General features: G+C 42.9%; 2 protein-coding genes across 4 annotated transcripts in view; both read right to left on the bottom strand.

The window, feature by feature from the left end:
- Positions 1-23,836: 23,836 nt before the first annotated feature.
- On the bottom strand, positions 23,837-39,956 carry LOC111954586 (E3 ubiquitin-protein ligase pellino homolog 2). Of its 2 annotated transcripts, none has more exons than XM_023974433.3 (7): positions 39,579-39,956; positions 31,698-31,827; positions 31,424-31,525; positions 30,360-30,557; positions 29,920-30,105; positions 29,507-29,712; positions 23,837-29,263 (listed from the first exon to the last, which is right to left on the bottom strand). In XM_023974433.3, the coding sequence occupies exons 1-7, from the start codon at positions 39,653-39,655 to the stop codon at positions 28,846-28,848; spliced, it is 1,317 nt and encodes a 438-aa protein (XP_023830201.1). In that variant the 5' UTR covers positions 39,656-39,956; the 3' UTR covers positions 23,837-28,845. The 2 variants fall into 2 exon arrangements, with proteins under 2 accessions (XP_023830201.1, XP_023830202.1); XM_023974434.3 differs by having other exon boundaries at positions 23,837-29,245; positions 39,579-39,954.
- Positions 39,957-66,346: 26,390 nt separating this feature from the next.
- Positions 66,347-68,327, bottom strand: part of LOC111954220 (ADP-ribosylation factor 6) — a 2,966-nt gene continuing 985 nt past the window's right edge. For both annotated transcript variants that reach the window (XM_023973761.3, XM_023973762.3), the window contains exon 2: positions 66,347-68,327. This exon is cut by the window's right edge and continues 567 nt beyond it. In XM_023973761.3, the coding sequence (XP_023829529.1) occupies positions 67,583-68,110 (528 nt within the window). In that variant the 5' untranslated portion in view covers positions 68,111-68,327 and the 3' untranslated portion in view covers positions 66,347-67,582.

Here is a 68,327-nt window from a genome sequence, read left to right as displayed (position 1 = left end):
GTGTGGGCTGAGGCTGACATCGCTCAGAACTGCTGATTTGCATGAGCCCACTCTTGTGACTCGCTGAAGGAAGAGAAGGCTAGGTCAGACGCTTGACGTCGCACCATACCATACTTATTTATGTGCCAAACTGATGCGCGCTGTGTGTTTATACCACAAGAGGCGATTCTCACATCATCTCGTGCGTGCTAGATAGTCGCGGTGCGCTCGAGCGTCTTTACTAGGTTTTCCTTATTAACGTTGTCCTGAGCACTGCTCGACACAAGCATTCTACCAAGTGCACAAATCAGAAAATAGTGATAGTCATCCCTCCTCTGGCTTCACTATTCACTCACTGCTCTCCGCCTTACCCATACACCACAGCCTCGTAGTATTCATTTATAGAAACTATAATGCTGTGTATCTGTGGGTAAGATAAACCAATACTAGTAGCCTGAAGAGACACATACAGCAAAATTCTATGGACGGCCACAGGATTTCTAACTGGTCTCTCCAACAAACACAGCACAATACAAATAAATACTACATGCTATTTCTATGATCTTTTTTCTCTTTAACTATGCCCAACGTATACTCCAAAATCATCCTTTAATTCCAGCTAGACGACTAGAGATTCTTGTGCCTGGCAGAGGGGAATGTTCGGGTGGTGTCGCCATAGAATGTCTATAGCAATGTTCTCATCTTAGAGCATGGTGTTTGGCTAACGTGGACTATTTGCGTCTATGAGCAGTTCGTCCTCAACATACCTCAGGAGGGGTCGATTAATTTTGGTTGGCAACATTTACGTGTATGATTATAGCTACACTCCATTTCAGAGCTCTAGATCATTCAATTATACATCTACCAGTCGTGCTCACATTTTATTCTAAGATATAATTTATTTTCATGGTGTTACATTATGAGGAATGGGAATCATGGTGATTTGGAGTTCTTATAATAGACAATGTAGTCTAGAAATTTCTATGGATAATGCTCGCTGTGCCAGAAGTAGACCAATCATGTCCTTTCAATTGGACAATACATTCATTTGCTGTTTGGCATTATACCCTTATTCAATTTTTTCACTCTCAAATTCAATTGCAAATCCAATCCATTACTAGTGATGGATTGTTCTTTATTAGCACATTCCAAGTTTTCAGTGTAAGCCTCGCGTTAGATCAGGACATCCTTTCTCTTCCACATGAATTCACTCTCATCAGTCTATAGTCATAATCTTATTCTCTCGCTCAATGCGTTGTGTATTGGATTTGTATCTGACATTTACTTTAAGCTTTGCTATAGATATAGTAAAGTCTTGGACTACTAGCTAATAAATCTATAAATAGAACCACTTAACTCCCGGAGTGTGGTTGGGCAAGATGGAGGAGAGTGTCAACCAGCTTTATTCCTCATTCTCCAATTAATCATACTCGCCAACGTTTTCACACCACCCATTAGCTTACATTTCTTTACTATTTATCTTCTCTTTCCCCCATACTAACCTCTGCCATCCAAATAATACAGTCGCGTCTGTGTCAATCTACCAAACCCCCGCATTTAGGCGCAGGACAAGAGACCTCGAATAAAGGTGTGTGATGCGCGGATAGCGTTCTACTATCGCAACACAGATAAGAGGAGTGTAACAATATAAACACTACTTAAAATATAGGCACTCATGGCTAGATTCAATGAGGAGCATTTAGATGTGTATGCGCACATTGTATGTATGAGAGCTTTCTCCAGATATACTTTGTATTTCTAAAATATTTTAGAAACGACATCAAGCTTTGTTTAGCATACTGTGTTAACACACCCCCTGCCTCACGTGCTGGCGCTCAGACGACAGTGTAACGTTTATAAGATCCTTGTCTTATACTAGTGTATTCCTATGTACAGAGCCTCCACTGTGCAGCCATCCATTTGTTTTGCTGGTTGTAAGTGTAACAAATTAGATAATTAATTTCGAAAAAGCATTTATTATATAAGCAACAATATTTTGCCAAACTCTTAATAGGTAGAATGTGTACCTTACAACATTATCATATTAGTTATTGGGGCGATGAGTGATTTTATTTTCAAGGTGTGGGTAGCGGCTGCCAAGTGCAACGCACTCTTGACACCCACTAGCTCCCTCCAACTGGACACAGGTTGTCGCTGTCGTACAATCCAACGCCTATAACAGTCCCACATTAACAAAAGAGAATATTAAATGTACAAATCGGCATTTAGTTCAGAAATGGCAAGATTACATAGGTCACACAAAATAGGCAAAACTATGACATCGTCTGCATGCAAGTCAAGTAGCACCCCAAACACTACTTCCAATTGGGCCTATAGGCTACTGGTAGGTAAAAACAAGGCCTATTGGGACTGTAGGTAACAGCCTATTGGCTACTGTAGGGTAACAGCCTATTGTAGGTACAGCCTAAGTCTACTGTAAGGTACCAGTGTGTGGTGTTTTGTGGGTTTGATGGGCAGGGAGTGGGGGTTATTGGGGAGGGTTATTTGGTTATGTCCTCTTCTCCAGATAGGGGACAGTCTATTGAACCATTCCACCCTAACCCTGTACCCTCTCTTACTAGAACCGTACAAGAGTGTTCTGAACACAACCCACAAACACAAGTAAAGCTGTCACTAATCAATCAAAAAATTTACTATGCAGTGTTATTACACAGACCTGCCTTTAGGTGTGTCGAGAGGTTAATTGCTGTATAGGAACTTTTGTCTGCACTCCTGAAAGAATACTCTATGGTAGGTACAGATTTCTGTTCTGTCGGTCAATGTTAATCTAGCTAACTGTCCGTCTGGTCTGTCTGTAGGTCACAGAAGACGAATAGATTTTTTACCTCCTAGCACTTAAAAAGTCAGTGTCCCAAAAGTCGTTTCTCCTTTTTCCAGTATCCTTCCTGGCTTTTCTTACCTCTCTCTGATCTCTGTCTTAAACACCCAGTCAGTGGAGTGAGAGAAAGAGGGAGGTAAAAAAAGGCAGGAATGCCAGTCAAGGCCTGACATCAACTAACCCTGGGAAAAAGCTTACTGGCTACACTGATTTGGATCACAAGTACACACACACACACACACACACACACGACAAAATGATTCTAAATCTTAACCATGACCTTTGTATTTAGTAAGTAGTATTAATAATGGGTAGTGGAGAGGTAGGGGATCAGGAGGGGTTGTTAGTACGGTATTCAGTATCAATTAAAATGTGGTTTTACGCTCTCCAAAAGGTAAACACGAACAAGCTTTGGCGGGATAGAAAAGAACTGGCTGCGCTCTGCTCATTTTGCACTCACGCTCTCTCTCTCTTTCATGCTTTTCTCTCTCTCTTTTCACTCTTCCTTGCTTTTTCTCTCTTTTCCCTACTGCACACTTTCAATAATGTATGAGACGCAGAGGCAGGAGAGAGTGAGTGAGACAGCATGCCAAGACAGAGGAAGAAAGATGGATCAAAGAAGACGGAAGGGAGGAGGACAAAGAGAAAAGAGGGAGTAGGCAACAACATCTACACAGGAGCCGTCATGTTTAAGTTGCAGATGGAAGACCTGGGTGTGGAGGAAAAGGGGGCGGGACTGGAGTTTGGATTTGTGTCGATTTTGTTTTTTTTTCGATTTTTCTCTCCTATCGCGATCTCATGGTCTGGTGTCCTGCCACGCTGATTACTCAATAGAAGAAGTACACTATTAGAAAGATGAGAGAGAGAGGAAGATAAAGAGAGGGGGAGGGAGATAGGAGAGATTGCTTCAATAATTGGCTGTCAGCAGATTATGGGTTTCCGAATCACAAACTGAAAACCAATTACAATGTGGTTTACAGCTAAATAAATTATCTTTGCATTCATGGGGCCACTCTTACCCATGTGTTGTTTCTGGCGCTGAATGACTGGTAAATAACAGAGGCCTTTACTGTTTCAATCATTTACTGTAATAAGTTATTCATGAATTATTGACATAGAGTAGGCACTAGGAGACCGTCAGAGCAGGGAAAGAACGGGCCTGTTTATAAGTGCACACTGATTATAACGCTGTGGCCTTCGCCTCTAACACTTCTGACTGGCACTTGACTAGTATTGGGATTCAGAATGGCATTAGTGGGAAAACCAAGACTGTTCTCAGGGACAGGCCTGGTTGTAGCTAGATATTGTAGCATTTTAGCTAACCCAACCATTTTCCTAACCTTACCATAATTTATGCTAACCTGCCATGTTAAATTCTCCTGAAACCGCTACGATAAGTAACTTCTGCTAGTCAAAACTGGGAGACCTTCCCTGAGAGCAGTGTGAGTATCTGCTAATGCAATACAGAGTAATGGAAATTAATTTAGTCATCTGCACATAATTCATACTGCCAAAGGGAAATTTCTAAATGAAGTCAAAAGACGTGAAGGAAAGCCTCTAACTGGGCTACATGCGAGTTGGGTATCAATGAATGGTAATAGTGGGAAAGTGAATAATGGTACTTACAGAAAAGGACGTCCGACCACAAGAACTCCAATGATTACCCTAATGATCATCATCTAGAAGAAAAGCAAAATGGAGAGTTAAGGTTTTTCTTTATCTTCTTATCTTCTACGGTTAATAAACCTGATAGATTTTCCCCAGGGTGATTAAACATGTGTTTTTATTCAGGGGTGGAAGTCGCTGCGAATTAAAACCAATCTAGTTTCCCGTGCATGACCCTTTAAAAATTTTCAAACACACACAGGCACACACCAACCCCAGCACGATGACAAACACAAAAAAGCAGAGCGTAACATTGTCATCACACTCCCTTGTGTCATCTTTAAGCTCGAGTTGAGGTTATTTATATATGTGAGTATTGTCCGCTGGTCATTTGCCTAGACTCATGCAAAAATTCTTTAGATAATGGTCGGATTAATAAAAAACGACCTCTGGTCTAGAGTAATAATGTCCTACTTAAGCAGTAGGACGCAGTTCGCCCTTTCACCAATATTAAATCACAACCTATGTTACGCCACGAAGGTTGGCTAAAATGTGCCACTCCGTGCTTCAGGCGCACAGACGTGCCAATACAAGTTTTTATTAAATGTGATAATTTTATCGCTTCTCAATGCACATTCCATTCATTATGAAACAACAATGTGCTACCTTTCTGTAGCATTTCTGACAATGCAAAGATATTTTTTCAGACGAATTCAAGAGTTCGGTCAAACCCGGACAGCAACTCAGTCGATCAGCAACACAAACAGGCCTCAAGCTTCGTCTTGCCATCCATAGAAGTCGAAATAGTGAGCCCTTTGATGCAGAACCAGAAACTCTAGGCTGTATAGGTAGTTTAGCGTATGATGTATGGTACTCAAACTGAGGTTTTAATCGAATACACCGCAAAAACAGATAATTGTACTTGTCAGACATTTGAAATGACAATGGGCGCGGTTGTTGCAAAGGAGATTTGGGATCTTGTTTTGATTTAGTAACGTGTGACAGCTTGCGTGCTAGCAGACATAACGTTATACCACGAGATAGCTCTAATCTGATGTTATGTTCTAACTATTGGCTACTAGCTAACCACACAACATGTGAGATTTGATCACAATGCTGTAGATAGATCCAAGTGTGTGCATTAGGAGCGAGACTGCAAATGCTCAAGTGCATCGTAGTGTGTCAAATAGTGTTGATGGAGGGTGGGCATTGAGCAGACGCTTTTCCCATTATAGAAGTAGAGCAGAAGGATGAAGAAGAGGAGGTGGGAGGAAGAGGAACAAATTAGATGGAAGGAGAGGTAAGAGGTAATTTGGCTTCGTGCATCCTGGTYAAAAGGTTTCAAAGTCCTGATCTTGAGTTGTGGCACAGCCTTACCGTAGTACCAGTCTTCCTGGTACATGTGAGGGTTTTCTCAGCTAAACAGATACCCCTATGGTGTTAACTTACAAATACTCCATGCTTGAAGGTTAGCACCACTGGGACCCAAGACAGGTAAGAGGATTTTAGAAATGAGTCAAGTTCATTCACTTGCCCTCTCACTTACACACACACACACACACACCCTTTTCACACTCGGCGGGTAGCAACTAAAGTCATGTTTGCAGCTCCCCCCCTCCTCTTCTCCTTCCTTCCCCCGCTCCCTTCTTCCATCCCTCTCCTGCCTCTATCACATCGGCCAGGGTCTACTTATAGCAGTGCGCCAGCATGGAGAGAATGGGTAGAGAATGGGTATTATGACAGTGGGGAGAGAAAGAGAGGGAGAGAGAGAAAAGAAAGGCAGACAGGGTATTATGAGAGAGGGATGAGAGCAGTGAAGGCATTTGGAGTCTTTATTCCCTTTCCTAAGCCGCGGGCTCTGCTCTGCAATCCGATTGGCCGATACGGCCAGGCATGTAAATGAAATGCAAAGCAGAGTGAGGCTGACTTTTCCTTCACCAATTTGTGGCCCCCTTTTTCTCTCTCCTTTTTCTGTATATCGCTCTTTTTCTCTCTGTTTATCTCTGTCTATCTCCCCATTTTTCTCACCCTCTGTATCCTTCTGTGGCTTCCTCAACCTCTGTCGTTCTCTCCCTCCTTCACTTGCTCTCTAACACTGTCTCTCTCTTTTTCTCTCCGAGGAAAGATAATAATTTGCCTTTTCAGTGGGAGCTGAACTGTGCACTTCTCTAATGTTCTGCTCTGAGGGTTTTAATCCACAGAGGCTTTTTGAGTTCCTGGGAGACTCCAGCGGTGATTAAGCATATGCACTAGATTTCTCTCTCTGTCCCAGTCTCACTCATTCTTTCGCCTTCTCTCGGGTTTATGTGTGGGTGTACGTGCATGTGTAAATATGAGCCCTTTGTTTTGATTGTACTTCTACTTCTGTGTATGTGACAGTGAAGTCTCACTCACCAGCACTAGGAAAGCCTATAGTGGCCTATAAGTCTGCTCTGCTAGACCAGTCTGTCTGTCTGCATGATTGTCTGTCTAAGCATCCCAATGTGGCCAACTGTGTTTGGGTATCACCATCCAAAAACAGATACATAGATATGATGTAGTATGTTACATTACATAGATGTCCTATGGTTTTGGCTATGCCCTGAGAGGGTACAGTATGTACAGTCTGAACACCACCCAGGGGGTAGAGTGGTGTTAATGGGGTGTCTGGCTGACCATAAAGCCMTTAATATGAGCTTTGGGCCCAGTTTAAAAAGAGCCTAATCAGCCCTAGCAGTGTTTAGTGCACTAACACGATGGGACGAGGCTGGGGTTGGGCAGGGCACAAAAACAACACACACACACACACACACACACACACACACACACACACACACAGGGTAGTCAGTTGGGCTGTTTTAAGTGCAGACACACACAGTCCGGGACAGTCTGTCCCAGATTAAATACTAGCACCACTGTAATCCCTGGCCTGTGCCTCAGCCAAAACATAGGCTTTCCTTTACCCCTCAATCTGAACAGAGAGAGAGAGGGAGGGAGAGAGAGAGAGAGAGAGAGAGGGAGAAAGAGAGCGATAAAGAGAGGAAAAACAAAGAGCCATGCAGATTTATAGACATAAAAGGTAGAGGGGGATTAGACAGAATATAAATAAAGAGAGCGAGAGAAGTAATGCATTGTCTTACTCTGTTACTTTCCATTCAATTCCCATGTTCATTCTCAACCAACCCCTCCAGGACATAATTCATAACCCACATGCATGCACCCCAAACTGTAATCATTGTGTGGTTGTCTGGGGTCGTCAGTGTGGTCCTCTGGTTGCAGTGTATAGTTCTCCAAGCAGATACTGCCCTCTGCAGGACACTGGTATAAGGCCTACAGCAGGGATCATTAACTAGATTCAGCCGTGGGCCAATTTGTTCTTGAGTGGATGGTCAGGGGGGTTGGAACAGGCAGGGTCTGCAGTTAGCATAGCGGTTAGGACTGTTGGAAAAATCACTGGTCCGAATCCCCGAGCCAACAAGGTGGAAAATATTGAGCAAGGCACTTGCCTCTAATTTCTCATGTAAGTCGCTCTGGATAAGAGCTTCTACTAAATAACTCAAATGTAAAATATAAACATAATTACTAATAATTTGTAGAATGCAAGAAGCCCAAAACAGATATAATGTTTGACTAATTGACAAAAAATATCAATTTCAAACCTTGCTTACATTTGTATTCCATCACGTGTCTCTATTATGCATGAGAATACTTGGGAACAGATTTCTTCAATTAAAATCACTTGGAGCTGATTTCAACTTGTCTATTATGTCCAACAACAAAAAAATCGGGTTTTTTTCTCCAGAAAAATAGGGGGGGCTCAATAAAACCACCTGGCCACCAGCTGGGGAACCCTGGCCTCCAGGGTTGGTCCAAGATGACCACAAGAGAGAAGCATCTAAACAATCCTAAAGTATGTACCTGTTTCTTTATTTACTCTTCTCATGTGACCAGACAGCGTGAGTGAGTTTCCCAAAGCCTTTGTTGTTTGTTTTGCGTGGCTGTGTGCATAAGTGTGTGTGTGTGTGTGTTTTGAATGGTGTGTCTATGCAGTGTGTGCCGAGGCAGAGAGCTCTCTCTATTGTGTGATGAAGCTTAGAGTCCTCTGCAGACTTTCAGTTCACTGACAGGCAGGGAGGAGAGGCGAGAAGGCCTGGTCTATTCACACACTCCTGATACACACTATGGGCCAAAACAACACTGGTGCTAGCTCCCGCCTGCCCCTGCAATATACAACCAACCCTACTCCACACACTCCTCTCCTCTTCTTCTTTATTAAACCCCTCTCCCTCTCCTCAGTCCTCATCAACCCCCATCTCCTAGCTTTCTTTCCTTCTCCCTGTCCTCTCTTCTCGCCCCCCCACAGCCCGCCAAGCTGACAACTCCAAGCTCCGTGGCAAATGAGTCTCGCTCTCATTACAATCGCGCGGGACAGATTCCATTAGTGTTATCTGAAATTGAGTGCGAGGAGCAGCGAGCGGCAGGCAGGAGGCAAGCGCGCAGGGCTGTTATCAGAGAGGGAGCGGGAGAGAGAGAGTAGTAACCGATGACGTCATTAATCTGGCGGGTGGGATGGAAGAACGCACACACCAAAATCATTTCCCGCCCTGGTTGCCACAAAAGGAGCTGTGTTAAGATGGAGACATTCAGGGAGAGAAAAAGTAGAGAACAAATGCTGGTAACACTTTATTTGGAAAATCTACTTACCCTTAACCTAGCCCTAGCCCTAACCCTAACCTAAACCCTTATCCTAACCCTAAACTTAACCCTTGCCCTAACCCTTATCCTAACCCTAAACTTAACCCTTACCCTAACTCTAGCCCTAACCCTTATTCTAAACCTAACCCTAATTGTAACCTTAGTCATACGATCTGCTTGCTATCTGTAGAGCATCTACAGATGGACTATCCGGACTATCCAAATAAAGTGTGACCAAAATGCCATATAAAGGAAAGAGTGATGAAACGCACACGCGCAGACACAGACACACACACACACACACACACACACACACACACACACACACACACACACACACACACACACACACACACACACACACACACACACACACACACACACACACACACACACACACACACACACACACACACTTTCCTATTTCCTGGTACAGTCTTATTTTCTCTCCCCATTCACCAACCTTGGCTTTTCACTCTGCCAGTTGGGACAGTGATATGGGATTGTCAGGGGATTTGTAATGTGTCAGTCAAGAGGTTGGAGTCTCTCCTCTCTCTCTTCGTCTTTCTAGTCTCTCTCATTATCTCTTTCTCTCACACACACACACACACACACACACACACACACACACACACACACACCCCCCCCCCTCCCAATATCCTCATCCGTATAGTTATTAACCCTTGACACGTAATCCAAGGGTATGCAGTATGTGATATTAGGTATGGGGGGGGTAATCTTTTATGTAGGGAGTTCTTTCACAAAAGATCAGTCAATTTAAATAGACCACCACTTTGATGTCTCTTCCCACTCTCTCTCTTTCTAAGACACTCTTTTGTAACCCTCCAGTACTGCCATGATAAGGTGTAATGAGAAATGTTTTCAAATGACTCATAGGCCTAGGACGCCGACCTGTCTAATATGCTCATTGAGCCTGTAGCTGATGCCTCACCTCACTGCAGAGTACCAATATCTGCTCTGGGGACGACACTATCTTTGACCTATTCTGAAGCAGGGATCAACAAGGAAGGAGAGTCAAAAAGAAAGGGAGGAGAGATGAAATATTTAACACAAGTGGAGCGAATCTTGGCCCGCGGCCGAGTTAAGTTAAGCACGCACACGTGTTTAGCATATGCACACACTTACACACACACTAATGATGAAAATGTTAATTAGGTGTCATTTACTGTGTATTATGGTGTGGTCCCTGAGGGCTGTATCGGTCATGCTAGACAACACTGTGTTGTGGAGATGGTGGGGAATAAAAGATGGCTGTTATTACGCTTGTAAGGTCCACCATCTTAATTTCTACTCTATTTTGAATATAATCTCTCATACTGGCCATTGAAACTATATAAGCAATGTGCGGGCACCCTGACTAAACTACTTTGGCGAGTACATAAACCGCTGTCACGTGTGCTCCCTCTCCGGCATCTAGGTCACCAGGCTGCTTGTTATGGCGCACACCTGTCACCATCGTTACGGGCATCAGCGCGTTATGACACTCACCTGGACTCCATCACCTCCTTGATTACCTGCCCTATATATGTCACTCCCTTTGGTTCCTTCCCCAGGCGTTATTGTTTCTGTTCCTGTTAATTGTCTGTGCGTTGTTCATGTTTTCTTGTTTTGTATCATGTTACATTTATTTATTAAAACACTCACTACTCCCTGAACTTGCTTCCCGACTTTGGGTGGTTGAGCGTGAGGAGTTTACCACATGAGTCAACAGCTTCATTAATAAGTGCATCGACGACTTTGTTACCGCATCTACATATCCCAACCAGAAGCCATGTATTAATAAAGGCAACATCCACACTGAGCTAAAGGCTAGAGCTGCTGCTTTCAAAGAGTGGGACACTAATCCGGACGCTTAAAAGAAATCCCACTACGCCCTCCGACGAACCATCAAACAGGAAAAGAGTCAATACAGGACTAAGATCAAATCCTACTACACCAGCTCTGACGTTCGTCAGATGTGGTAGGGCGTGCAAACTATCACGGATTACAATCGGAAACCCAGCCCCCAGCTGCCCAGTGATGCGAGCCCACCAGCAAGCGTATCATAGAAAGCTTTGAGAGAAGCACCACTGAACCATACATGAGAGCACCAGCTGTTCTGGATGACTGTGTGATCACGCTCTCCGTAGCCGATGTGAGTAAGACCTTTAAACAGGTTAATGTTCACAAGGCCGCAGGGTCAGACGAATTACATTTACATTTAAGTCATTTAGCAGACGCTCTTATCCAGAGCGACTTACAAATTGGAAAGTTCATACATATTCATCCTGGTCCCCCCGTGGGGAATGAACCCACAACCCTGGCGTTGCAAGCGCCATGCTCTACCAACTGAGCCACACGGGACCGTGTACCAGGATGCATACTCAGAGCATGAGCTGACCAGCTGGCAAGTTTTTTACTGATATTTTCAACCTCTCCTTGACCCAGTCTCTAATACCTACGTTTCAAGCAGACCACCATAGTCCCTGTGCCCAAGAATGCGAAGGTAACCTTTCTAAATGACTATTGCCCTGTAGCACTCACATCTGTAGTCATGAAATGCTTTGAAAGGCTGGTCATGGACCACATCAACACCATCATCCCAGACACCATGGACCCACTCCAATTCACATACCGCCCCAACAGATCCACAGATCATGCAATCTCTATTGCACTCCACACTGCCCTTTCCCACCTGGACAAGAGGAACACCTACTGTAAATGAGCATGCTGTTCACTACAGGTCAGCGTTCAACACCATAGTGCCCTCCAAGCTCACCACTAAGCTATGGACCCTGGGACTGAACACCTCCCTCTGCAACTGGATCCTGGACTTCCTGACAGACCGCCCCCAGGTGGTGAGGGTGGGCAACAACATAACCGCCACGCTGACCATCAAGTCCATATCACTAAGGATATATCATGGCCCACACACACATTCAGTCGTGAAGAGGGCACGGCCATGCCTCTACCTCTTCAGGAGGCTGAAAAGATTTGTCATGGGCCCTCAGATTCTCAAAACATTATACAGCCACACCATTGAGAGAATCTTGACTGGCTGCATCACTGCTTGGTATGGCAACTGCTTGACATCCAACCACAAGGCGCTCCCTGCAATCCAGGACCTCTATACCAGGCGGTGTCAGAGGAAAACCGAAAAAAATTGTTAAAGACTCTAGCCACCCAAGTCATAGAATGTTCTTTCTGCTACCACACGGCAAGAGGCACCGATGAACCAACAGGACCCTGAACAGCTTCTACCCCCAAGTCATAAGACTGCGAAATAATTAGTTAAATAGTTAAACAATTAGCTACCCAGACTATCTGCATTCACCCCTTTTGCGCTAACTTTTTTTGACTCATCACATTCACTGGTGCTACTGTTTTATTATGTCACTTTATTCATAGTAATATGAACATACAGTATCTACCTCAATTACCTTGTACCCCTGCACAAGTTATCATTACTCATTGTGTATTTATTATTACTTTTATTATTATGTTTTACTTTTCTATTTTCTTTCTTTCTGCATTGTCTGGAAGGGCATGTAAGTAAGCATTTCATTGTTAGTCTACACTTGTTGTTTATGAAGCATGTGACAAGTTAAATGTTGTTTGATTTGACTCGCCTAGCCACGCTAGCCTCGCCCTCATGTGGGTGCTAAGCAAGCTGGGTAGTGTAACGTATCAACTGCCATTGACAGCCAATCCAGTAGGGGTTGGAAGCTATGTTGAGCATCGATTGGACCCCTCACGTCTCGATATTGCGGAGGTTTTGAACAAAGTTCAGTTTTTACCAACTTTAGTCCCGCCCTGTTCAGCTCCCTCGCCCATACTCGCATCGCTCAACGGTCCCCCCGCCTCAATGTTCCCCCGCTTCTCTCGCTTTCCTTTCATTGAAAGTGAGTGGCTTCCGATGTTTCACTGAGCGATGCCGCTTCCTAGTGTAAACGCAGAGTTAGTCTTCTAGGCTAATTGTTACCAAGCTTGAGAGAACTGTGTTCAAGTGGTTGCCTATACTAATGTCAAGTGTCATTTCTGTATTGTCGAAAGTAATACGTGGACCACAGTTTAGTCCTACTATCGTCATAATATGAAAATCAACAAAAAACGGACTTGTGCCCAGTTAGATGTGACCAGTCACATATGTAGGCCTTGTCAGTCAGTTAGGTCTACAGAGGACAGGACAACTGATCTTTTCAGAAAAGGGAAAGCACACAGACACTGGAACAGGGTGGGTGTAAAAGAGACCACTCAGAGCGATGGGAGACTCAGGATTACCAATAAAGTGCCACAACACCACCTCCCTAACAGGATAACACAGCATAATAAACTCTTTTCAATAACCAAACTTATTATAACTGCTAACCCTATTTAATACATTATTCTCCGGCTTACAAATACACACCCTGGCTGTTCTAACCACAAAAGAGCATAGTATTATAGCTAAGACTATGCATGGGACAGCTTGTGAAGCTTTAATATTGACTTTAATTGGATTTGTAAATTGTGTGGCTAAATTAGTGCATTCTGTAGCTTCCCTGACTTAGTAAAAGAAGTGTACGGGAAAGAAAAAAGGAAGTAGTCTCAAAAGTTAATTAATCGTGGCAGGCCCCATGCTTAATTAAAGTTTCCTAATGTTGTGAGTTAATGAGTGAATTGATTGAACAATAGAGTGGATGCCCTCCACTGCTCTGATCATCTCACCATAGGGACACACAGAGAGGAAGAGATGATTATAGAACCAAGTGATACACTGAGACACACACACACCACACACACACACACACACACACACACACACACATACAAAGACGAACGAACACACAACACACACGCTGACGTGCACACACAACACACACACCACCACACACACACACACAACACACCACACCACACACACACACACACACACACACACACCCACAGAGACGTCCCCTTCAAACTTCCCTGTCACAAATACCCAGTCGTCCCATCGAGGGCTCCACATTAATTAGCCAGGATCAAAACCTGCAAATCCCTCCTCAGAGTTTAAACTGTTTCACTAAGCCCTTCCTCCATCATCTACCCCTGCTCCCCTGACACACACACACACACACACACACACACACACACACACATATATATGTACAGACGGGGACACGTGCACAGAATTACTGACAATTACTGGCATACACCCAGTCTGGCAATTTCTCACCATCAATACTTTTCATGAAAAATGAAGGTAATTACTGTGCAATTATATATTGTTACTGTTATACAATAAAATAATTGAGCTGAGTCTGTATTTGCACTTTGTATTACAGTATTAATAAAATGTTAGACCCTACTGCTCTCTCCGCTCAGTTCAGTTAAACAATGCTTATAGACACAGTGACAAGGGAAGATGGCCCTCTCCTGGAATGTTTTGACTTGAGTTCATATTGGGAATTTACAGTCGTTGCTTTATATACATTGTTTGATACTTACAAATACTGTACCATTTATTTGAATTTCAGGCAGTGGGTGTGGCTGTGTGACCATTTTCTCTATGGCCTAATAGACTATAGTCAGTATTAGTGTGTACTCATGCTGCTTCTATCATTTCCCACATGAATGACTCACCAACAAACTCTGAACAGCTCTTTGGGTCTCACAGATACAGCCTCTTTCTCTCACTCTCTCTCTTTCTCTCTCTCTGGAGGAAGAGATTAAATACTCTGTGTCACTAAGATATCCATGAAATAGGCTTCATAATCTCTTTGAGAAAAAAAACTGTCTCTCTTCTTCAGTTGTAGAGTGAAATAATTTCAGAACAAACTTTTAAATAACACTGCAGTCAGCAGGTTTTCTTTCTGAGTCTTCTGACATCTTGAGAACTTTGCAGAGAAGCAACCGTCTCAACTCTTGCCAAACCCTTTTCTTAATCTCGGGTAGTTATATTATTACGAGAAGTGTAGCGTAGCATCTTATCTTGGTTTGGGTTGCATACTTTCAAGGCAGCCAGAATGACTCATTCTAATCAGTGAAATTAGTTGAAGAGGTGATGCAACATGAGAGCAACCCCTGATATGATAGAGATGATGTGCTAACCTTGGTCTAAATTAGCATCGGCTGCCCCCTGGTGGGCTAGGAGGAAACCACACTCTAGGGCCACAATTTGATGTGTATGTATCAGGCACAAACTTGATTCAAATCATCAAATATTTTCTTAATAGTCAACTCACATTTACATAGGTTTATTCTCGAAATCTCATCCCATTTCCCTAATCAGTTTAAAAGAGGAAGCTAAATATTTTAAGCATGTTTTCTTTTCCATCTCATCCTCACCCTCTGAATGAGGATTACTGTAAGGAATTCATTTTTTTGAAAATTACCAAATGTACAAAAAGATCAGTGCGATGAGGAATAACTTTTTGAGGCTATTAAATCCTTTCAGTCTCGAAACCCCCCCAGGGCTTGATGRCATAACATTAGAGGTATATCAAGCTTCCTGAGTGGCACATCGGTCTAAGGCACTGTATCTCAGTGCTAGAGGCATCACTACAGACACCCTGGTTTGAATTCAGGCTGTATCACAACCGGCCGTGATTGGGAGTTCCATAGGGCGGCACACAATTGGCCCAGCATGGTCCGGGTTTGGCCAGTGTAGGCCGTCATTGTAAATAAGAATTTGTTCTTAACTGACTTGCCTAGCTAAATAAAGGTTCAATTTAAAAGCATTTTTTGATATACTCAAAGCTACATTATTATTAACTACTCCTATATAAATGGTAGTCTGTCAGGTACTCAGCAGGAAGGTCTGATTTCACTATTATTAAAACAAGACCCAAATGGCAAATATAAAGACCCAGTCTATCTAAAAAACTGGAGGCCTCTTACACTTCAATGTTGTGATGCAAAAATGCTAGCGAAATGAATAGCACTTAGAATTAAAACGCTTTTACCAGGTATTGTTCATCCTGATCAGACAGGTTTTTTACATGGACGATACACTGCAGATATTATAAAACTAGAAATAATAGAACAACATGAAACGTCTAAGAAGCCAGGCCTGGTATTTTTTGCGGATTTTGAAAAAGCCTTTGATTTTATTTATAAATGCCTGGAGTCTCTTATAAAATGGGTAAAAGTAATGTATAGCAACCCCAGGTCTAAAATAGTAAATAGCGGCTACTTCTCAGAGATTTTTGAAATGTCAAGTGGAGTAAAACAAGGGTGTCCGCTGTTACCATATCTATTCGTTACGGCTATCGAAATGCTAGCTTTTACAATCCGATCAAATAACAACATCAGAGGATTAGAAATCCAAGGCCTATAAACAAAGGTGTACATGTATGCCGATTACCCAAGATTTATATTAAGTCTGATCACTTACGTAGTATTGAGCGAGTCACTGGTGCTTCCTGCTTTAGTGTTTGCCTGTAAGCCGGAATCAGGAGGATAGAATTATGGTCAGATTTGCCAAATGGAGGGCGGGGGAGAGCTTTGTATGCATCTATGTGTAGAGTAAAAGTGGTCTAGAGTTTTTTTCCCCTCTGGTTGCACATTTGACATGCTGGTAAAAATGTGGTAAAACTGATTTAAGTTTGCCTGCATTAAAGTCCCAGGCAACTAGGATAGTTGAAAGATATATGGCACGTAGAAATCTGAAGAGGGTGGCCAGCAGAGATAAGTGGGGTGGGCTGAGGGAAGTTGAGGATTTTTTTTATTTTTATTTATTTCACCTTTATTTAACCAGGTAGGCTAGTTGAGAACAAGTTCTCATTTGCAACTGCGACCTGGCCAAGATAAAGCATAGCAGTGTGAACAGACAACAACACAGAGTTACACATGGAGTAAACAATAAACAAGTCAATAACATGGTAGAAAAAAAGAAAAAAAGAGAATCTATATACAATGTGTGCAAAAGGCATGAGGAGGTAGGCAATTAAAATTCAGTTAATTACAATTTAGCAGATTAACACTGGAGTGGTAAATCATCAGATGATCATGTGCAAGTAGAGATACTGGTGTGCAAAAAAAGCAGAAAAGGAAAAAAAAGCAGTATGGGGAGGGTGAGGTAGGTAAATTGGGTGGGCTATATACCGATGGACTATGTACAGCTGCAGCGATCGGTTAGCTGCTCGGATAGCAGATGTTTAAAGTTGTTGAGGGAGATAAAAGTCTCCAACTTCAGAGATTTTTGCAATTCGTTCCAGTCGCAGGCAGCAGAGAACTGGAAGGAAAGGCGTCCAAATGAGGTTTGGCTTTAGGGATGATCAGTGAGATACACCTGCTAGAGCGCGGGCTACGGGTGGGTGTACCATCGTGACCAGTGAACTGAGATAAGGCGCACTTTACCTAGCATAGCCTTGTAGATGACCTGGAGCCAGTGGGTCTGACGGCGAACATGTAGCGGAGGGCCAGCCGACTAGGCATACAGGTCGCAGTGGTGGGTCGAATAAGGTGCTTTAGTAACAAAACGGATGGCACTGTGAAAACTGCATCCAGTTTGCTGAGTAGAGTATTGGAAGCCATTTTGTAGATGACATCGCCGAAGTCGAGGATCGGTAGGATAGTCAGTTTCACTAGGGTGAGTTTGGCGGCGTAGTGAAGGAGGCTCTGTTGCGAAATAGAAAGCCGACTCTAGATCTATTTGGATTGGAGATGTGTGATATGAGTCTGGAAGGAGAGTTTGCAGTCTAGCCAGACACCTACAGTGGGGAGAACAAGTATTTGATACACTGCCGATTTTGAAGGTTTTCCTACTTACAAAGCATGTAGAGGTCTGTAATTTTTATCATAGGTACACTTCAACTGTGAGAGACGGAATCTAAAACAAAAATCCAGAAAATCACATTGTATGATTTTAATTTAATTTGCATTTATTGCGTGACATAAGTATTTGATCACCTACCAACCAGTAAGAATTCCGGCTCTCACAGACCTGTTAGTTTTTCTTTTAGAAACCCTCCTGTTCTCCACTCATTACCTGTATTAACTGCACCTGTTTGAACTCGTTACCTGTATAAAAGACACCTGTCCACCCACTCAATCAAACAGACTCCAACCTCTCCACAATGGCCAAGACCAGAGAGCTGTGTAAGGACATCAGGATAAAATTGTAGACCTGCACAAGGCTGGGATGGGCTACAGGACAATAGGCAAGCAGCCTTGGTGAAAGGCAAAAACTGTTGGCGCAATTATTAGAAAATGGAAGATGTTCAAGATGACGGTCAATCACCCTCGGTCTGGGGCTCCATGCAAGATCTCACCTCGTGGGCATCAATGATCATAAGGAAGGTGAGGGATCAGCCCAGAACTACACGGCAGGACCTGGTCAATGACATGAAGAGAGCTGGGACCACAGTCTCAAAGAAAACCATTAGTAACACACTACGCTGTCATGGATTGAAATCCTGCAGCGCACGCAAGGTCCCCCTGCTCAAGCCAGCGCATGTCCAGGCCCGTCTGAAGTTTGCCAATGACCATCTGGATGATCCAGAGGAGGAATGGGAGAAGGTCATGTGGTCTGATGAGACAAAAATAGACGTTTTGGTCTAAACTCCACTCGCCGTGTTTGGAGGAAGAAGAAGGTTGAGTACAACCCCAAGAACACCCTCCCAACCGTAAGCATGGAGGTGGAAACATAATTCTTTGGGGATGCTTTTCTGCAAAGGGGACAGGATGACTGCACCGTATTGAGGGGAGGATGGATGGGGCCATGTATCGCGAGATTTGGCCAAAAACCTCCTTCCCTCAGTAAGACATTGAAGATGGGTCGTGGCTGGATCTTCCAGCATGACAACGACCCGAAACACACACGCCAGGGAAACTAAGGAGTGGCTCCGTAAGAAGCATCTCAAGGTCCTGGAGTGGCCTAGCCAGTCTCCAGACCTGAACCCAATAGAAAATCTTTGGAGGGAGCTGAACGTCCGTATTGCCCACGCGACAGCCCCGAAACCTGAAGGATCTGGAGAAGGTATGTATGGAGGAGTGGGCCAAAATCCCTGCTGCAGTGTGTGCAAACCTGGTCAATAACTACAGGAAACGTATGATCTTTGTAATTGCAAACAAAGTTTCTGTACCAAATATTAAGTTCTGCTTTTCTGATGTATCAAATACTTATGTCACGCAATAAAATGCAATTAATTACTTAAAAATCATACAATGTGATTTTCTGGATTTTTGTTTTAGATTCCGTCTCTCACAGTTGAAGTGTACCTATGATAAAAATACAGACCTCTACATGCTTTGTAAGTAGGAAAACCTTCAAAATCGGCAGTGTATCAAATACTTGTTCTCCCCACTGTAGGTACTTATAGATGTCCACATATTTTAGTCAGAACCGTCCAGGTGGGTGCTAGTCGGGCGTGCGGGTGCAGGCAGCGAACGGTTGAAGAGCATGCATTTGGTTTTACTAGCGTTTAAGAGCAGTGGAGGCCACGGAAGGAGTGTTGAATGGCATTGAAGCTCGTTTGGAGGTTGGTTATCACAGTGTCCAAAGAAGGGCCAGAAGTATACAGAATGGTGTCGTCTGCGTAGAGGTGGATAGGGAATCGCCCGCAGCAAGAGCAACATCATTGATATACAGAGAAAAGAGTCGGCCCGAGAATTGAACCCTGTGGTACCCCCATAGAGACTGCCAGAGGACCGGACAGCATGCCTTCCGATTTGACGCACTGAACTCTGTCTGCAAAGTAGTTGGTGAACCAGGCAAGGCAGTCATTAGAAAAACCAGGCTACTGAGTCTGCGATAAGAATATGGTGATTGACAGAGTCGAAAGCCTTGCCAGGTCGATGAAGACGGCAGCACAGTACGTCTTTTATCGATGCCGGTTATGATATCATTTAGTACCTTGAGCGTGGCTGAAGTGCACCCGTGACCGGCTCGGAAACCGGATTGCACAGCGGAGAAGGTACGGTGGGATTCGAGATGGTCAGTGATCTTGTTGTGACTTGGCTTTCGAAGACCTTAGATAGGCAGGGCAGGATGGATATAGGTCTGTAACAGTTTGGGTCCAGGGTGTCTCCCCTTTGAAGAGGGGGATGACCGCGGCAGCTTTCCAATCCTTGGGATCTCAGATGATACGAAGGAGAGGTTGAACAGGCTGGTAATAGGGGGTGCGACAATGGCGCGGACAGTTTCAGAAAATAGGGGGTCCAGATTGTCAAGCCCAGCTGATTTGTATGGGTCCAGGTTTTCCAGCTCTTCAAACATCTGCTATCTGGATTTGGGTAAAGGAGAAGCTGGGGAGGCTTGGGCGAGTAGCAGCGGGGGGGGGGGGGGGCTGTTGGCCAAGGTTGGAGTCGCCAGGAGGAAGGCATGGCCAGCCATTGAGAAATGCTTGTTGAAGTCTTCGATCATCACGGATTTATCGGTGGTGACCGTGTACTAGCCTCAGTGCAGTGGGCAGCTGGGAGGAGGTGCTCTTGTTCTCCATGGACTTTACAGTATCCCAGAACTTTTTGAGTTAGAGCTACAGGATGCAAATTTCTGCTTGAAAAAGCGGCCTTTGCTTTCCTGACTGACTGCGTGTATTGGTTCCTGACTTCCCTGAACAGTTGCATATCGCGTGGCTCTTCGATGCTATTGCAGTTCGCCACAGGATGTTTTTGGCTGGTCGAGGCAGTCAGGTCTGGAGTGAACCAAGGGCTATATCTGGTTCTGCAATTTTTGAACGAGCATGCTTGTCTAATATGGTGAGGAAGTAACTTTTAAAGAATGACCAGGCATCCTCAACTACGGGATGAGGTCAATATCCATCCAGGGTACCCGGCCAGGTCGATTAGAAAGGCCTGCTCGCAGAAGTGTTTTAGGGAGCGTTTGATAGTGATGAGGGTGGTCGTTTACCGCGGACCCGCAGCGGATACAGGCAATGAGGCAGTGATCGCTGAGATCTTGATTGACAGCGCAGCGGTGTATTTGAGGGCAGGTTGGTCAGGATAATGTCTATTAGGGTGCCCATGCTGACGGATTTAGGGTTGTACCTGGTAGGTTCCTTGATGATTTGTGTGAGATTGAGGGCATCTAGCTTAGATTGTAGGACTGCCGGGGTGTTAAGCATATCCCAGTTTAGGTCACCTAACAGAACAAACTCTGAAGCTAGATGGGGAGCGATCAATTCACAGATGGTGTCCAGGGCACAGCTGTGGAGCTGAGGGGGGTCGGTAGCAGGCGGCAACAGTGAGAGACTTATTTCTGGAAGAATTAATTTTTAAAATTAGAAGTTCGAACTGTTTGGGCATAGACCTGGAAAGAATGACAGAACTTTGCAGGCTATCTCTTCAGTAGATTGCAACTCCTCCCCTTTGGCAGTTCTATCTTGACGGAAAGTGTTATAGTTGGGTATGGAAATCTCAGAATTTTGGTGCCTTCCTAAGCCAGGATTCAGACACGGCAAGGACATCAGGGTTGGCAGAGTGTGCTAAAGCGGTGAGTAAGACAAACTTAGGGAGGAGGCTTCTGATGTTGACATGCATGAGCCAAGGCTTTTTCGATCACAGAAGTCAACAAATGAGGGTGCCTGGGGACATGCAGGGCCTGGGTTAACCTCCACGTCACCCGAGGAACAGAGGAGTAGTAGGATAGGGTGCGGCTAAAGGCTATCAAAACTGGTCGCCTAGAGCGTTGGAGACAAGGAATAAAGGAGCAGATTTATGGCCGTGGTAGAATAGATTCTGGGCATAATGTGCAGACAGGGGTATGGTGGGGGCACGGGTACAGCGGAGGCAAGCCCAGGCACTGGGTGATGATAAGAGAGGTTGTATCTCTGGACATGCTGGTCTCAATGGGTGAGGTCACCGCATGTGTGGGAGGTGGGACGAAGGGGGTATCAGGGTACGGAGGAGTGGAACTACGGGGTCCATTGCAAACCAAAACAATGATAATTATGATAACTAGCCTGAACAACGTATACAAAGCATATTGATATTTGGCAGAGACATACAGTAAGGCATAAAGTGATTGCAGTCTGATTGGAGAGCTAGCTAAAACAACAGGTGAGATAACAGCAGCTAGTCAGCTAACACAGCAACAGCAGGTAAAATGGCGACGACTAGGCAGAGAGGGTCGGATTAACCTAACACAGAGCCTGAGTTAAACACCAGAGCCGACAGATTAAAACACAAGTAAACAGAATGAATACCGTAAATAATGGACAGTCCGGCAGGCATCAAGCTATGTAGCCAGGTGATCATAGTGTCCAGGGGGCAGCCGTAGATGGAGCAGGAAGTCGCCGCTAAGCTAGCACGCGGTGTTTAAAGTTAGTAGCCCGGGGGGTGAGTCTGCTCAGACGAAGGGGGTCTGCTCAGACGGAGGCCGGTTGAGGGTACAGCGGATGGGGTATTCGTCTGCCAGACCAGATGTGGACGTGTCGACAGAGAATCCAGGCCGGATGCGAGAGAGAGGTGTGAATTGTAGAAATTGTGTTTGCTAACTGATGCTAGCTTCGTAGCAGTGGCACTAGCTGTTGCTAGCTGCGTTAGCTGCAGGCTAGCTGTGAGGATCAAAGTAGTGGCTCAGGGATTACGGCAGGGATCCCGGCGGTTGTTGTCGAGAGGACAGTCCGATGCTGTTAAATTGGTGAGTAATATCCAGGCTAATAACAGGGCTGGTGTCTGTGCCGAAAGTAAAGCTGCTAGCATCGGTTAAAAATGGCTAAGTAGCTTGTAGCTGGTAGCTTGTAGCTGGTTAGCTACTGGGGTTCTTGAATGTGTTCCACAGTTCCAACGGTAAAAGCTGCTAGCATCGGTTAAAATGGCTAAGTAGCTTGTAGCTGGTAGCTTGTAGCTGAGCTTACTGGGGGTTCGTGGATGTGTTCCAAAGTAAAAAATGATAGCGATTCCGTACCACATGGGTGAGGTAGGTTACCGGAAGGTATAATCGAATTGAAAATCGAAAAGAGATAGAAAAATAATAATAAATATATACAAGAAGTACGAAAAATACAATGGCACGAGAGCACTAAAAAATACACGTCTACACTGCTACGCCATCTTGGATGTGGAATTGGAGACAAGTGGACGAGTGGGACGAGTTGCTAGGCGGGGGATAGAATGACGGTCAAATATAAAGTAAAAAAGAAAGTAAAAAAAAAAAAAAAATGTTAGTTGAATGACACTGATGGGCAACGTTGTTACATCTAATGCCTGTTTGCCTTAGGCTGATGCCGTGCATGTGTTTTTTACGTGTACACATGCATATACACACACTCACATTGAAACGCACAGGCCTTCTGTTATAATTTTTTGTTGTCCCTTGATGTCTTTTGTTTTGCATTCTTTTTCTCTTTTGTTCATTTGTTGGTTGTTGATGCATTGAGGCAAGTGGGCTTGGGGGTGGCACTTCGGGGTGTGGAATGGAATTATTTATATTCAAATTTTTTCTCGGGGGGGGTTCTTGGATGGTTGAGGGACAGCTCTCGGGGAACTGTGTGTGTGGTGTGGGGGGGGGGGTCTTGGAGAGCTGGTGGCCTGGCGATTGGGAGCTTGGTTGGGCCTGGTTGCTTCTTTGGGTCGCTCTGAATGGGAGTCTGTTAGATGACAATGTAATGTAAATAAAAGTTGAGCGGCTTCACTAAAAGTAAATAGTATGTTTTAATATTCAATAAAAAAAATATTAAAATAAAGACAGTCTCGCTCCTCCCCATGTGAGAAGATACTAAAACAAAGAATGCTTTTCAAATGTGCTAAATAAATCAAATGAAAAGTAGTGGAAAACAGCTATTTCCAAACCTTCATCCCATCCCCTTCCAGCCAGTGAACAGACAAAGAGGCTAGTTTTAAAACAGGTTTATTGATGTGTGTACAGTGATTGTCTGTGCACCCCAGGATTACAGAAAGGTGAGAAACAATCAGCGTTTAGCGTTTTGGTCGCTCCAGAGGAATGTGATAGCTGTGAGGTTATCAGTACCTTTACAAGTCAGAGGTCAGCTGTGATGTGGGGGTCAACCGGATAAAAGAATGGTTTAAGTAGAAGTTCCTCTTAACCACAGATCTATAGTAGGATCAGATTACACTCACCCAATTCTAACCTTAACCATTAGACGGAATGAAACCATTCTGACTCTGAATCAGTGGTTAGGGGCAACTTCTACCGACTCAATGGGAGAATAAATTACAGGATAAAAACAAAACAGATAAAAGGTTCAAAACAACAAAGTATATAAAAAACTAAATGAGCCAAACAATTTCATTTCACCTGCTATATCATAATACATTTTAGAATTGGCATGTCCAATAGCAGGATCTCCCATGGACTGGACAAGTGGGGATTTTGGCTGTCGTAATGGGGTAGGTAACAGAAATGTTTCAAAAAACCCTATACTGTGTTTGAACCTGACTAGTTCCACCCCAACACGAGGGACCTGGCAACTGTACCACTAACCGTATATGGAGGAGTGCGTCGTCAAACTGATCTCAGACCTGCTCTGAGCTAATCTGGCCTGAGGTACTGAAGATTTGGGGAATACTGAAAGGTACTGTCCAGCTAGCACATTGTGGTTCCTTGGAAGTGTTGGCGAACAAAGTTTCTTGGTTATACATTGGTTGTGGAAACGAAGCCATACATTTCCTGACTGGTAAAACTGAGAAAAAAAATGTAATTTTCTGAGAACAGAAGTGAACATTTTGCCTGTTATGGGAACATTTATCTTTAGGTTGCCTAGGAGGACCCGAGAACATTTTACTCTGGTTCCTTGAAAGTTTTCCTGGGTGGTTTTATTAACGCTCCGATTATTTGGAGGTTTTTAAATAACTTCACTGAACGTTTCAGTAAGACTTTTAATAACAATGCTAGCTTATTTTTGGGCAAACTTTTTTGGAACTTCAAGCACAGCTAGGACACATGGAAATGGGGGTCCGTAGGCTTAATCATGGAAACTTTTTGTTGTGACACAACATCAGTGAGATTCAAACCTATCATTTTCTGTTGTGTATCCATGGAATTAGTCCACTGCGCCACCAGGATGGAGCTAACATGCCATGTTTTTTACGCATACAAAGCTTTTCGTTTTAGTCTATTCAAACAGACCCCATTTTAAAAGGAAACAAGCACTCATTATGATCAGGTGTGGCCAATTAGTGGGCGCAAACCAACACACCTGAACACACTAACAAGATAGAGGATAAGAGTTTTGTTGATGCTGAAAAGAGAATGTAAATGTTTTAGCCTCACATGCTAAAAGTTTTTAGTTTTTTATGGAAAGTTCATTCTTGGAACAATTTGAGAACATGCCTTAATAGAATCATTAGGAAATGTTATGCTGAAGCACCACATTTCCCACAGAAGAACGTTGTTTCTTAACGTTCTCTGAACTATTTGAGAACATGCTCAATGTCAAAAAAGTTGTAGAATATTCCTAGAGCATTACCAAAATTGAAATTACATGTAAACATATTTGAACAATTGGGAAACAGTTTATTTTCTTGCCATTTCATTACTTTAACAAAGTTTTTTTTGTCAAGTTCCTTAAATGTGCTGAGAATGTTCCAAAGCCAAGCAACTATCCTGCACCATTCCCAGGAGGTTGCATGCAAAATAACAATAGGACAACCACGCGCTCAGAAACATATGGTTCACAGAACGTTATGTGCTAGCTGGGTGAGGCCTATTAAGAGGTAACAATGTTACAGAATGGTTCAGATAGAAATTGACTTTAGAGCTGACATGACTCAATATTCTCCATGAGAGAAAATCATGTTGGTTCTAAAAAAACATTCTTATCCGAATGTTCTGTAACGATGCAACTCCTTAAATGCGGCCATGAAATGAATGACCATCTAAAATCTATTACTACTAGCTTACTGTAGCTCAGTGTCCTGTGCTACCCTCGGGGCAAACTCTGGGTATTCTAAACCTGAGCTAATAGACAATTGGTTTGGTGAAAACACCGGTACTGAGGAAGAGAAGGTTGCTCTAACTGAACTGGGGACTTGGAAGACCGCCTGAAGTGGTTTTATATTTACCCATTGGTAACATTACCCATTATATGAAATACAGCATGGCACTGTGTAGAGGCCTAATGGCTGTAAACCTGAAGTAGTTAATGCATCTGGGGCATAGAAATGTAAAATAGAGACATTCTCAGTTCTACTCCAAACATTTCTATCTGAACGTTCTGTAATGTTGCACCCTCCAGAATAAGAAATATTGCTCTCTCTGGCCCCTGAGTAGAAGCTTGAGTAGGCGTGTATATATCTTATATGTAAAATAACATGTTTAAATTGTAGATTTGTGTTGGACTGCTCATTTTGCTGACATTTCTTTTCATTTGAGGCATTTAGGGCTGTATAATTAACATGCCACACTGTGCACCATTAAGCACAAATGCAAGGTTTGGCAATCGACAGTGCAAGACGTGAGTGTATGTTTATGTTACATGTGTGGGTGTAACGTGTTCATCTTCCTGTAACAATTGGACTTGTTACTATTTTCTACATAGTGAAGGCGTCAAAACTATGAAATAACACATATGGAATYATGTAGTAACCAAAAAAGTGTTAAACAAATCAACATATATTTTATATTTGAGATTCTTCAAAGTAGCCACCCTTTGCCTTGATGACAGCTTTGCACACGCTTGGCATTCTCTCAACCAGCTTCAAGAGGTAGTCACCTGGAATGCCAGAGTTACTTTTGCTGCAGGGGATAAGATCATTAGAGTTACCAGCCTCAGAAATTGYAGCCCAAATAAATACTTCCTAGATTTCAAGTAACAGACACATCTCAACATCAACTGTTCAGATGAGACTGTGTGAATCAGGCCTTCATGGTCAAATTGCTGCAAAGAAACCACTACTAAAGGACAACAATAAGAAGAAGAGACTTGCTTTGGCCAAGAAACATGAGCAATGAACATTAGACCGGTGGAAATTTGTCTTTTGGTCCAAATTTGAGATTTGCTGGATAAGAGCGTCTGCTAAATGACTTAAATGTAAAAAATGTAAAGGACACCAATAAGAAGAAGAGACCTGCTTKGGCAATGAAACACGAGCAATGGATATTAGACCGGTTGAAATTTGTCCTTCGGTTTGATGAGTCCAAATTTGAGATGTTTGGTTCCAACCAAACATCTCAACGCAGAGTAGGTGAACGGATGATCTCCATGTGTGGTTCCCACCGTGAAGCACGGAGGAGGTGGTGTGGGGGTGCTTTGCTGGTGACACTTAACCAGCATGGCTACCACAGCATTCTGCAGCAATACGCCATCCCACCTGGTTTGCGCTTTGTGGGACTATCATTTGTTTTTCAACAGGACAACGACCCAACACACCTCCAGGCTGTGTAAGGACTATTTGACCAAGAAGGAGAGTGATGGAGTGCTGCATCAGATGACCTGGCCTCCACAATCACCTGACCTCAACCCAATTGAGATGGTTTGGGATGAGTTGGACCGCAGAGTGAAGGAAAAGCAGCCAACAAGTGCTCAGCATGTGGGAACTCCTTCAAGACTGTTGGAAAAGCATTCCAGGTGAAGCTGGTTGAGACAATGCCAAGGGTGGGCAAAGCTATCATCAAGGCAAAGGGTGGCTACCTTGAAGAATCTATATATAATACATTTTGATTTGTTTAACACTTTTTTTGGTTACTACATGACTCCATATGTGTTATTTTATAGTTTTGATGTCTTCACTATTATTCTACTATGTAGAAAATAGTAAAATATTAAGAAAAACCCTTGAATGAGTAGATGTGTCCAAACTTTCGACTGGTACTGTATATCACAACGTTCAGATAAAAAAAATAGTAGTAGCATAATATAGAGCAATTCAATACAAGCACCTGGGCAGGCTAAGCTAGTATAGCCTGAGTATTTGGCTACATTCATTGTCTGGCCAATTGTTTATGGTCGTGTAACGTGTGTGACACAGTGTTGGCAATTTTCTCACTCTCCTCGTTTCATCGAACACACATAAGTCATACACTTACAGAAAACGCGTACATTGAGAAATCACATTTAACTAAATACTCAAGATAGAAAAATAGTTGTATCTTAACACTCAACATCTAAATGAAATCCCACCCCAAACACCCCCCATTTTAATAAAATAGTTATATTTTCATTGAAAAAAAAATGTCTTATGAGGTTACTTTATGTCACGCTTTCTGACCTTTCTGCTATGTCTCATGACACGGACCCTGTCTGTCTGTTTGTTTGGTCACAAACCTGAGGTGTGGTCAAACTGCATTATGTTCACCAATATCACTTAACCGCTTCTCAAAATATTACAATGTTCTGTTTTCCGGATAATTCATATTTGTCAAAGGGAATATTCACTCAAACACTGAAGTAACATTACATTATTGGTTCAAAATTGGGCTGAGAGGAATTTGTCAGGAAACCAGCAATCATGAACATTCAGTGACTTCAACACACCTCAGGTTTAGCCCTTGAGCTGCAGACAACATTCAGCCATGTCTGAAGAGAGACAGAATTGGAGACATGGATGACTAGCAAAAAAACTAGCTCATCTAAAAACTATGCTTCGCTATAGTGGTGTTCTTATTGCTTTTGAAGGGAGATTCTGTTACGGCCAAATCTTACCTTGAGAGAAATGTGCCTAATGCAAACTACAGCACAGATCCTAAAATGACATTAACACATTATTACACAAATGTTTGCGGTACACACACTTGTCTAACATCACCATGGATGTAGTGTAAATTGGATAAATATTTATATTAGTTATACACTATTATCTCAAGTTAGGATTGGGCCTTTGGTTTATTGACTGTTGGTTCCACTGTTGCGTAGTAGTTGTGGAATGCATCCGTGGGGGCATGGCTAGTCGATGGGGCCCTGGAAGATGAGGCGTGTCCAGCCCTGTGGGGTGCTGCTGAGAGGGGCAGAGCAGAAGGGACAGGTGGGCCGGAAGGCGTGGGTCCCATGGGGCAGCGGGGTATCCGCCCAGTACTTGGCTGTCCTCTCTGAACACACGTGGCCGCAGGGTACAAACGCGTACGTAGGCGCTCCAGCATCCACGTACACGGCGGGCTCACACCCCAGCCACAGGGGCACGTAGGGCCCCACGCTCCTGCATAGAGGGCACTCCCGGCGGACTGTGGAGATCCCTCCTTCCCCCTCTCCTCCTCCCGCCTCCCGGCGCTCGGGGCGCTGGCCCCAGTCGTGGCGGCCGTGCACGTGTCCGCAGGTGAGGTAAACCCAGGGCTGGCGCTCCTCCAGACTGGGGAGAAAAGGAAAACTACTAGGTTTTACGTTTTTCCTCAAACTCAAAGCACCATTTATTTTGTTGGTAGTAGTTGTATTGTAAAATAGTTTTTAAATAGACTACAAGGGATAAAAACGTAGTTGTAATCGAGGCATGTTTGTGTAGTTCTCAAGGTTGAATTTGCCCCGACCACTGTCCAAGTAGTTAGGGGCAACTCACGTATACTACCTCCTTGTGTTGTAGCTCCTTATGTGTCACTGTGTAGTAGCTACCCACCTGTGGCTGCGTGGCATGCTGGGGAATGCCAGGGTACTGAGGCCTACAGGACACTGTGGCCGGGCAGCGTTGAGCTCCTGTCGCAGTGCCTCCAGGTGGCGGAGGGTGGGAGCGTGGAGCAGGCCCTCTCCAGTACGCCACAGCAGAGTGGCTCCACACAGGTCCACCAGAGAACCATCCCGCAGGGCACTGCTCTCTCCCTCCGCCTACAGGCCAGGAGACACACACACAGGGAGGACATCAGACTACTACTGATACACACAAGTACATATGCACACAAAGAACAAAATCAGAGAAAATTATACGTTCACAAATACATACAGGTGTCTATTCCCTATATAGCACTACTTTTGACAAGGGCCCATAGGGAATAGGGTGCCCTGGTTGTGCCTCTTGTAGCCTACGGTACTGACCAGTTTGCCTCGGCTGGGTCCAGAGCGTGTCTCTCGGAGGGCGTAGACGTCCCCACAAACAGAAATCTCCCTCCACAGGCCCTGTCTGTTGTCCTCAGGGAAGCCCTCAGGGTGCATCACCAGCACCCCGTTGGTGGTCAAGCCATCCATGTGGCCGTCCGGGTTCTTCCACTTAGTGGCTTTCTCCTGGAAGAGGAGGAGGTGATGAAGAAGATGAATAAGAAAACCGAGAAAGAACCGAAGCTTGGTTACTCGCGTCTAGGATGGGTTGTGTTTAGTAGCCACCTAATGGGAGAAAACGTAGGTGGGTACTACCTGAACATGTCCTATAAGGACACACTGTTGTCTTCTGTTTGTGCCTAATGAAGTGTGACTTCTCCAACTCGTTTTCAACTGACGTCCATTTAGAGCTCTCTACCGAGCCCGTGCTACACACTCACCCCTAGAAAGATGTTTTTGGAGGAGTCAAAGCCAGCAGCGTAGATGCGTGCGGTGTAGGGGGGGTTGCGTTCACACACCACCCTGCAGGCGAAGCGGGAGATGGTGCTGGGGGCCACCGAGGGGTCCTCGCACTCCTTCCCCTCTCCTGATGTGTCCATCACGACAAAGTCTATTGGACACTCTGTGGAGCGCCCAATCTGCAGGGGAAACGAGCGAGAGACAAACATTACATGGGATCTGTCTTGTGTTCAGAACAGGGTTCGATGGGAAAGTAATTTTAAAGGTCCTTTGCTCAACTTAAAGTAATATTTATGTCAGGCCATGATTTTGGTTTTATTGATGGATGTGATTGTGATGATTTGAGCTTTTCTTTAGCTTGTTAATTAGGCCAGGACTTGAGGGATCCTGCTGTGCTTATTACTTGCCACGGTTGTATCATTGTTCACACAAAAATAGCAATAACATCTGGCTACATTTCATTTCAGACTGTGTGCAGTTACTCACGGTAAATGAACCACCTGTGATAACCCACTTAAGATACATTTCATAGTTCTACAACGCTCTCCGTGCTTTGAATGTATCCGGGGTCCTGTGCTAAACTGGCCACCAGACATCTATTTCAGAACTGATTGGATATTCATCCCGTTCCCCTGCTGTTGTGGAAGGTTGCTGGTGTGGTTCTTACTCATACAATACAGTAGGGGTTTGGTGTCGGATTGGCTGATTTTAATTATTATTTATTTCAGTGTGTCTCACACACACACACACACACACACACACACACACACACACACACACACCAAGCCCATATGTGGTGGAGAGTTTTCCCAGCATGTGAGCCAAAATAAAGCATCCGATACACAAACTCTGGAGGAGGGTGTATACACACAGCAAAAGCTTCCTAAAAGGGAAAAAGTGGTAGCAACACCTGGGTGTACAGTCGCTATCCTCTTTCTGTTCTTCCTGTTTTTGGAAGACAAAGAACTCAGTATTACCTAGATAAACAGGCAGGCATTATTTTCGTGTTTAGCCGAAAGAAAAAAAGCATTGCTGTGGTGTTTACCTGAAACATGTCAGTGTCGTTGTCGTGGCAGTACTCCACCACCACTGTCTGGTTGCGGGACAGAGTGAAGGAGATGCTGTGCTGCCCCCTGCTGTGGACTGCCTGCAATCACAACACCACCACAGGAGAGGAGAGTTTAGGGTAGACTACATCCTCATATTGCTGCGATATCCTCTCACACACACTCCATTACTGTAGGCCTACCATGAGGACAGCATTTCCCACTATAGGAAGACTACGGTAACATCACATTCTCACGCGCACACACACACACCTTGCTGTCGTGTGGTGTGTTGAGGATGTGAACAGTGCTGGGTTTGACTCCGTTGGCCTTGGTCCTCCGGTACAGAGCGAAGCGGCTCTTCCTCCTCCCCCGGTCTCCACTGGGCAGAGAGCCATTGTACCTAGAGAACGCAAACACATAACACATACAGAGATTCGACATTAAATAAATTACATGCTAAATGTTTTGTTACTAAACTAAGTAATATGATCATTCCTTTGGATCTATGTATTTATTWWWAAAWAWATATATATTTTTTTATGAGTGGCAGCCCACGGGTACAACAGGAATATACACTGTGGCCAGTTTATTTGCTACACCCATCTAGTACTTGGTCAAACCCCACCCCTTTGCCTCCAGAACAGCCTGAATTCTTCAGGGCATGGAAACCTTSCTCAATTGGTATCAAGGGMCCTAACACGYGCCAGGAAAACATTCCCACACCATTACACCACTGCCACCAGCCTGTACTGTTGACACCAGGCAGGTTGGGGCCATGGACTCATGCTGCTCACGCCAAATCCTGACTCATGCCATCAGCATGACGCAACAGGAACCGGGATTCGTCGGACCAGGCAATGTTTTTCCACTCCTCAATTGTCCAGAGTTGGTGATCATGTGCCCACTGGAGCCGCTTCTTTTTGTTTTTAGCTGATAGGAGTGGTCCTCTGCTGCAATAGCACATCTGTGACAAGGACTGATCAGTTGTACATTCCGAGATGACATTCTGCACAACACTGTTGTACTGTGCCGTTATTTGCCTGTTTTTGGCTTGCCATTCTCCTTCGACCTCTAATAAACAAACCGGTTTCGTCCACAGGACTGCCACTGACTGGATGTTTTGTTTATCGCACCATTCTCKGTAAGTCCTAGACACTGTCGTGCGTGAAAAGCCCAGGAGGCCGTTTCTGACATACTGGAACCACCGACGATCATACCATGCTCAAAGTCACTTAGGTCACTAATTTTGCCCATTCGTTCAATCGAACAGTAACTGAATTCCTCGATGCCGGTCTGCCTGCTTTAAATAACAAAATAAAGAAATAAATAAAGAATACGCCATGTAGCCTATTCACCTCATTTGATCATTGGAGATATCGCAAATCCCTACACCCGTCGGTGTTGGTTTCTGTGGGCCTACTTTGCTACAGAATGAAACAGGCCAGCATTTATAAATGGATATCACCTCCACCACTCATTCCTCACAGACAACTAATGTACAACTACCCGCTCATAGATACGGATAAGTACCACTTGAGCCCGATTCACTGACAGGCCACTTGAAACCTCAGAATAGCGTGCTTACTGGGCGAACCCTCTTTACACTGAAACACCAATTAAACTGTATTCAGCAAATGCCTGAATAACAATGGTTGAATGAATATGGTGCTCTGAATACTTGTAGGTTCAACTCCTTCTTAACCTCTCCTCTGGGCACTTTTCTCTCTCTGTGTGTGTGTGTGTGTGTGTGTGTGTGTGTGTGTGTGTGTGTGTGTCAGCACCAAAAGAGACACGGAAGAGAAAAAGAGAAAGAATGAGCAAGCGTTAGCCTAAGTGGAACTGTGTGGTCATCTCAGCTGATTGTTCAAACCTAAACTCTTTCTTGTCTCGTCTCTAGCTTTCTGGGCAACTGAGTAGAGCTGCACTGCACTGTCACGCTAAGAGTTCACGATGAGGCCTGCTTTCAGCTAATCAGCTGGGCATGGTACCTATTAAACACTATTCAGATGATGCCCAGTGGACACAGAGCCCTTTGAGGGGACATCAACCCTGCTTTCAAATCAAATTATTCCTCTCCTCTCTCTAGCCCTTCCTCCCAGCCCTCCCCCTCTCCTCTTCTAACAAAGCTATGCCTCTCTATGCCAAGCTGCAGCTGCTCTTCCTGGACGATCAGCATCATTCCACAGTTCTAAACCAGACCTAAGCCAAGATCTTTCCCTTTCACAATGTTAGACCAGACAAGCCAAGATATTTCCCTTTCCACAGTGTTGGAACAGAGTGCAGTAGTGAGGCCCGGTCATGAGATCTAAGGAGAGGAGATCTGAAGGGAACCCACTGCTACCTGTACAATGACCCTGTGTCACATCAGGACAGAGCTGAACAGGCAGGGGGGGGGGGGGGGTAAGGTGAAAGAGGGCATAGAGGAGAGGTAGACCAGAAAGAAAGAGACAGGGCAGGGAGAGAGGGCAGAGAAATACAGAGAGAGAGGGCAGAGAGAAAGGGTGTAAAAATGAGGGAGAGAGAGCAGGAGTAGAGCAGGGCAGAGGTCAGGAAGAGAGGGATACAGAAAGAGATGAGGGACGAGATGCAATGTGATGCAGGAAGCAGATGGACCAGAACTGGCCAGGATAAACACAGTAGGGTTTGGCGATATTACAATAGTATTGTCTTCAACAATGCCTGACAGCCATGGTCGATGGTGACGACATCGTGTGTGACAGGCGATGGTTTGCCTATTTGAACTTGACTGGCGCTGCGCAGTAAAGAATGGAGTTGGCCAGTGGACGGCAGGGTAGTACACGTGTGACATTCCGAGTAATCTGCCTATTTCTTCCATTTGCTATAGCCTATGTTATTAGGCCTACAGAACGCAAGAGAGGAATGTAGACTAGAGAATTCCACACAAAGCAGCGCAAAATGTCCAGTCAGAAAACATTGTTTCTCTCTTGCTCTCTCACTCTGTCAGATGCATGTATATATACACTGCTCAAAAAAATAAAGGGAACACTAAATAACACATCCTAGATCTGAATGAATGAAATATTCTTATTAAATACTTTTTTCTTTACATAGTTGAATGTGCTGACAACAAATCACACAAAAATTATCAATGGAATCAAATTTATCAACTCATGGAGGTCTGGATTTGGAGTCACACTCAAAATTAAAGTGGAAAACACTACAGGCTGATCCAACTTTGATGTAATGTCCTTAAAACAAGTCAAAATGAGGCTCAGTAGTGTGTGTGGCCTCCACGTGCCTGTATGACCTCCCTACAACGCCTGGGCATGCTCTGATGAGGGTGGCGGATGGCTCCTGAGGGATCTCCTCCCAGACCTGGACTAAAGCATCCGCCAACTCCTGGACAGTCTGTGGTGCAACGTGGCGTTGGTGGATGGAGCGAGACATGATGTCCCAGATGTGCTCAATTGGATTCAGGTCTGGGGAACGGGCGGGCCAGTCCATAGCATCAATGCCTTCCTCTTGCAGGAACTGCTGACACACTCCAGCCACATGAGGTCTAGCATTGTCTTGCATTAGGAGGAACCCAGGGCCAACGCACCAGCATATGGTCTCACAAGGGGTCTGAGGATCTCATCTCGGTACCTAATGGCAGTCAGGCTACCTCTGGCGAGCACATGGAGGGCTGTGCGGCCCAAAGAAATGCCACCCACACCATGACTGACCCACCGCAATCGGTCATGCTGGAGGATATTGCAGGCAGCAGAACATTCTCACGGCGTCTCCAGACTCTGTCACATGTGCTCATGTGCTCAGTGTGAACCTGCTTTCATCTGTGAAGAGCACAGGGCGCAGTGGCGAATTTGCCAATCTTGGTGTTCTCTGTGGCAAATGCCAACGTCCTGCACGGTGTTTGGGCTGTAAGCACAACCCCACCTGTGGACGTCGGTCGCCCCTCATACCACCCTCATGGGAGTCTGTTTCTGACCGTTTGAGCAGACACATGCACATTTGTGGCTGCTGGAGGTCATTTTGCAGGGCTCTGGCAGTGCTCCACCTGCTCCTCCTTGCACAAAGGCAGAGGTAGCGGTCCTGCTGCTGGGTTGTTGCCTCCTACGGCCTCTCCACGTCTCCTGATGTACTGGCCTGTCTCCTGGTAGCGCCTCCATGCTCTGGACACTACGCTGACAGACACAGCAAACCTTCTTGCCACAGCTCGCATTGATGTGCCATCCTGGATGAGCTGCACTACCTGAGCCACTTTGTGTGGGTTGTAGACTCCGTCTCATGCTACCACTAGAGTGAAAGCACCGCCAGCATTCAAAAGTGACCAAAACATCAGCCAGGAAGCATAGGAACTGAGAAGTGGTCTGTGGTCACCACCTGCAGAACATCCTTTATGGGGTGTCTTGCTAATTGCCTATAAAATTTCCACCTTTTGTCTATTCCATTTGCACAACAGCATGTGAAATTTATTGTCAATCAGTGTTGCTTCCTAAGTGGACAGTTTGATTTCACAGAAGTGTGATTGACTTGGAGTTACATTGTGTTGCTTAAGTGTTCCCTTTATTTTTTTGAGCAGTGTATAATTATATATATATATATATAACAGACATTTCTTAACTATACTGATCAAAAATATAAATGCAACAATTTCAAAGATTTTACTGAGTTACAGTACATAGAAGGAAATCAGTCAATTGAAATAAATTCATTCGGCCCTAATCAGGTTTAATCAGCTTGTTGATATGCCACACCTGTCAAGATTATCTTGGTAAAGGAGAAATGCTCACTAACAGGGATGTAAACAAATTTGTGCACAAATTTGAGAGAAATAAGCATTTTTTTTTGTGAGTATAGAACATTTCTGGTATCTTTTATTTCAGCTCATGAAACATGGGACCAACAGCTGATATGTTGTGTTTATATTTTTGTTCAGTATTTGTTTGTCTAGCGGTTTCAAAAAACGTAGGCCATATTCCCTTGTCTCTCCATTCGATATGGAATATGACTTTGGGCTTTCATCGTTTTATGCATGCATGGTTTCTCTGCTGATCAAACAATATATTATTCTAACGGAGTTCCACCTCAAAAAGTTTTTGAATAGCCTACAAACGTATGGTAGCCAGGGCACTAATAATGAGAGAGAACAAACATTATCAATAGCCTGTAGAAAAATTGAATGACAAGTTTAAGCTTATTAAGAAAGAAGTGATCCATGCGGGGTGGAAAAATCCCTCCATGCGAGGTCAAAAACCTGTCCTCCTACTAGGCCTATCATAAAAGCTTTAAGGCAAGTTAAAGTTACAAACAGTAGCTTTTYCCCCTAATATTCTAATAGCCTAAGAAGGTGTTGTCCTAAAGTCTCCTCTTGCAAAAAGAACAACTACAAATGTTGGAGTCTATAAGCCTAGGCATAGGCTATTCTCAATCACAGCTTTATTAGAGATGGAACGAGGATGAGGCAACGTAATTATTATCCAGTTCTGAAGACTGTAGACTTGCTTATCCAGCCCATGAGTTATAACCTAATTCACTACGGTATGACAACTCGTTCCTTATTAGTTGACAGTCACTTTGCTGCATCATGTGCGCGAGACACACCTGTTCCATGCTGAATCTCCACCAGAAAGGAATGTTATAAAAAGTTTGCCTGCACTTAGCCTCTGCCCTGGCTTTCAGCAACATTATCTTTCATCATGATTCATCCAGTTGTAGCCCGCGATTTGGCGCTATTAAAATAAGGGCCGATAGGGAGCGATACCATCAAAAATCACAATGTTTTATGAGTACATAATCACAATAGGAAAAAGGTTGACATCGCCCAACAGCTGTACGCAGTATGAAATATTCACTTCCTCTGCCCCCTGACACCAGCCTTATTTTTGTGGAGGGCAGAAGTGCCATTAAGGACTGCTTCTCTCAGAGAGTCAGCAAACAGCACTGGGGGAGGAGTAAGACAGAGAAAGATAGAAAGTAGAGAAGGAGAAGTGGGCGCGAGAGAGAAGGGCAGGGGTGAGCTGCAGAGCCGGGCTGGGCCCTGGCTAGCACACAGAACCAGAGAGCCCACTCAGCCTAGTTTAACTAAGATAATGAATGACAGATAGCACAGGGACTCACTGCAGAACAATCACCACATCACATGCCCTGCACTGAGATACCGGCCGACCGAGCCTGCAGAACATTTGATGGTTAAGTTGGATCTGGCAAATCATGCCATCGCAGCATAAAAGGGAAAGGGGGATACCTAGTCAGTTGTACAACTGAATGCATTCAACTGAAATGGGTCTTCCGCATTTAACCCAACCCTTCTAAATCAGAGAGGTGCATGAGGCCGCCTTAATCGACATCCGCGTCATCGGCGCCCGGGGAACAGTGGGTTAACTGCCTTGCTCAGGGGCAGAACGAAAAGATTTTTACCTCGTCAGCTCTGGGATTCGATCCAGCAACCTTTCGGTTACCAGACCAACGCTAACATAGGCTAGTTATAGTCAAAACATACACGTCTGATAGCGACGAGGAGAGGGTTCTCTCAAGATCTCCTCAATGTTATACTGCAGTTGGAGAACTGGGAAGAACATTCAGCATTTCCTAGAACATCATTAGGTCTGTGTGTGAACAAAATGTAATGTAATGACTAAATCATTACAGTATAATTACAAAGGAAAGAGGGAGATACTAAAAGCATTTCTGCAGAGGACTGCGTGCTTTGTAGTGTCACGCATGGCTGTTTTGTCTCTGCCACTGTATGTCCTTTAGCTACAGGGGGCAGAATGCGGCTAATCAGTATTCAAGTGCAGCCCGACTCTATGCCCATGATGGTCAGCAGCATATGGACAGCACAGCCACGAGGGCTAGGTGGAGATTTGACCATACTGCTAACACATTACTATTACTACACTTGAGGTGTCAGTCAGAATTCCACTCTTCTTGCATATTTTTTTGCATGTTATTGAGACAGTACTGAAACAAGAGGGGGAGACAGTCAAGTGTGAAAATGGAGGATGCAGGGATTGGACCCCGGTCTCTGGTAGGGAGAAGCATAATGTGTTTAGAGCCGGGAGTGTTAACACAAGACTGTGGATAAACCATTAGCCCCTACCCTTATGTATTGTTGCTTGTGTAGGTCTGAGAGCATTGGAGGTACATGCAACATGCCAAGAAAATCCAGACAAGAGGTGGGCTAGCTATAATAACTATATTGCTCATATCTATCCAATATTTTCATATCTGTGCCCAAGTCAGGGCTAGGGGTTGATTTGGGATTGGTCAGTAGTCTAGTTCAAGAGGGGTGGAGAGAGGAAGAGTGGTGTCATGGAGTCACTGCATCACAGGCCTGTATACAGGATGCTCTTGAAGCACAACGGAAGTTTGAGAATGAGAGAGTGCATGGGAAAGTAGTTGAGCCAAAGATCCTCAGGACTATAGACTGGGGCAGAGGTGGAAATGCTGAATGTCTGTCTCTCTTATGCACATCCTGTCTGGTATGTGTGGGGAAAATATGTTAGCCAACATGCAGGCACCATTTGTGAATGCTCCAATAGGCCTGCGTGTGGTTGTTGATTAATTCCCTAAGTGAACCACAAAAGTAGGCTAAGAATACACACATCAATTGTGGTGGGATATGCTAGGCTGTGTTTTACCGGTTGGTTTGGTTTCATTTAGTGTCCCACTTTCTGCGATCATCACAGCTCCAGAATAGTATGACATCATAGGTATTTTCAGCCTGAGCAATCGAGTGCTGATTTTACACCGACTCAGATCTTTATTGAAGAAAAAAGCCTACATCCTCCTTACTGATTTCAGTGTGGGTTTATGATGATGTGGCAGACTACTTATTATAACAATTATATTCGGGCGCTGTTACAAAGTAAGTGTATCAAATCAGTCCCCAGTGTTACAAAGTTACTGTAGCGTTACTATACTTGCGCTCGTTCTCGAGCAACTTCACAATAAATTTGTTGCGAAATATAAATAAGCTTACATTTTCTGTATAGCAATAAAGGATAACGTTTGTCTGTGTAGAACAAAACCAACCCGAACTCAATCGACTCACACGTCATCCTTTCAATTTTTTTCGTAGTAGGCGATCATAATAGTAGTAGCTGAATCGCGCTACCAAGACTATTAGCTCAGTTTCGATCCAGTGAGGTCAACTACTATTTATCCGCCTAGCCTACTGTTACTCACCCCAATATGACCAACTCGCCGTATTTCACCGGGTCTTTAACGGGCACATCATCTTCGTCCTGGTTCGGCGAATTCATCAGACTGGCGCGAGCTTGGTCTTGTAAACGTTCGAGAGCGATAGTAGTGAAATAAAATCACAAATACACCCTTCAAACTACGTGGAAGTTTCTTGATTTTAATTCTATCCAAGTTTGATTAGAGGCAAGAGTTTCTTGAGAATTCTTGTTCTTCGTTTTATTGTTTTGATTCCGTGAGCGAGCATCTTTTGAAAATAATGTAGAAAAGCTACTAATTTAAGGCCCGCGCGACACAAAACTGTTCTGTAGCCGAGTGTACAAAAACAGCTCGCGGGCAGAGGGAGTCGACTGACTCATCTTTTGTAGGGGAGGACAATAAAACAAAAAACCCCAAAAGGAATAATACAGTCCCTATAAGATCACAATCAATTTTTTTTCGTACGTATTGTTTTGAATCAGAAATACTGTGTCGGGATAATACTGAAATATCATTTTGTTCTTCCTGAAAATTCAATTCAGTGACCAAAAATCTCCCTTTGAAAACCTTTCAGATTGTCGAGGTCTTGATGAGAAGCTTGCAAGTAGTGACTATTATGTAAAATAAAAAAGCGGTTTCAAATTCTGGAGGAAATACACTCCCTTTGTAGTCCAGGCTCAGCATATTATATTTCACATTCTTGATTTACATTTTTTTGTAATTTTATAGAAGAGCTTGAAGAATTGTGCAATGTCTCTCTGGTGGCAGTCATTATAACGTGCCTACTACTTCTCTTGTTGACTGTTTAGATTTCATTTGGAAGTGGGTCAGACAGCCATTCTTTTATTTCAAAAAAGCCAATCCCAGCATATCGGTACACTCAGTCTCATTCCCATTGACATAGGTTGGGAAACAGGGATATTGGACATGTAATAGATTTTGAATTCAATAAAAAAAATTCAGTTACCCATTTTGTGGGTCAGTTCACCTGTGTGAAAACCTGTTCGCATTCAAAGTAAAAGGCCCCCATTGAAACTGATACAAACAGTGGAATAATGCCATATTTGGACTAGATCATGCTAAACAAGGTTGAAATGTTGTTATATAACTAAGAAATAAATATGACAATGAATTAATTTGATAATAAACAGTATATAAAATGTGAATTTATTAGACTGTATGTTTGCATTGAGGCATATACAGTGCATTCGGAAAGTATTCAGACCACTTGACTTTTTCCACATTTTGTTACGTTACAGCTAAAATTGACAAAATTATTTTCCCCCTCATCAATCTACACACAATACCTCATAATGACAAAGCAAAAACTGTTTTTTAGGAATGTTAGCAAATGTATATATAAAAAAATGGAAATATAACATTAACATAAGTATTCAGACCTTTTCCTTAGTACTTTGTTGAAGCACCTTTGGCAGTGATTACAGGCTTGAGTCTTCTTGGGTATGGCGCTACACGTTTGGCACACTTATATATAGGGAGATTCTCCCATTCTTCTCTGCAGATCCTCTCAAGCTCTGTCAGGTTGGATGGGGAGCGTTGATGCACAGCTATTTTCAGGTCTCTCCAGAGATGTTCGATCAGGTTCAAGTCCGGGCTCTAGCTGGGCCATTCAAGGACATTCAGAGACTTGTCCCGAAGCCACTCCTGCGTTGTCTTGGCTGTGTGCTTAGGGTCATTGTTCTGTTGGAAGGTGAACCTTCACCCAAGTCTGAGGTCCTGAGCGCTCTGTAGCAGGTTTTCATCAAGGATCTTTCTGTACTTTGCTCCGTTCATCTTTCCCTCGATCCAGTCTAGTCTCCCAGTCCCTGCCGCTGTAAAACATCCCCACACCATGATGCTGCCATCACCATGCTTCACCGTAGGGATGGTGCCAGGTTTCCTCCAGACGTGACGCTTGGCATTCAGGCCAAAGAGTTCAATCTTGGTTTCATCAGACCAGAGAATCTTGATTCTCATGTCTGAGAGTCTTTAGGTGCCTTTTGGCAAACTCCAAGCGGGTTGTAATGTGCCTTTTACTGAGGAGTGGATTCTGTCTGGCTACTCTACCATAAAGGCCTGATTGGTGGAGTGCTGAAGAGATGACTGTCCTTCTGGAAGTTTCTCCCATCTCCACAGAGGAACTCTGGAGCTCTGCCAGAGTGACCATAGGGTCCTGGTCACCTCCCTGACCAAGGCCCTTCTTCCCATTGCTAAGGTTGGCTTGGCGGCCAGTTCTAGGTAGAGTCTTGGTGGTTCCAAACTAATTTAATTTCAGAATGATGGAGGCCACTGTGTTCTTGGTGACTTTCAATGCTGCAGAAATGTTTTGATACCCTTCCCCAGATCTGTGTCTTGATACAATCCTGTCTCAGAGCTCTATGGCCAATTCCTTCGACCTCATGGCTTGGTTTTTGCTCTGACATGCACCGTCAACTGTGGTACCTTATATAGACAGGTGTGTGCCTTTCCAAATAATTTCCAATCAATTGAATTTACCACAGGTGGACTCCAATCAAGTTGTAGAAACATCTCAAGGATGATTAATGGAAACAGGATGCACCCGAGTTCAATTTCGAGTCTTATAGCAAAGGGTCTGAATACTTGTGTTTTTCTGTTAGTTTTTTTCTTCTAAAAACCTGTTTTCACATTGTCATTATGGGGTATAGTGTGTAGATTRATGAAAAAAAGTGTTATCCAATGTAACAAAATGTGGAAAAAGTCAAGGGGTCTGAGTACTTTCTGCATGCACTGTATATACAGTACCAGTCAAAAGTTTGTATGCACCTACTCATTCAAGTTTTTCTTTATTTTTACTATTTTCTACATTGTAGAAAAGCAGTGAAGACATCAAAACTATGAAATAACACATATGGAATCATTGGTAAACAAAAAAGTGTGAAACAAATCAAAATATATTTTAGATTTTAGATTCTTTAAAGTAGCCAACCTTTGCCTTGATGACAGCATTACACACGCTTGGAATTCTCTCAACCAGCTTCATGAGGAATGCTTTTCTAACAGTCTTGAAAGAGTTCCCAGATATGCTGAGCACTCGTTTTAATGCTTTTCCTTCACTCTGCGATCCAACTCATCCCAAACCATCTCAATTGGGCTGAGGTCAGGTGATTGTGGAGGCCAGGTCATCTGATGCAGCACTCCATCACCCTCCTTCTCGGTCAAATAGCTCTTACACAGCCTGGAGATGTGTTTTGGTCATTGTCCTGTTGAAAAACAAATGATAGTCCCACTAGTCGAAAACCAGATGGGATGGCGTATCACTGCAGAATGCTATGATAGCCATTCTGCTTAAGTGAGGCGCAGCGGTCTAAGGCACTGTATCTCAGTGCTAGAGGCGTCACTACAGACCCTGGTTCGATTCCAGGCTATATCACAACCGCCCGGGATTGGGATTCCCATAGGGCGGCGCACAATTGGCCCAGTGTCGTCTGGTCATTGTAAATACGAATTTGTTCTTAACTGACTTGCCTAATTAAATAAATGTAAAAACAAAACAAAGGAAAAAACCAAAAAATATTCTTACTGGTGTCCATTAGTAGTGGTTTCTTTGCAGCAATTCGACCATAAAGGCCTGATTCATGCGGTCTCCTCTGAACATTTGATGTTGCGATGTGTCTATTACTTGAACTCTGTGAAGCATTTATTTGGGCTGCAATTTCTGAGGCTGGTAACTCTACTTATCCTCTGCAGCAGAGGTGACTCCTTTCCAGTGGCTGTCCTCATGAGAGCCAGTTTCATCATAGCGCTTGATGGTTTTTCCAACTGCACTTGAAGAAACTTTCAAAGTTCTTGAAATGTTCTGCATTGACTAACCTTCATGTCTTAAAGTAATGATGGACGGTCGTTTATCTTTGCTTATTTGAGGTGTTCTTGCCATAATATGGACTTGGTCTTATCTTCTGTATACAATCCCTACCTTGTCTCAACACAACTGATTGGCTCAAACGCATTAAGAAGGAAAGAAATTCCACAAATTAACTTTTAACCTGTTAATTGAAATGCATTCCAGGTGACTACCTCATGAAGCTGGTTGACAGACTGCCAAGAGTGTGCAAAGCTGTCATCAAGGCAAAGGGTGGCTACTTTGAAGAATCTCAAATATATAATATATTTTGATTTGTTTAACACTTTTTGGTTACTACACGATTCCATATGTGTTATTTCATAGTTTTGATGTCTTCACTATTATACTACAATGTAGAAAATAGTAAAAAATAAAGAAAAACCCTGTATATATGGGGAGTACACTGTATATATGCACTGTACAACCTTACCCCATTTCATTGGTGCACACTTTAAAGGTATCAGCCTACTCAGTGACACCCACAGATTACAATTCCAAAGAGTTTACACTAATATTAGCGTCATTGATCTTTTTGCAGGACTTTGATGGTGGGAAATCACCTCCCCAGTCAACCTATTTTGCGTAATGAACATTTATATTGGACTGTACAGCTTTACCTATAGAGTGTGCACCCATGAAATGAGGTATCAGCCATAGAGCTAAATAGAAGACTCATCTTTATGTCTGTGCCATTATAGCTTCTGTGACAGCATGGGCAGCGCCTTTGAGGCTACAACCCATAGGAATCCCCACCCAGTTGACTACTTCGACTACTTTAAAATGGCAGAAGCATTGATGGAAGCCCTCAATGGCACTGCCCATGCTGAAACAGGCTTTTGGCCATTAGAGGCCTCTATCATTCTCTATGGCATCAGCCTACTCAGTGACGCTCAGAACACAACTATGTGGAGAAAGGGTGGGCAACCCTGGTCCTATGTTTTTGATTTAACGTACCTGGAAGACCAGGTGTGTTGAATTTAGGCAATCATTGAACTGATCAATTAGCTCAGTTGGTCAGGTGTGGTGCTTAGTTGGAACAAAATCCTGCATTACCTACGGCACTCGAGGAACAGTGTTGCCTACCCCCGATGTAGAGTTTACACACATATTAGCGTCTTAGCTCTTATTGCGTGACTCTGAAACCACTGTGAAATGACCCACATTAGCTCACGATTCAACCTACTATGTGTATTGAATATTTATATTGGACTGTACAACCTCAACTAAAAGTGTGCACCCATTTACTGGGGTATCAGCCGAATCCGCAATCAAATTGTATTTGTCACATACTTCGTAACCAACAGGTGTGGACTAACAGTGAAATGCTTACTTACGGGCCCTCCCCAACAATGCAGAGAGAAAGAAAATAGAGAACTAATAGAAAAGTTAAATACGTAATAATAAAAGTCCATAATTGATACACAATGAGTAACGATAACTTGGCTATATACAAGGGGTACCAGTACCGAGGCGATGTGCAGGGGTACGGGGTAAATGAGGTAGATATGTACATATAACTCAAAATAAAGTGACAGATAGTAAACAGGAGGAGCAGAGTAAAAAAAAATGTAAAAAAAAATTGCTCTTATTGCAGGACTCCGAACCCACTGTGAAATGAACAACGTTAACAACATTGTGTAAACTAGACATAGTTGTATTCTGTGGGTGTCACTGAGTAGGCTGATACACCATTTCATAGGTGCACACTCAATAGGTAAAGCTGTACAGTGCATATACACATTCTAAAAAAGGCTACGTGTGCACCACCAAGTCAGAACAGTAGTCTATGAGGGGAAAAGGACAAAATTATTATGGGGAGGCACATGGGCGACTAACAGCTTTCTACACAACATACACTTAGTATTACTTTCTTAGCTACAGTATACATATCTCCCTGGCATATTACATAATTTATGCGGCAGCATACAATACATTTTTGGACTGTGCTCACTTGACCAGGAAGGTGGCACGGCGGTCCTTCTTGTGGGCAAATTTTGTGATCAAACTTTGTCATCAAAGTCTGTTATTCTCTGGATTTATAGTGCTTTCAAGACAACTGGGAACTCTGTAAAAAAAAAACAAGGTCGAATCATGACGCAAGTGATCTTCAGGTCGAAGCTCTAGAAATAGGCCAGAGTTCCCGACTTGGAATTCCGAGTTGGATGACATTTCAAAACTGTCACAGTTTCTGTGTTATTTGATTGTTGTTTCCTTATGTTACCGCTGGAGGGCACCCTTACCCTGTTTTTCTTGTTTCCAGGTTACCCTGATTATTACTTATTGCATTCACCTGTGTTTAATTACCTTCTCTGTTCACCTGGTTGCCTTGTTATTTGGGTTCCTCAGTTGGCCTGTATCTTTGCTTAGGTCTCATGTTTTTTTATTAGTGTGCTCTTGTCCGGTTGCCTTGTTTCTGTTAAGACTCGAAGTAAAAGTTCTGGATTTTACCCTTATCTCTGCTTGCTGTGTTTCTCTGCGGCTGGGTTCGAGTTAATACTAGCGTTATTGTTACAAAAACGTGTTTTCCCAGTTGGAGTTAATTTTTTTTCAGAGTTCCCAGTTGTCTTGAACTCACTGAAGTCTGAGATTTCCCAGTTCCAAGTTTCCAGTTGTTTTGAACGCAGCAGTAGTTATGCTCATTGACAGCATGGCCAATGTATTCAACATTTTCTGGCCCATGGTGTTGCATGTGAATGTTTATCATTTTAAGCTTGGAAAATAGACCCTTAACCCAGACTTGGACCGCACACCCTTTCCACTGAATAGCAGGCTAGTGATTGCTTTGCAACGCTTGCAGTTAGCCACTGATTCCTTCCAAACCACTCATTGTTGAATTTGCGATTTCCAACCTGTTGTGTAATGTTTATGTCCAATGGCCGATGAGCACCGATACGTTTTATCTATAATTTCTCTTCATATGACAAGTATTGAAAAGGATATGCCAGTAGATTGTGAAAGTATGATTTTGAAAGTATGATGAGATTTTGAAAGTATGATGACATGATAAGTCCAATCAAAGCTACGGTAGATATAATGTGATTAGCCAATGACCTTGAGCCTTCTTGGATGGGCACTTCTAATGTAAATCTATGGCAGCACCTAAGGGGCTTGAACTTTCTAGCTCTCTCTGTAGATTTTGCGGGGACGTAGTGTCCCCATGAGTGACAAAACACTGAGCCAATCACGGTGCAACTAGAGAACATTACCAACCCCTACGCTCTGTATTTTATGCTGGCTGCCCCACCAATACAGAAAGCACTGAACTAGGCTGAAACAGCTGCAATTTGGAGCTGCCTTAAGAAAGCAAAAAAGATGTTTGTATGCGGCTTTATTAACTCAATTATTATATATTTTGTAATGTTTACAAACTGATATGTGACATGAATTAATGGCAAAATAAATAGCTAAACAAGTGGAGCTCAAAACAGGTGGAGCTCTGCCCCACTTTCCCTGAATGCTGGGTCGCCACTGCAATTACACAGTCTAATAAATCAGCAGTGGGATTTGAACAGTTATTTTACTGTTTTGTCAAATTAATGAATTGTATTTATTTTTAAGTTAAATTACAACATTCTAACCTTTTTTTTGCACTAGTCTAACTATGGCATTACTCAACAATTTGTATCCGTTTGATTAGTTTCAGTGGGGAACTTATGTTGAAGGCGAACCGCAAATTGTGGCTAGCTTCACACAGGTGATTAGTTCCACATCTACATTCTACAGCATTGTATACTTGTCTGTACTTTTTAAAAATATAAATTTGTGAAATATCTGTAAATGTTCCCTAATTTCTGTAACTTCAAAATCCAACAGTTACATTGGGTCAATGTATTTTCTTTGACAAATGGTAGCAGACTACTGCTAACTACCTCACACTTCCCCTCTCTCKCCCTGTGTGTGTATGAGAGAGAGTGAGAGAGAGAGATGACAATATTAGAGACACATTTCCCTCAGATTACACAGATCCACAAAGAATTTGAAAACAAACCCAATTTTGATAAATTCCCGTATCTACTGGGTGAAATACCATAGTGTGCCATCGAGAGAGAGAGAGAGAGAGAGAACTGAAATTCACTGGTCGCTTAAACTCAGGGACTGTTCGCTTCGATAGAACAAGGTCTGCTTCTGGCCACAGGAAGGCGGTGCTTGTCACAAAGTTCTGAAAGTTTTCAAAATATCAGTGAGGAAATAAATATGGTATCTATTTATCACCATAAATAGCTGTGTTGAATTGACAATCCCTAGCCACCTCACTGTCCCAAAGAACTAGAGGTCGACCGATTATGATTTTTCAACGCCGATACCGATTATTGGAGGACCAAAAAAAGTGCTGTTTGAATGAATGCTTACGAGCCTGCTGCTGCCTACCACCGCTCAGTCAGACTGCTCTATCAAATCATAGACTTAATTATAATATAATAACACAGAAATACGAGCCTTAGGTCATTAATATGGTCAAATCCGGAAAATATAATTTAGAAAACAAACGTTTATTCTTTCAGTGAAATACAGAACCGTTCCGTATTTTATGTAACGGGTGGCATCCATAAGTCTAAATATTGCTGTTACATTGCACAACCTTCAATGTTATGTCATAATTATGTAAAATTCTGGCAAATTAATTACGGTATTTGTTAGGAAGAAATGGTCTTCACAGTTCGCAACGAGCCAGGTGGCCCAAACTGCTGCATATACCCTGACTCTGCTTGCACAGAACGCAATAGAAGTGACACAATTTCCCTAGTTAATATTGCCTGCTAACAAGAATTTCTTTAAACTAAATATGCAGGTTAAAAAAATATACTTGTGTATTGATTTTAAGAATGGCATTGATGTTTATGGTTAGGTACATTGGTGCAACGACAATGCTTTTTTCGTGAATGCGCTTGTTAAATCATCACCCATTTGGCGAAGTAGGCTGTGATTCGATGATAAATTAACAGGCACTGCATTGATTATTTGCAACGCAGGACAAGCTAGTTAAACTTGGAATATCATCAACCATGTGTAGTTAACTAGTGATTATGTTAAGATTGATTGTTTTTTGTAAGATAAATTTACTGCTAGCTAGCAACTTACCTTGGCTCCTTGTTACACTCGCGTAACAGTTAGTTAGCCTGCCACGCAGTCTCCTCGTGGAGTGCAATGTAATCGGCCATAATCGGCGTCCAAAAATGACCGATTGTTATGAAAACTTGAAATCGGCCCTAATTAATCGGCCATGCCGATTAATCGGTCGACCTCTACAAAGAACCTCAAGAGTCTTCAGTGGAACTTTCCAACGGAGGTCTCGGCATGTAGGTAGTGGAGGTGGTTCACCAAACTACCCAAACGTGGGGGCGAATCCTCCACTTAAGTAAAATGTTCACTTAGTCTCCAATTGACACTAATGCATGACTAAGTGAAAATAGGATTTGTCGTATGATGAGTAACCATGGATGAAACATGAAGACTCCCAGCTGTCAGCCTTTATCCCAGAAGGCTTACACAGATTTGGAGTCACATACATAGACAACCTAGTCAGTCACATGTCCAGTAGGGTCTAATCACTGCACAGAGCCATGCTGTCCATCTCCCTGGGTTGTTGTTCTTCACTCTATGACCAGGCAGAACGTGAGCTTTGTGCCGCAGGTTTTGAATGAGACCCAGCCAGGCCATGGTATGCCACTGAGCCTGTAATGGAATCTGTTAGGCCTGCACAAGGTCAGAGACTGGTTCTAAGGCTGAAGCATCACCTGCGACTAGGGTTGCCGATTGGGATCAAACTCCCTCTGGGAGATCATGAAAGTCATTCAGCCTTCAACACTGTACATTTGAAGGTATTCATTTCAGTCGGCTTTAGCTGCTCCCTGGGAGGTAAAGGTCAATTCCGGGAGAGTTGAAAACCGTTCTCCGAGTAAAACGTCTAAAGCCCTATCGACCATACAGCTATTTCTAATACGCAACAAAAGTGAGGTATACATGTGTTCGTTATGTACGTGCTCCTCTGTTTTGAGCCAGCTTCAACTTTGTTAGCTCTTTCTTTGCTGCACTTGACCATATTACTGGACAGTAATCAAGACCAGACAAGACCAGAGCCTTAACTAGTACAGTTGAATTGTGTAAAAAAACACAGAACATCTGTTTATAACAGACATACACCTCCCCATCTTCACAACAACTTTGTCAATATGACTTAACCTGGATAATTTACCATCCAATGTTATACCTGTGGCGGTCACGACATTTCGTCAGCCGGTGTTTTTTTGAATAATCTCCTGGTTTCCACACATAGCCTATAAGCCATTTAAAAAAAGTCAAATTAATCCATGTAAAATAGCCTACACCTTCACAATAAATCCATTATTTCTTTCAGACAGGTCTAAAGAAGCATGTTATGAAGAAAATGTAGTCTATTTCAGAAGAAAAGAATATCATTCTCAGTTGTCCTTATGTTAGATCATGATGTGGCTATGCCAAATGGATGTGGGCTACACTAGTTCATTTAGCAGACAAGATTTGCTTATAATTCCGTGGCATTATTTTATATTATGAAGAATACAATTGAACAAAGCTGAATAAAATAGAATTATTGTCTCCCAAACAATTTGAGGGAGTGCACACATGCGGCTATTCTATGTTGAGCAGTCAACAAATAAATAGGTAGTCCTATATGCTTCATTTAGAGTTATTAATGTAACTTTAGTTGTTCTACAAACGTTGGGCTATGTTTTGCTTTTTAATACATTGTAAGGCTGCATGATGAGATTCTAATGATGATTTGAAAAAAGTCGCCTGAAAGGCATGAGCTCTGCTTTGTTTTTTTCGCAGGCTGAACACACTTCATTAGTCTCTCATTCACAATTTGACAAGCACTTGATAATGCCTCGAATTTCACGGCGGCATCCCCTTTGTGGCTGTAATGTACCCTAAAAAAATCCATGCCTTTTGCGGCCCGGAGTGCTGCTTTGTGGCCTTCTTCCTCAGTGTGCTGTGCAATCGGAAGCCCTCTCACTCACATGGTTCTCCGTCAAGTCATTGGGTTTTTCTCACAGGCTACAAATGAAGACAGACACATCCGGGACGCAACTGCGCGCATCCTTATCCAATTCCGAGGTGCGTATTGGAAGAACTGTCCACATTTACTTTTCGTCAGCCAACAAGATGATCAACAAGATGAGTAGGCCTAACGAACAGAAAAAGCACTAGCCTATGTCAATCTACTAGTACAAAAGTCGACATATCCTATTCTGTGCGATAAATAAATATTCCATACATAGTCTGGGACACTTGTGGGATGCGATAGATCCCAAATTAATACAACCACTAGCATCAAAACACATTTTTTTATGCAATGTGGCTGAACGCAACAGATCAGAACGTTTACATTAAAATGTTGATAAACTATTAGGCTATTTCTTCACATTATAAGTGAAGCAATGAGCACATGGTAGTAGGCTATAAGCGCAAATGTTTCATTCGCGCAAAACACCAATTATGCATGTAATGCTTTTATTATAAAAGTGCATTTTTACGGTGAAAATGAGCTTCCCCAAACTTCAAACTCACGTGCTGTTTATATATTTGCCAGTTAGGCTCTATACCCCTTGTAAAGCGGATTAATGTGCTTCATTTTAAGAAGTTATTTGGCCGCTTTAGTTGTGATACAAACCTTATGGCTGCAATCCCGTCACCGGGATCGATATGACAGCAGCCAGTGACCAGTGCAGGGCGCCAAATTCTAAAAACAGAAATCTCATAATTAGAATTCCTCAGACATTCATGTGTCTTATATCATTTTAAAGGTAATCTTGTTGTTAATCTCACCAAAGTGTCCGATTTCAAATAGGCGTTTTCAGCGAAAGCACTACAAACGATTATGTTAGGTCACCACAAAACCACAATAAGCACAGCCATTTTTCCAGCGAAAGATAGCTTTCACAAAAACCAGAAATAGAGATAAAATGAATCACTAACCTTTGATTATCTTCATCAGATGACACTCATAGGACTTCATGTTACACAATACATGCATGTTTTGTTTGATAAAGTTCATATTTATATAAAAAGTTTACATTGGCGCGTTACATTCACTAGTTGCAAAAACATCAAGTGATTTTGCATAGCCACATCGTTTCAACAGAAATACTCATCATAAATGTAGATGATAATACAAGTTATACACATGGAATTATAGATATACCTCTCCTTAATGCAACCGCTGTGTCAGATTTCAGAAAAACTTTACGGAAAAATAAACCTGAAATAATCTGAGACGGAGCTCAGAACAATAGCCAAATTAGCCGCCATGTTGGACTCAACAGAAACCAGAAAATACATGATAAATGTTTCCTTACCTTTGATGAACTTCATCAGAATGCAGTCCTAGGAATCTCAGGTCCTCAATAAATGCTTGATTTGTTCGATAATGTCATTATCGAACAAATGTTATTTATGTCCAATTAGCTACTTTCGAATTGTTTACCAAACGCCCTAACCAAAGTCTCAAAGCGCGTCCACTATAACGTGACGAAATGTGCAAAAGTTCCGTTACAGTCAGTAAAAACATGTCAAACGATGTACTGAATCAATCTTTAGAATGTTGTTAACATACATCTTGAATAACGTTCCAACCGGAGAATTACATCGACTTCAATTGACCGATGGAACGGAGCTCACTCTCACGTGAACGCGCCAGTTCAATGCGTGGGCACCTCATGGAAGTGATTACTCATTCCTGTCTCCTTCGGCCCCAATTCACATTGGAGTCATCAGATAAAGTTCTATTGACTGTTGACATCTAGTGGAAGCCGTAGGAAGTGAAAACCCATCCATATCTCTCTGTATTTTCAATGAGAGCTTGGTTACAAATCTGGCACCCCCAGAAAATATCCAAACAGGAAGTGGAACTTCTCAGGTTTTTGCCTGCCATATGAGTTCTGTTATACTCACAGACATAATTCAAACTGTTTTAGAAACTTCAGAGTGTTTTCTATCCAATACTATATAATATATACGTAATAATATGCATATATTAGCAACTATGACATAGGAGCAGGCCGTTTACTCTGGGCACCTCTGTGCACCGTTCATCCAAGCTACTCAATACTGCCCCTTCAGCCATAAGAAGTTAAAACATTTAGGCCAATGGGCTAGGCTACATGAGGTGTGCGACTATGATTTCGAAAAAGTCGCAAAAATAGGTGATAATATATAATTGATTTATTTAACTAGGCAAGTCAGTTAAGAACAAATTCTTATTTACAATGACGGCCTACCCTGGCCAAACCCTAACCAGTACGACGCTGGGCCAATTGTGCGCTGCCATATGGGACTCCCAATCACGGCCGGTTGTGATACAGATCAGATATGTTCGATCAGGAATCGAACCAGGGTCTGTAGTGACGCCTCTAGTACTGAGATGCAGTGCCTTAGACCATTACGGCACTCGGAAGCCCATAATTCACAAGTGATAGGCTAATATTGTCACCTATCTGACTTTCCTTGATTTTATCTTTAATACATATACAAAATAATATATGTGTGACATTTGTTTTGATTAAGAATGGACCATTATCATGCACCTGTATCGAAACAAGGGCAGCGGGAAAAAATACATGTCATCTATGCACTTAAATAGCGAATGGAGGACGCTTTTCCCCATGGTTTATTTTCATGCCAGCCAGGTAAGCTATACTCCTGTTGTAAATATAAGCAATGTGCTTAAAATCTCTTAAGGATCCACCCCTTTTTTTCAAATTTTCGCCTAATATGACATACCCAAATCTAACTGCCTGTAGCTCAGGACCTGAAGCAAGGACATGCATATTTTTGATACCATTTGAAAATAAACACTTTGAAGTTTGTGGAAATGTTAAATTAATGTAGGAGAATGTAACACATTAGATCTGGTAAAACATAATATAAAGAAAAAAACATGCATTTGTTTGTATTTTTTTGTACTATCATCTTTGAAATGCAAGAGAAAGGTCATAATGTATTATTCCAGCCCAGGCACAATTTAGATTTTGGCCACTAGTTGGCAGCAGTGTATGTGCAACGTTTTAGACGGATCCAATGAATCATTGCATTTCTGTTCAAAATGTTTTATCAAGACTGCCCAAATGTGCCTAATTGGTTAATTAATACATTTTCAAGTCAATAACTGTGCACTCTCCTCAAACAATAGCATGCATGGTATTCTTTCACTGTGATAGCTACTGTAAATTGGACAGTGCAGTCAAATTAACAAGATTTTAAGCTTCAAGATCAGATATGTCTATGTCCTGGGAAATGTTCTTGTTACTTACAACCTCATGCTAATCACATTAGCCTACGTTAGCTCAACCGTCCCACGGGGGACCCACCGATCCTGTTTAATGTTAGGAAAGCTGAGAAATAAATATAGTAGGCCTAGCCTATAGAAAGCTGWTGGGATGCTCGTCTTTTTATTAGCGGCCATCACTCTGTTTTCTCTCGCAATTGCATAGCCTATAGAAATGTTGCACAACATTACATTTACATTTACATTTACATTTACATCACAACATCAGTGTTTGATTAGATTTTCGAATGCATTTGCATTGATGTCAGAGTGATTAGGGTGCTGAGTACCAGGTAGTTAGCTAGTTTGGTAGGCTACTAATGACCAGCAGCATCAGAGTTTGGAGAAGCTTAATTATGTGACTAAATGGTCATGTGGAATTTGACTTCCTTCATGACCACCGGTGTGGCGGTAATATGGTCACCTAGTCACACCCTAATGCACACATCCAATTGACGTTTAGGTCGTGGAGGATGTTTTGAACCACACACAAAGCTTTCAGTTTTAGTTGCATTTAAGACCAGTCCATTATTAATAATCCATTCTGATACTGACTGACTCGTTATTTAGAATTTCAGTGATCTCACTGGCTTTGGGTGCTGACATGTAGAGTGTGGGCTCATCCGCATACATAGTCATTCTAGCTTTGTGTAAGACCAGTGGCAAATCATTTGTAAAAATAGAGAATAGTATTGGCCCAAGACAACTGACCTGAGGGACAACGCACTGTACATACAGTGCATTCGGAATGTATTTAGACCCCTTTACTTTTTCCACATTTTGTTACGTTACAGCCTTATTCTAAAATGAATCAAATATTTCCCCCCCTCAATCTACACACAATACCCCATAACGATAAAGCGAAAACAGGTTTTTAGATTTTTTTGCAAATGTATGATAAAACATAATTATTCAGACCCTTTGCTATGAGACTCAACATTTAGCTCAGGTGCATCCTGTTTCCATTGATCATCCTTGAGATGTTTCTACAATTTGATTGGAGTCCACCTGATGTAAATTCTATTGATTGGCCATGATTTCAAATTAAATTTGATTTGTCACATGCGCCAAATACAACAGGTACCTTACCGTGAGAGGCTTACTTACAAGCCCTTAACCAACAATGCAGTTCAAGAAATAGAGTTAAGAAAGTATTTACTAAATAAACTAAAGTAAAAAATATAATAAAAGTAACACAATAAAGTAACAATACAGAGGCAATATACAGGTATCAATGTGCGGGGGTGAAGGTTAGTCGAGGTAATTTGTACATGTAGGTAGGGGTAAAGTGACTATGCATAGATAATAAACAGTGAGTAGCAGTAGTCTAAAAAAAGGGTCACCGGGGGGTCAACGTAAATAGTCTGGGTGGCCATTTGATAAATTGTTCAGCATGGCTTGGGGGTAGAAGCTGTTAAGGAAGCTTTTGGACCTAGACTTGGCGCTCCGGTACCGCTTGCCGTGTGGTAGCAGAGAGAACAGTCTATGACTTGGGTGACTGGAGTCTTCGACAATTTTTTGGGCCTTCTGACACTGCCGAGTATATAGGTCCTGGATGGCAGGAAGCTTGGATGCCGAGCTGTTACCATACCAGGCTTTGATGCAACCGGTCAGGATGCTGTCGTTGGTGCAGCTGTAGAACCTTTTGAGGATCTGGGGACCCATAGCAAATCTTTTCAGTCTCCTGAGGGGGAAGAGGTGTTGTCGTTCCCTCTTAATGACCGTCTTGGTGTGTTTGGACCATGATAGTTTGTTGGTGATGTGGACACCAAGGAACTTGAAACTCTCGACCCGCTCCACTACAGCCCCTTTGATAAGAATGGGGGCATGTTCGGCCCTCCTTTTCATGTAGTCCACTATCAGTTGTCCCCTCTCTTCCCACCAGCTGGCAACTCAGTCAAGATTATGTGTTCAGGCTCCACATGACATTTGTGACATACAGTATATCTCAATAGAGGCACAGAAGAGGCCAGATCCACTGGCTGGCATTTCAATGCACAGAATTGGAGGCGATTTTGTGTAAAAGGAGTCAAATTAAAATGGATCGAATTACAGGGGTTTTCACCGCATTGCCACTGCCCACTGCTGAACCACCCCATAACAAAGGCCAACTGCTGTATGTACGGTATGTCAAACGGACACCAAAAACTTTAACATTGACCCACATCTCTTTTTCTGGTCACCCCAATAATTCTTCAATGTGGAATTAGAATCCTTGATTACAGTGTAGAAAGCAGATAACACCCAATAGTGGAGTCACAGAGAGAGACTGTCTGGGAACCATATTTGGTGATATGATTTGAGATCTGACTGTGTGCCTTATTATTGTGTTAGTAAGGAATGCATTACTTTTTGCTATCACTATGCAGCCAGCTGTTGGATGCGGATTTATTTCAGTCCTAGAACAAGAGCACAGAGCAGCCAGTGGAGAGTTTGTTTTTGGAAACACACATTTATACACACACACATGTACAGACACACACGTGCAAACGCACAAAGCATATACTCACTACTACCATGTTTTAACTACCAGTCATACGTAACATAAACACACAAAGCACACATTCCCCCCCTCTTTCCCACTGTCACATTATTTTTGTCATCCTCTCTTTCACACACACACACGCATACACGCACGCACACAGTAATTATGTAATGGCTCTGGATGCTCCACATGCATCATCAAGATGTTTCCTGCTTGTGGTTGAGGTATTGGCTGCTAAGGCTGATCTGAATGATGAATGGGACTTAATTTGGCAGACTATGGGAGAAGTAGTAACGATCCAATATTCCCCTCTGATTTAACTCGCTTCTCTTCTACAAAATGCCTAGCAGACTCAATTTCTAGTGTCTAATGCTTATATCCCCCCTCCTTTCTCCCTCTCTCTCATGCCATACAGCAGGTGTCAGGCGATCACCAGGGAAACAAGTGCAAACAAAGTAAAGGTACAGTATTTAGCAGTGCAGTGCTCTCACCTCGTGGCTGAGGGCTCACTAACCGAACAGAGCTTTGGATGCTTTTGGCTGTTCCTTCACATTTTATATGATTTGGAGGGTTATATGTTTGTCAATAGTTCAGCTGATATGATATGGAGGGTTATATGTGTGTCAGTAGTTCAGCTGATATGATATGGAGGGTTAATAATGTCTGTCAGTAAGTTCAGCTGATATGATATGGAGGGTTATATGTGTGTCAGTAGTTCAGCTGATATGATAGGAGGGTAAATATGTGTGTGTCAGTAGTTCAGCTGATATGATATGGAGGGTAATATGTTGGGTCAGTAGTTCAGCTGATATGATTTGGAGGGTTATATGTGTGTCAGTAGTTCAGCTGATATGATTTGGAGGGTTATATGTGTGTCAGTAGTTCAGCTGATATGATATGGAGGGTTATATGTGTGTCAGTAGTTCAGCTGATATGATATGGAGGGTTATTATGTGGGTCAGTAGTTCAGCTGATATGATTTGGAGGGTTATATGTTGTGTCAGTAGTTCAGCTGATATGATATGGAGGTTTTATGTGTGTCAGTAGTTCAGCTGATATGATATGGAGGTTTATATGTGTGTCAGTAGTTAGTTGATATAATATGGAGGGTTATATGTGTGTCAGTAGTTCAGCTGATATGATATGAGGGTTTTATGTGTGTCAGTAGTTGTTTCAGTTGATATGATATGGAGGGTTATATGTGTGTCGGTAGTTCAGCTTGATATGATATGGAGGGTTATATGTGTGTCAGTAGTTCAGCTGATATGATATGGGGCAGGTTTATATGTGTGTCAGTAGTTCAGCTGATATGATATGGAGGGTTTTATGTGTGTCAGTAGTTCAGCTGATATGATATGGAGGGTTTTATGTGTGTCAGTAGTTCAGTTGATATGAAGAGTCATTTCTCTGTTTGTATGTATGTGTGAGTGGCCCCTGCTGAGCAACGTCAGTCTCCCGCAAAGAGCAGTCATTATGCAGCAGATGGCTCAGTAGATTCTTCAAGGTTTTTCATTCTCTATGGGCACACACACAACAGGCTCCTCTACAGGCTACACAAGGAAAATGTAATTGTTTAGTGTAATTTTACAAAAACAATTATGCCGTTGATTGGTATTTCATAATTTTTTTATTATTGACAATAGGCCACACAAGTACATATGCTCACAAACAGGCACACAGGCACGCAGGCACCCACATACACACACACACAAAGTCCCTTCAGACAGAATAAGAGAGAGAGAGAGACGGAAAGCATACAGTGAGGGGGGAAAAAGAGGGGGTGAAAGGAGGAGGACTAGAGCCAACAGGAAACAGCTTTGTGACAGTAGTGAAGAGCAGCAGTTACACTCCAGTGCTCGGTGAAGTCACAGAAACAACCTTTGATCCCTACAGCAGACATGACCTGCACTATCTGATCTTTAAAGCAAAGAGAAGCATGTCAATACACACACGTGTTCAATCAAAGCGACTCTCGTAGAATGGCACTAACATGGTTTAGTGTCCTTCTACTGTATAAAGATGTACTTAATAACCCTGAAACAAGAGAGAGTATACAGCAGTGGAAACTGCTGCCTTGGAATGATTACTCTGTGAACGTGTCTGGAATTTAAAATCTGTGGTCTTCAATGTGACCATTTACCATATTGACAACTAGGGGAAAGTAAGAGTTGCCAATGTGATGAGGGCAACGAGCTCACACACTGAGACAGACAAATATCCTTGTGGTTAAAAAGGACCTGTGGCTAGCCAACAAACTCTCCATAACATGTTTCCATAACAGATATCAACTACTAGTACACAGTAGTTAGTTACATAACAAAAACAAGATATAACAAGATATTTCTTACTCTGCGTTGAAGATACTGTATCTAAGTGACCTCAGAAATGTTCTCTACCTCTCAACAAAGACATCACAGCACTGTTGCATTCCATCTAGGAAAACAGCCAGTATTGTATGGAATGTAAGACAAGGAAACCAACTGCCTGAGTCATCACCAGCCATGCCTGTGGGACAACAACTGCAGACTAGGCTAGAGTCAGCTGGGAGAAACAGACTGGGGGCTGTGTGTGTTTGTGTGTGTGTGTGTCCAGGCTATTTAAGGATGCCGTTTTTATGTGAGGGTCTGTCTACAGCAGGTATGTGTGTGTATGTATGTGTGTGTGTGTGTGTGTGTTTGTGGATAGACCACAGGGAAAGCGACATTTAGAGTAATTGACTTCCTGTTCTCAGTTCCACAGTATCAATAATTTCCTTCATAGTGAATAGGAGCCTCCATCGCTATAATCGAAGTGGCAGAGATCTGAGAACAACAATATTAGTCACTTCAGTTGGTCTTTGAGTGTATTAGTGTTATTGGGGATGAAGGGAATCGCTGTAAATATGACATAATATGATATAACTTTATTAATTCGTCTCACTTCACATATTGATTTATGTCACACTATGTACAAGCCCTCCTCCTGTCTCCACTCATTATCCCGGTCTTCTATTGAGTACTGAACACTGGCTAGTCAACCAAGGGTCAATGTGTGAGTGTACGTGTGCAGAGGATTTTAGTCGGCTGATTACGCCATTCTGCATGGTCTTGCTGACGTGGCAGGATTCCTCTGAAACTCATTCCGCATAATTGCAGTCGCTTTGCCAATTAACAAACACAAAACTGGACTGATATATTGGATCTGGATCGAGTAATTCCTAAATGTGGCTTTGATTGTTTTATTTTCAGAAGTACTCAAGTGGATTAGAGAATGTCTGTCTTTTAGTCGAAGGGAGGGTTGTTATCATAGTACTGTCTCTGGACCTCACAGGAGCCTAATTCCAATTCTCCTCTTTGGCTCATTTCCTCTGTAGCAATGGATTGATCCAGTGTTTTATACTGTACCCTACACTGCAGGTGCACCTGAACCATGCTAGGTGGAGAATCAAGACTGGGCTCCCTTAGGACCAACATAAAAGCTGTGAGTGTCGCTTCCTGTGAAACTGCATAGGGGAACAGGAAACACATAATTCCTTTTATATATGGAACCTATAACAACACTTCAAAGATATCTGCCCTTCCTCCCTTCCCTGGAAGTAATCACTCAGCATGATTGGATAAGCATTGTGTTCACCTAACTAATCGGGTGATCAGTGACTCCAAGGCTGCGTATACACAGGCAGACCAATTCTGATATTTTTTTCACTAATTGGTATTGTGACCAATCAGATAAGCTCTGAAAAAGATCTGATGTCAAAAGACCAATTTGTGGAAGAAATATCAGAATTGGGCTGCCTGTGTAAACGCAGCCCAAGGAAGCTAGAAAGGAAAGGTACATTTTGTTAGAATATGAACAGGGCTCCGATTCCTCTCACATTCATTTAGGTCTGGCAGCTCGCATCACATCCTGTTTTAGAGGGCCAAGGGATGCATCCTCGCCTCAACATACTGCCACCAGATGCACTACGTCCTCTAGGCCCTGTATAATTGTTAGCATATGGTCAAAGGGAAAAGCTCTCTGTGACATTTTCTAAAGAGGCTAGTTGCAGCCTCAAGGCTAAGTGACTCTGTTAAAGCACAGCATGGTTGTTTTATAGAGCTGTGTAAAGCATCCACAGCTGACCAGACTGTGTGTGTGTGTGTCTCATTAGACTAAAGTGGCTTCCTGTCTTTCATCTGCAGTCATATAAAGACACACTGGGTATAGGTGAAATATTTCACCTATCTTGTGACTTTATCGTCCAATTCCACGCTCAAGGCTACGGATAATGGAAAGGAGATGAGGAGAAAGGAATTAATTTAGAGTTTTCAGGGTACTGGGTTTTCAGGGTACTAGCTTAGTTCTTGTCTAATAGGTTAGACAGTAAGATGCTGTCTGCTGTTGAACAGGATGTCAGGGCAGTAGAGGAGGCAGATAATGACTATTCATTGATCAGACTACCTGAAGGTGGAGTCTCGGTATATGTGCTTGTCGCCATACAGTAGGCCTTCCTTCCCACTGATTCTGATACTGATTCTGATACTGAGTTCTTTCTGTTTGATGTTTTACACATCAGATTGCTGCGTGTCTCTTAAGAATGATAGATTCAAAGGTTGGGACATAATCGAAAGGGATACATATAGGCCTACTCTGTAAAAATATATAATAGCCAACAGTAATCTCTAACCTCCCTAATGTCAAACTTGAAGCAAGGGAATAACAATGATACATGTAAAGCATTTATTTTTCATCATCCGTTACCCTCAAATGTTTACAATGGAATATTTGGAGATCTAGAGACCTAGTTTACATCCAACTCTCACTGTCCACACAGTGTTGGTGGTCCTCAAAGTGTTTTAGAGAACTTGTCGGGACGCCACAACCAGTTTATGCTGCGCCCTGGTAGACGTGGTACATATTTACATGATCCACTTCAAACACACATGCAAACAGATGTGTACAGGCACGTCTATGCTAACGAAGAGTTCATCCAAACTCATTGAATACAATCTTGATGTGTTTGCTGTTTGATGCAATGGAATAAATCAAAGTTATATTCAGTGAATGGGAGTTTAATTTCATTATGTCACTGTCCCAAGGACCCAACACTTCTCCTTTCACTTTGAGTTGAGAACTCCAGTTCCTTATTCTATAGAAAGACACAAACTAGAGCTCTGGGTATACAAAGGTATACACATGCAACCTTGAAGGAGTTTAGCAAGAAGATTCAGGAAAGATAAGTGTTTGAGTATTAAACAGAATTCCGTAGAGGTGTGTCTCGTCTCAACTGCTGCTTTGTTAATGCTAGTGTGGGGTTAGGTTCATGTGGGTGTGCGTTTTGTGTGTGTGTGTCGTTTCACAGGTAGGCCCCAGATGTGCAAATAGACCTGATGAACGTCATTAACACTTATTTTGTAACTACAATGAACGCAACAAACATCCCCTTAACCTGTATTTTTGGATTGTAAATGTGTACTCCAGTTCAATATAATAAATCATGAGTAACCAAAGTAACACTGCATGTGGTTGCGATGTCTATGAATGAACAGTTCTGTTTTGTTCAAGTAAGAATTGTTAAGTGTGTGTGCGTGCGTGTGTGTGATTCAACACAGCAGTAAGATTAATATCAGGGAGGAGGCCTGAGTAAACAAATTACAGGGAACCGGTAACAAGGTCMATTTAAACAGTATTGTTTGAGTTCACCCCCTCCAAACGAACGCAATAGATCGGTCCACCCCTACCCTGCTGCAGACAATGGTTTGGCTCAGGGCTAAATCCACCCAGCAAAACCCAAGCAGGTTTGCCTTTACTAACTACATACAGTTGAAATCGGAAGTTTACATACACTTAGGCTGGAGTCATTAAAACTCGTTTTTCAGCCACTCCACAAATTTCTTGTTAACAAACTATAGTTTTGGCAAGTCGGTTAGGACATCTACTTTGTGCATGACACAAGTAATTTTTCAACAATTGTTTACAGACAGATTATTTTACTTATAATTCACTGTATCACAATTCCAGTGGGTCAGATGTTAACATACACTAAGTTGACTGTGCCTTTAAACAGCTTGGAAAATTCCAGAAAATGATGTCATGGCTTTAGAAGCTTCTGATTTGACTCAAATTATGTCACTTAGTCTATTGGAGGTGTCCTGTGGATGTATTTCAAGGCCTACCTTCAAATTCAGTGCCTCGTTGCTTGACATCATGTGAAAATCAAAAGAAATCTGCCAAGACCTCAGAAAAAATATTGTAGACCTCCACAAGTCTGGTTCATCCTTGGGAGCAATTTCCAAATGCCTGAAGGTACCACGTTCATCTGTACAAACAATAGTACGCAAGTATAAACACCATGGGACCACGCAGCCGTCATACCGCTCAGGAAGGAGACGCGTTCTGACTCCTAGAGATTAACATAAGTGCGAAAAGTGCAAAAGTATCTATATCCACAGTAAAACGAGACCTATATCGACATAACCTGAAAGGCCGCTCAGCAAGGAAGACGTCACTGCTCCAAAACCGCCATAAAAAAGCCAGACTATGGTTTACAACTGCACATGGGGACAAAGATCGTACTTTTTGGAGAAATGTCCTCCGGTCTGATGAAACAAAAATATAACTTTTTGGCCATAATGACCATCGTTATGTTTGGAGGAAAAAAGGGAACGCTTGCAAGCTGAAGAACACCATCCCAACCGTGAAGCACGGGGTGGCAGCATCATGTTGTGGGGGTGCTTTGCTGCAGGTGGGACTGGTGCACTTCACAAAATAGATGGCATCATGAGGATGGAAAATTACGTGGATATATTGAAGCAACATCTCAAGACATCAGTCAGGAAGTTAAAGCTTGGTCGCAAATGGGTCTTCCAAATGGACCATGACCCCAAGCATACTTCCAAAGTTGTGGCAAAATGGCTTAAGGACAACAAAGTCAAGGTATTGAACATTTGTGGGCAGAACTGAAAAAGCGTGTGCGAGCAAGGAGGCCTACAAACCTGACTCAGTTTCACCCGCTCTGTCAGGAGGAATGGGCCAAAAGTAACCCAACTTATTGTGGGAAGCTTGTGGAAGGCTACCCAAAACATTTCACCCAAGTTAAACAATTTAAAGGCAATGCTACCAAATACTAATTGAGTGTATGTAAACTTCTGACCCACTGTGAATGTGATGAAAGAAATAAAAGCTAAAATAAATCATTCTCTCCACTATTATTCTGACATTTCACATTCTTAAAATAAAGTGGTGATCCTAACTGATCTAAGACAGGGAATTTTTACAAGGATTAAATGTCAGGAATTGTGAAACTGAGTTTAAATGTATTTGGCTAAGGTGTCTGTAAACTTCCGACTTCAACTGTACATGCCTCAAATAACTTTCACTTCGAAACCCATCTTTAAGACCTTAGAGGAAAGTGAGTGATTCAATAGTAGTTCCCCTAATCTTGCTGTAAAAAAATGTAGAACCTGAAAAGCAGGGAATATAGCTTCAATGTGTAAATGTGGCAGGTATGTAACTAACTACATGTGTCTACTAACTTCACAAAGAGATCTTTATCATGAAGGTCTAAGTCTTAAAGTTCAAAAGCCATGCTGAACGCAGCAGAACACAAACGGTTGAGTTTAACATGTGGCCACAGGTGAGAATGACAGCAGAGGATGTTCGCTATTAGTCGGTGCTATCCGGGAGCCTTGGGATGTCCCAACACTGATGTTACCCCATTTTAAGTTGAAATGTAAAATAGTTAAGTGTAGGGGTTAAGGGTAGGGTTTAGGGTATGGACGTCCCAAGAATCCCAGATAGCACTAACTGTTAACTATTGTCTATTTATTTTAGATCTGCCACAGAGTGCAGTGACAGCTGTAGGGAGGCCTCTGACACGTGTGCTTCTGAGCCTCTCTAATTAAACACGACATGGCTGAGTCTCCATAGTCTAGAACGGCTTCTTCACCTCATCTCCTCTCTGTCTTTGCTGATGTGAGATGGCCTGGTGAAAGCAATGTCCTGCTCAGCATTCAATATGGTGCTTCTCCAATGTTTTCGGATTATTTCCAATGAAAATTAAGGTACGGAGAGGAAAAAAGGAGCGTAAGCCACACTAGTCGATTGAGACAGCCAGAGTTCAACGCCCCTCGCTGTGTATGCTGCGATCTCTAGTTTGCATACCAAGCAAATGGAGACACTGCTTATTCAAACATTTGCCATACAGTGAGAGTGGAGAAGTTTTACTTTTGTCTCTAGAATTTAGTTGCGTTTTAAAGACGGTTGTAAAAGCATCAGTGGTGAAAGCATGTTTTATTTGATCTTTTATTGAACTAGTCAGTTTAGAACTAGTCAGTTTAGAACAAATTCTTATTTTACAATGATGGCCTACCCCGGCCAAACCCTCCCCTAACCCGGACGACGCTGGGCCAATTGTGCGCCGCCCTATGGCACTCCCGATCAAGGCCGGTTGTGATAAAGCCCGGGATCGAACGAGGGTCTGTAGTGACACCTCTATCACTGTGATGCAGTGCCTTTGAACCATCCCGAGTGGCGCAGCGGTCTTGAGGAGATAGCAGGCAGCTCCATTTGACCTCCCTGGTGTGGATTTCAGTTTAACTACACCTCCTTCGTCCAGCCTGCCCGGGTCACAGGGAAGTCGATCATTTCAACACAGCGACAGCCAGGTCAAACTCCAAACCAACAGACGCAGAACAAACAACACATTAGCCAACACTGTAGCCATGCCTCCATTTCATCAGAGAAAGGCATTCCCTCACAGAGAACCAGAAGTGCTGGGCACTAGCTGCTGGATTATTGTGTGGTAATACATTTGCACAAACTGCATACTAAACGGCAAATATGTAATACCTTAAACTGCTCCTTGTTTTTTTTCTTTATCATAAAGGTCACACTGAACGTTCATATAAGCGCTCATCTATAAGCTCAAAACTGAAGCTTCACATTTGGCTGACTGCTCTCTCTGGAACAACTGTGCCACACCTCAAACGACGATCACACTGACATGCATGTCTCCCTCTAGCATTTTCTGACTTCAGTCACTGATGTCATACCAATCATTCACACTCCCTCTCTTTTTGGGGATGAACTTGCCAATAGACGCTTATCTAATGTCAGTTTTCTTATTCCCCCACTCTAATGGTTAATGTTAGGATTTGGGAGCGGGTAAACTGATCCTAGATCTGTACCTAAGGGCATAGTCTACCCAGGGCGAGCTGCCAGCCAGGCTGGCTGGGGCCTTTTGTGTGGCTGACACCCCCTACGGGTCACATGAGCATGAAGGATGACATCACTCTCCAACCAAGACGCCAAGCAGGTTCTCATTGGTGTGAACACAAACGCATTACGTTACACTTGCCAACAGATTTGCCATAACAGTAACTTGCTTTGAGCAACTAAGGGCATGTTCAAATATGACCAACCTTTTTCCCTTGCCTTATGTATTATTTAAATCTGTGAATGTATACAATTGAAAGTGTCAACGTACATACTCAAATACACTGAGTGTTGTTTGTTCTTGAGGACAAGGCTTTGTTTGAGTGGCCCATTTTAAAAAAAATAACCAGATTTTTTTTAAATCTACCATCTCTGTACACAAGTAGACCGRTGTCAGTCAGTGCCATCCAGTCAACGTCTGTCAATCTGTGGCCATTTGAGGCTAATTGACAAGGTGGTGGGGTTCAATCTGTCAGCAGTCTCCTACGTTCAAACCAACACCAACTTAAGGACTAACTTTCTTCAACTTCAAGTGTGAAAATTGATTTTAGAAACTTGAGTTTGACTATAACCCCTTACAAATTCACAAAAGAAAAACAGCTTGGGCATGATTTGCTTACACAGCCCTAAATGTCAAAAAGCACTTTGGGTTAAATACACCAGAGACTCCTACTACAGTATTCTAATGGACTATGGGATACATAGAGGCCTTGAAAGTAAGGTCTAAGCTACCTGACAATCACAACCCGAAACCAGAGATCATCACTTATTCAAAGCCTGTGACTCACGCCATGAAAGAGCACAACGGAAACACACCAAACAGACTTCACAGTTCACACATCAATTTTTTTAACAGCCAAATTTTACTTCCTCTTTTGTGACATTCAAATAGTTTAAGCATGTACATGTTAGTCAACAAGGCATCATATTGAAAAAGCTCCACTTCCATGTTGATCTGGATATCTTTATTATTTAGTCAGCATAGCAAATTGAACAAAAAAATAAAACAAAGCATTTTCTTATCTATACTGAACAGAAAGTACAGTCTTGTCTGACTGCATGACACGAGCTGTACAGCTGATGTGAATGAGCAGCGCAGAAGGCCCCAGTTACTGGAGAGCAGAGCACCATTGAAGTGGTATGGTGGTGGGGGGGTTGAAAAGTAAACGCTTACTGGGGTCCAAGAGTCAGTCAAGAGTCAAGTGTGCACTTTGTCAAGGGGCCTATAGTATGTGTCTTCTCATCCTCTCATGGATAAGGTAGTCCCCCCCACCTATAGTGCAGACTCAGCTATGAGTATGCTGTCAGTCTGTTGGTGCACCTATAAAACTCAGGGCTTCGCAAAAGCCAGCCAGAGCTGCAAATGGAAGCGCTTGGAAGAATAGAGGCAAAACGAGACCAGTGGTAAAAGATTCTGATCCGAAAACAGAACACAAATACAACAATATCCATCCATGTCAGTTTCCATATATTCCAGCATCCATATAGTGTCTTTTTAGAAAACTTCCCTAGCAGACATCATGGATGGAATCACTGTTTAAGGAATTACGTACTAACATTTTCTTCATTTTTTGTTTTATACAATCAATCAACAGTGAAAAAAGTACTTCTTCGCAAGGTCCTTACATGTCCGTAATACACAATCTTAATCCTTAAAAAAAAAACATGGTGGCAGTTGAACTGATATGCTGATGCTGCCCCTTTGTTTCCGGCACAGATATGAATGGGTAACGTCCTCAAAGGGGCATTTCCCATCTTTTGGGTGGAAGTTGGGACATGAGAATACTGTATGAAAAGGCTGTCTAATGTATCTATAGAACCCTGCTATCCCCCAAAACATCATACAAGAGATTTTGTTTGTGAACACGCATCTTTCAGGGCTTCTGAAAGCAAAGTATTGAGTGATAAGAATGTGAGCGAAGTATATTACAGAGCCAAAGCGGGAAAAAATATGAAWGAAAAGCCAGCCAAAACAATAGTATTTTTGTTTATAAAGAAAATGTGGGTTATAGGGAAGTCATTATCAAAAGAAAAAAAGTATAATCAAACTTTTCATTTAATCATCTGAGAAGTCATATTATTCATTAATTGCCTCAGCTTGTAATTTTTTCCATCTCTTGTTCATTTCACTTATTTTTTGCTTGTTGTAACTAAACAGTCCAGGCTGAACATAGAAGTGATGAACATTAAGATTTGTAATTGGAGGTGAGCCAGGTCAGGCCCTCGTATAGTCCATCACCGGTGGTAGCACACGATGGCTGAACGTACCAATTCCTATCCCTGATCCGGGTCAGGCCCAGCTTCTCCTGGATCTCGTGGGGCTTCATGGCGTCGGGCAGGTCCTGCTTATTGGCGAAGATCAGGATGATGGCGTCTCGCATCTCCCGGTCGTTGATGATCCGGTGGAGCTCCTGGCGGGCCTCGTCTATCCGGTCCCTGTCGGCACAGTCCACCACAAAGATGAGGCCCTGGGTGCCGGTGTAATAGTGCCTCCACAGCGGCCGGATCTTGTCCTGGCCCCCGACGTCCCACACGTTGAACTTCACGTTTTTGTAGGTTACCGTCTCAACGTTGAAGCCGACAGTGGGAATGGTGGTGACGGACTGGCCCAGCTTTAGTTTGTAGAGGATGGTGGTCTTGCCAGCAGCATCAAGTCCAAGCATCAATATCCTCATCTCCTTGTTGCCAAAGATCTTCGAGAGCATTTTCCCCATATTGTAGGCTGTGCATGAACAATCCACTTCCTTAGAAAACAAATCTAAATAGCTTCCCTATGATTTCAAGAGAGCAGAAATCGTTATTTTAAAAAAAAGTTACAGGTTTCGTTTCTATTGCGGTAGCAGGTTGCCTGACAGCAGACGTCCACGTGACAGTCTATCAGTGGTAGGTTGACACAAGTATACTTTTTTAAAGACGGTGGCAGTTACAAAC

This window comes from Salvelinus sp. IW2-2015, linkage group LG28 (genome assembly GCF_002910315.2).
Source record: "Salvelinus sp. IW2-2015 linkage group LG28, ASM291031v2, whole genome shotgun sequence".
NCBI lineage: Eukaryota > Metazoa > Chordata > Actinopteri > Salmoniformes > Salmonidae > Salvelinus > Salvelinus sp. IW2-2015.
Note: the sequence above shows the minus strand (reverse complement) of the source record. Positions and strands in the feature narration are given on the sequence as shown.

What these genes read in the sequence shown, in the direction of transcription:
- LOC111954586 (XM_023974433.3), bottom strand. Translation starts at nt 39,655, where the DNA reads ATGAATTCGCCGAACCAGGACGAAGATGATGTGCCCGTTAAAGACCCG. An exon ending in GGCGAGTTGGTCATATTGGG is followed by an intron (nt 31,828 to 39,578) that starts GTGAGTAACAGT and finishes TGCGTTCTCTAG; the next exon opens with GTACAATGGCTCTCTGCCCA. An exon ending in ACACACCACACGACAGCAAG is followed by an intron (nt 31,526 to 31,697) that starts GTGTGTGTGTGT and finishes TTGTGATTGCAG; the next exon opens with GCAGTCCACAGCAGGGGGCA.